Source organism: Patiria miniata, unplaced genomic scaffold (genome assembly GCF_015706575.1).
Source record: "Patiria miniata isolate m_02_andy unplaced genomic scaffold, ASM1570657v1 HiC_scaffold_7, whole genome shotgun sequence".
In the NCBI taxonomy this organism is placed as follows: Eukaryota; Metazoa; Echinodermata; class Asteroidea; order Valvatida; family Asterinidae; genus Patiria; species Patiria miniata.
This window is the reverse complement of record NW_024037074.1, coordinates 31146731-31207678: the sequence shown is the minus strand read 5'-3', so window position 1 is coordinate 31207678 and position 60948 is coordinate 31146731. Positions and strand designations below refer to the sequence as shown.

At 42.1% G+C, this 60948-nt stretch overlaps 2 protein-coding genes and 1 long non-coding RNA gene across 5 annotated transcripts; 2 read left to right on the top strand and 1 right to left on the bottom strand.

The window, feature by feature from the left end:
- Window positions 1-13628: 13628 nt before the first annotated feature.
- On the bottom strand, window positions 13629-21705 carry LOC119745767. The gene is made up of 3 exons (XR_005273654.1): window positions 21449-21705; window positions 14598-14800; window positions 13629-13777 (listed from the first exon to the last, which is right to left on the bottom strand). It is a non-coding gene; the product is annotated as an uncharacterized LOC119745767 (long non-coding RNA).
- A 392-nt stretch (window positions 21706-22097) lies between these two features.
- LOC119745127 (G-protein coupled receptor 54-like) lies at window positions 22098-27669 on the top strand. Its single transcript, XM_038221351.1, has 3 exons — window positions 22098-22121; window positions 23260-23395; window positions 24302-27669. Exons 1-3 carry the CDS (start codon window positions 22098-22100, stop codon window positions 24973-24975), a joined length of 834 nt encoding a protein of 277 aa, XP_038077279.1. The 3' UTR covers window positions 24976-27669.
- Window positions 27670-29059: 1390 nt separating this feature from the next.
- Window positions 29060-58293, top strand: LOC119745766 (transient receptor potential cation channel subfamily M member 3-like). Of its 3 annotated transcripts, none has more exons than XM_038222361.1 (25): window positions 29060-29388; window positions 37966-38051; window positions 38652-38814; window positions 39619-39832; window positions 41611-41750; window positions 42091-42265; window positions 43412-43583; window positions 43788-43911; window positions 44467-44539; window positions 44880-44980; window positions 45447-45593; window positions 45853-45918; window positions 46041-46202; window positions 46571-46803; window positions 48127-48349; window positions 48972-49115; window positions 49600-49788; window positions 50701-50829; window positions 51305-51592; window positions 52460-52652; window positions 54876-54999; window positions 55610-55797; window positions 56045-56177; window positions 56804-56973; window positions 57269-58293. In XM_038222361.1, the coding sequence occupies exons 1-25, from the start codon at window positions 29233-29235 to the stop codon at window positions 57313-57315; spliced, it is 3840 nt and encodes a 1279-aa protein (XP_038078289.1). In that variant the 5' UTR covers window positions 29060-29232; the 3' UTR covers window positions 57316-58293. The 3 variants fall into 3 exon arrangements, with proteins under 3 accessions (XP_038078289.1, XP_038078292.1, XP_038078290.1); XM_038222364.1 differs by lacking the exon at window positions 29060-29388 and adding an exon at window positions 29421-29545; XM_038222362.1 differs by lacking the exon at window positions 29060-29388 and adding an exon at window positions 33138-33759.
- Window positions 58294-60948: the final 2655 nt, after the last annotated feature.

Sequence of the window (60948 nt, the reverse complement as noted above, 5' to 3'; positions counted from 1 at the left end):
ATGTCGACATTGACATGTACGGGATGTTGACATCTTAAAAGTAAAGGATGCCATACTAAAGGTAGAGTTTCGACATACTTAGATAGTTTGTCGCACTTCGGTGGTGATAAATCATCTCATTATTCGACAGATTCTGCCAGGTACATCTTCAAGTGAAGATTTGGGTTAAGTCGGTCAGTTTGGTTTCATAAATATGTAGCTTAATCTCTAAACACTTAAGGGTCTTGTAAGATACATGCATCGCTACAATCTAGCCATAGAGGTACTCTCATCCTACAGGAGAGGATTGAATTTCATTTCTTCGATTGTTCTGCACCCACACAGAGCGAATTACTTTTTTCGAGTCCCATCCCGTTATTCGATCTTTTTTGTCTAACCGATATCATTTTACACGAGCGTTGAAATGCCAGGCGACGTCAAATGCGTTCCGGCGCTGCCGCAGTGGGCATTCGCTGCATCCCGTACTACTGACGAATGGCTCATGTTTCATCCAAATATGCATCAAATCTAACATTCGTTCTCCTTTGGGTTATGTCGGTTTGTACCGAAAGTGCCGACAAAATGTTACATACCAACGTATAGAACAAAATCTGCAACAACAACAAAACTGTTACAACGCAAGTCAGTTCAATGTGAGTTCTTAAACAAAGACGCTGCTGAAATGAATAAACTTGGTGTGTTCCACACAATGTTATTATAACTAGAATGCCATAAACACATAGAAACACAGATACTGGAGTTTGTATCCTTGTGGAGTCATTTTTTTGTTCTCGTGTACAGAAGTTTTCGAGTCTGAAAGTGTAGTTTCAAAATGCTCCCATTTTTTTAACCAGAATTAATTTCCTGGGCTGAAATCGGACCTAATATCCCTTTCATAAAATACTTCAATTTGCGACTGATCAACACACCTTGGAAATTCCTAGTTTTTGAGTAAAATCCATATATCTATTTCGTGATAACCTTGTGGAGACGTATTCACCTATAGAAATTACTCAGTGAAGACGTATTCAATCTTTGTTTCACTATTATACCCATGTCTCCACAGGGTATCGTGCAACAGATCAATTTAATTTCATACCTTATGCCTTACACCAATACTAGCACTGGTGCAATGCAAGCACCGGAAGTGTGAATACTTCAGCATGGGGTATGGATATCTGATGACATAGGTTTGTGGGATGCCAAAGAAATCCAACCCAGACGTACAGGTGTTTGTTGCAGTCCTGTTGATTGAAACTGACTGTTTGTAATTTCATGAAATTGGATTCCCCGGCACCCGAATTATATTTCCGCTCTGAATTCGTATTTATTCCGGATTGCCACGGGCCAAACATGATTTCACAGACTAGCTCACAGTCTCTTTCTGTCTGTGAAGAAACATTGTTTACATAGTATACCAGCACGGCTGGGAGGGCCCCCCCCCTCCCAAAAGAAGTTTGTTAGTCTCGGCTTGCAATCGAAAAAAGGGGACACCGGAATCAACCAATTAATTGAGGAGGTTGGATCAAAAGAAGGCAAGTCTACGGGTCTGCAACGGATGGAATTTGTACCATCTGTCAGGAATAGCGGCCTTGCCTAATCAACTACTATTGATTTCCTGCGCGCTGAAACAATGTTTACCACTCTGCATCCGCGAAATACCTCAAAATACCATTCACGCACTGATTCTGACGGTGGGGCACGCGACTGAGTCCACTAATTAGGCCAGTACAATGTACATATTCGAAGATAGGAATGTTACAGCTATGCACCTATTACTAATGACTATCGTACACGTCAAACTATCAATTAATGAATCAAGGATTTTTACAAGAAATCCAGTACGCCATAATAGTGACATATGAACATGTTTACAAATTCTGTGTATTGAAGGGAAGGATATAATATCTCCACGAAACCACGCAGGGGACTTAAGTGGTATCACAAATACACAGTGGCCCTGTAGGGACATGAATCTAATCCCAATAATTCATAATCAAGGTGCTAACGTACGAGGGTTGGAGCGGTATACGACACTCGCCAAAGGCGATTAAGATGCACCGTACCTACTCGACACGTAAAGACACACAGCCTGAAATCCAATTTCCCTTTGAGAAATGGACCGAAAGAGTTATCATCTTTGATCTGTCGTTTCTTGACGTGATTGCTCCCTTGGGTATAAGCTAATTGGTATTTCATTCTTTGATGCGTTTCGCTTGAGCCTGTTGACTCCTGGACACGGACAATCATTGCGGCGATAAAAGATAATGGTCGGGGTTATCATGAAGGAGCATATCCACCTTATAAATTATTCAGTATTTAGGACCAGCCCGAGTCAGCAGTATCGATTCCTTGTCCACATCGCACCAGTGTCGACTCCATGTCCAATTGTAATGCATTAGTTTCGATTCAATGTCGGAGTCAGATGGGCCGGTGTCGATTTCATCTCCCAGTGAGATGCACTGGTGTCGATTTTTAGTTCAATTCAGAGGGACCAGTATTGGTTCTATACTCAACTCAAATGTACAAGTGTCGATCAAAATCCAATTAAGTCAGATGCACGATCAATTCCAAAGTATCGATTCCATATCAAAGTCAAATCCACCGGCGTCGATTGGCTGTGTGAGTCCGAGACATTGGTGTCGATTATGAGTCCAATGACAGTGTGGACTCTGACCCTTAGTCCGTTAGCTGAGTCAGTATCGAGTGTGTCACATGTGCCACACTTCAAACAAGAATATCAAAGGGCAAAAGACAGTACTCATGAGCTGTGGAACTCCAGACCATTACTTGAAGGTTACAAAAGGTTTTGCAGGCAAAAACTGTTGCAAACACATTGCAAGTGTCCTAATGTAGATGTTATGGGGAGCTGAAATAGAAAATGCCAAATGCGTGTAAAAAAACATTCAATGACAAGTAAATGTTACAAAACAGAGGATGTACTTCTTGGATTCCATTCAGAAACGGTAGATGGCGCTATAGCACAATTACGAAAAATTTCAACAGCCTTCAAATTCTAATTAACCTTTGAAATGGAGATTATCGAGAGTCCACAGAAAAAGTAGGCCTACTCTGCTGCACTTTTATAGTAGAGAAACAATGACGCAAAATGTCTATAATTACATCTAAAATATGTATTATATTCCAATAATTTTGAAGCAATTTCCGCTAATCCCAGGGCCATATTTCAGAATTTATAGTTAAAACGAAATGTCTATTTTTTGGTATAAATGAGCAATAATTACAAAAAAATGAATGACAATCATCCTTGAATTTGCAAATAAATGTGTTGATTATGAACCTCGGATTTCGTAACGCTTACTACTAACTGAATCAATACTCTAACGATATAGTGGAAAAAACAGCCCAAAAATATTCAGAAGGTTTGACGTGCGTCAAACAAGTTTGTTGCGAATGAGACTAATGAACTCCGCATCATTTCTATATTTGTGGAATGTCCGGTTGCCATGGTAACTTCGAGTACTGACGTCACGACGACGACCTTTAGGAAACTATTCAATAATTAACCTTAACGACCATTATTTTGTTACTTGTTGTTTTCTTTTTGTTCTTGTCTGATTTGTTTTGCAGGATCATTTTGTGAAATTGTGCGACCATTGTTTACTCAGTTGAAAAGAAATAGTGCGCTTTTTCATGTGTAGATTCCTTCAGCAGCACTTCGCTGATTTTCCAGATTTTGACAGTGTTTTTTTTGTTACGCTGTCACTGTGTATACTCCCTACCTAATGGAGTTCAATGATTAAACCTGAAAGTAGCCTCGTCGATCAAGAGCAATGATTACGTGAATTGGTTTGATCCTCATGTCAAAACTATTATTAAGTATGTCGGTGTAACCATCGCGTGCATTGCGCCTACGTGACAGAAATGTGATGAGGGCTCTGCGACCTTTCGCAGCACTCCGCGCGTACGACGTTTACGTCTAACTGAGGAAAAAAAAATGTTAGCGACTGAAACAAAAGATGGAAAACACTCCATGGTTAACTCGGAGCTTCCTTCGGGCTGTTATTCCGTTCTCAAGCATTCACGAGTCAGTTCGTGGTACGATCTCTCAGCAGTGGTCGATGAAATTTCAAAAAGTCATTTCACGAGTCAGTGAGGCCCCGAGGCCGGGCCGTGAATCCGCCTGGACTTGCGGGGGTCAACAGGAGATCTTAGGCATGGGCAGGGATAAAATTATGACCCGCGTATAAGCGTATAGAGAGCTTCGTTTCTCCAACTCACAATTCTCCAAATTGAAAGAGGGTGGTTAATGGCAATGTATTCATTAACGCGTGTTATTCCCTGTTATTTTAAACTGAGAAAACTTCCGTTCAGATGAGGAAGCCATTCGCCTGGGTAATGTATTAACATATATCTTTTCCATCAATTGCTTATGATAGCCGGAACTTAAAACTTCGGAGAATCGGGAGGAATTAAATTTGTTGGTGGCATTTTCAAAAATGTCGGTTTTTAGCTTATGGTTTCTTTGTTATTCAGCAGCATAGTGTAAGATCGGCTACATAGTGCAAAATACAAACAGGGCCCGCCAAATGTGCCAACGTCTAAAGGAAGGTGTTCAAAAACACATCATTCAGGTCATATTCCTTGTTTACAAAAACAGCGTCGTACGCCGTTAGTGCTAAATTATACACAGCTACGCTGATGTGACCACACTCAGTGTTATGTTAGATGCTTGCAAAAATACCACTATTCAAATCCAACTTTGCGCTTTGTAGAGGTGTCACTAAGCCAACTGTATATATAATGTGGCCAAACGCCACTACTTTTATTAAAGTGTTTAAAAAGCAACCTTATTATAGCAAAACTCAGTGTAATATATCATATCGGGCCGGGAAGTGTTATACAAAACATCACCGTTATGGCCAAACTCGGTTTTAGAAGTCAAAGGTACGCCGTTATGGTCAGACTCCGTGTTTTATAGAGATGTTCACAAAAGAAATTCCGTGAAAAAAGCAACGTCATTCATAGTAGCCAAACCCCGTGTTATGGAAGTGTTACACACCGTTTTGGCCAAACAACATCCATATAAACATGTTTATATGGATGTGTTAAAAATGCAACGCCATTATAGCCGTTATGGTAAGAATCCATATTTCATAGAGTCGTTGCAAGAGAAATTACGTTAAAATATTGGCCTAATCAGAGAAAGTTGTGTCCTTTCTATAACCAAACTCCATGACTAATGGCGCGCTGACCCGTATAGCAAACCACCTGTGTTCAATGCGACGCATCGTTAGCAAACCATCGATCGTGATGTAATCACTGACGCGGGTGACTGATTGCGGTTGATGAATCCCTGGGCGACATAACGGATGAAATAGTTCCGTCAGGTGGACAGCCAGAGTGCGATATAGCATTATAGAGCTACGGGTACAGCTGCTATAGCTCGATTTAAATGTCGAGTGTGGTCCCAGAGTACCACTTGCTACGTCTTGTGGAAAGAGATCAAAGCACAAAGAGCAACATATTTTTACTTAATTTAGTGTGATTCATTCTTTCGGAGACTGTTTTCGAGAATATCATAAAAATCCATCGTTTCCGATTTTCATAAGTTTAGATTCTACTATACCGAAAACTTCGTCATTTTTAAGACCTGTCTTGAAAATGCTTGGTCCTACAATGTTTACGTCGTGTCGCATCTAAATAGCTCAGTACAACTTCGTTTGTGATATGGGACAAAAGGGTATTGGATGTTTCTTAGCACATAAAAAAATAAAACAGCCAAGTGAATATCATAATGGTAGAATTGGAACAAGGGAGGGAGATTAATACACCATTGGAAACAAAAGGATAGAATATTCCAATCCAATAACGTAATGCATCTTGCCTGAAACATTGGTCCACTTAAAAAATGGCGAATAAATGTACACCAAAGAAGTTAAATGAGGTTGCCTTCAAAAGTTGTTGAAATGTCTTGCTGCTTACTTCTTTTAACATTATTCGTACGTTTCTGATACGAAACTCGCAGGTACCCATCAAATAGTGACTGTTAAAGTTGGGAGAAAAATTACTTGCATTAGGGTTTTTTTTTAAATAGCAAATCTCATAAGCTCTAGCAAACTATCTTGGCTGTCCTTCTGCCATTTAATATTTTTTCTGAAGTTAAAAAATAGCAATAATGTTTATTCTGCATACAGTAATTATCATCAATAGGCTGTCGATCTAAGGTGTAGAACTAAGAGCGGCAACTTTGTGGAACTCTTCGCCTGAGACATGCTTTCCTTCATCATATGATCTGCTCTCCTATACAACAGAAATATTCACTCTTTTCCTCTGAATCTGTGATTCTCTTCTTTACTTTTCATCCCTTTAGTTTGTCCCCACCACTCCTTTGTAGTCTTTACCCTTGAGCTTATTTGCCAATAAAAATTCAACATTCCAAGAATGTGAACAAAAGAAACCTACTTACGTTAATACGGCAAGCCGAAAGCACGCTACTCGGAACGTCCGTCCGTAACTTAACTTTCTGTTATGCCAAGCACTAAGACAGGTACAAAGCTGCGTATGGTCTCAGCTTGAGAGAGGACCACGAAGATGACCTGTAAGTCTGTGAGGAGCGTCTCACCAGCGACCATCCATCGGGCTGTCTCCCGCGGCACCGCGCACGTCTGCCATTTTATCGGCTTCCCCTCGAGTCTGACCGACTTCGCGAGTCATTAATCGGCACAGAATTGATGCGTCCACAAACTCGGGAGCAATAGTTTCAAGAAATCGTGGAATGATTTTGGCATGTGGATGTTTTGCAGGGGCTTCGTGTATTAAGTCTGTTTCCTCCACTGAACCGTATCGCCTCGCGGGATGAAGGGGGGGGGGGGGAATCCTGTCAGTAGATATTGCTGGTTTTGGGTTTCCAATTTGCCTTAATGGTGACTCCCGTTACCCGCCATAAGTAAAAGCGCGCGCTCTGCGGCGAAACTTTCGCGCCATGTAACTGATTTACCGGTGCTTAACTAACGGTCTGTGGCGGCCGGGGGTCGCTAGGTGCCGGTCGATCGTTTATTCTTTCCGGAAGGGTAACTGAGAGGGAAACGTGTTTGGTCAAAGTCAAATTTAAGGCTTAAATGTCGATGTCTAGTGCATTTAATAACCTAACCTTAGGTTTTGGAGACAGGTTGACACTGAAAAAGGTTGAGATAATGTTGGGAAATGTCATTCTACCTGACGACTATTGTGTTAACATTTATCCCAATTGTAGGTTAATTTGAGTACACTGTACACACTCCAGAGAGGAGTGTACCCTGCGAAGGAGTTGGCAATCAATATTTTGACCAACCAAGATCGATAAGTTGGGTAATTTTTAAATGCTCAGTTTGCTTTTAAAGGTATAGTTTAGATGGACATAACATTAACAAATGTTGACTAATTTAACTAATCGGAAAGAAGTACATTGTACTTAAAGAAATTGGGATTTAATTGTATTTAGTTCTGGTTATGTGGGCTTAACTATTTGTAGTTTTTGTTTTGATTTTGTTTTTAGATGTAGAGATTCCAGTTGGCGGTCGATGAAAGCGTACGATTATAGCAGGCTATGCAGGTTTGAAGAATAAGTCGAAGTTAAGCATAATTTAACCAGAAATGAAGGTCTTTCTAACACTGGGTCGGTGGGATTCCAAAAGGACAAATTGGTCACTTTTATGTTTACTCGTGGACCCACACGGGATTCGCCGGATAGGTCCTATTGCTTACCATATTTAGGATTGAGACCATGGTACCAGACTAAGGTGCAGAGGCAAATGAAGGTTAATTTAAATACGAAACTGTTCCATTCCAATGTAACGACTGACGATCTTTTCGTGCTGTTTGTGTCTTTACAACAATGAGGTAGGCTAAGCAATGCCATTACAAAAAGAAACCAAATGCGCATAAATAACAAGACAAGTTCGGGCAACATAAATGCTATATATCTAGATCTGGAGTCCCAAGGCAAAAGTTACACTCCAAGATCATCTTCGGACTTGACATACTTTCTTTATACCTCGTGGCTTGATTTCCACGGCAGCAAGATTCCATCTGACTAGAATTCCTTCCGAGTGTTATCGCACCCTGAAGTTCGACTAAGTGGTCAAGTTTTTATAACGCATTGCCCTTGGTTAAACAAAAAAACGGCCTTTCTTACTTAAAAATCCCTAAACAGAATACTAGTACACGTATATCACTGGCAGATGTACCAACAGACAAAGGTATTGAGTGCAAGTGCAAAATCCCGTGCTGTTAGGCTAAAAGGATTTAATGACGAGGAGTTAAAAAGGATTGGTTTGGTACAATTTTTTGAAGTAAACGGCATTTCGTTGGAGCGATGAAACTTTTGAATTATGTGATTGTAACAAAGAACTGTTCTATTGCTAGAAGGCGAAATTGTGAAATGTCATATTGAATGGGGCGATAAGACATTCTTATCGACTTTTGGTGAAGAACACAAAGTCAATATGACAGGTCAACATGGGGCTTTTTATCCATATGCAGTCTGAAACATTATATGCAAGAACATAGTTCCATGACTTATTAAGCTGTTCTTGTAGTTAAATACTTTAAAATATGCACCTTTAAGATGACGTCTTATGACCAATTGATAGTCTTCAGATGTCACCCCACTTTTTGTCTGTAGCAGTCCACGCCCTTGTCTATATACCGAGTTCCAACCCAATCGGACTTATAGCTCTTCAGATGTCAAATCTTAAAATATACACCTTTAAAATGACGTCACAAGACCATTGATGACGTCATCATGACATCACTTGTCTAGCGCCAACTTAACTTTGCAGGATTTGCCTGTGCCTAGTTTAGATTCAATCTAATCGCATTTAATGTCAAAAATCAAGTGATGACGTCATCATGACGTCATTTCGGATTTTGCATATTAGTAACAGTATCTACGTACCCACCAAGTTTAATGACAATCGGATCTACCCTTATATGTGTTTTGAAAAATCGTATTTTTCGGGAAGATCCTTGGGAGTCTCGAGTGTTTTTGAGTTGGCAGCAACGATAACCTGATTTGCCTGATGTTGTGGATATAGATAACAGGGAAGTTAGTGTGTTTCTTCTGACTCACTCAAGTTCTGAGTGTCACGAGTGCGTCAGTTTATTGCCCCAGTTGTTCCCCACCCGACATGTTAATGGCCCATCAAGGGTCCTTTTCCCGCCCACTTAACGACCGCCTTAAACCAATCAAAATGGCATCTCGCTGGATTTACGGAGGCAGCGCGCCTGTCTTAATAGAGACCCCGAAGTGGCCACTGAAGTCATCTGAAATACCCCGCCTCCCTCGCAGAAGGCCGAGAACGGAACGACAGGATATAAATCCCCCAGCCGATACTCGTTATTGCACGGGTCGGCTTTCATGCTTGGCTCACCGGTCGGATGTGACGTTAGTCCCGGTCCCCGAAGACCACTGCAATCTCCGTCTAAAAGCGTCCGTTAGTGGAAAGATCAGGATTCTTGGTAGACTTAATTCACGGATAAGGCCTTAGTCCAGTTTTGCTTTGGATGAACCCTCACATTTTGTATTACCAATGTAGATTGACGTTAGTCTCTTTTTTAGGTACGGTCGTATCCGTAACGGGTTTTTAGAGCTCGTCTATTGTCAGCATGTTCCCGCATAATTAGCTCTGGATTTAGACAGGGCCCAAGATGCAAATGGTGCTGTTACAGTGCGCCCTCTGTTGACGTCAATCAGAAGGGCTCTGTTCATTGTCACGTATAATGTACAAACTACAATATCTTAATTGAAAACGACGTCCGATAGTTTCCCCAATTCAATGGTCGGTACAGTAACACACACCATAAATTGTTACAGAATTACTATTCTGATATTTACAGACATTTTGCCGCTTGACAAGCGAAACATTACCCCTCCATACCGTTGATACAGAGACATCCAACAACCTAAAATACATGACAAAAAATGCAAAATGCGATACTCAACTTTTGGCCAATTGCATATATCTTTGAGTTATAAAAGAAAGTCTCATTAACTATCCGAGACAACACGGGGACAAGTTTCTCCGCAAATGTCCCGTTTTATTGCGGGAAGATTCCGGGGAAGTTGTTCAGAATCCTGCGCCTAACACCTGATAACATTGCGCCTGCATACTAATTCGGCGACAGCCATTTTCAGCGGTGGCACCAGGCTCGAGTGAGTCGCGCTCAGGTAGTAGTTACGCACGCACTCCGGGATCCTTCGACTAATAGGGTGATACCTAGATGCGCGCGCGCCCTGTCTGTAAGACGCGGGCGGTATGCGGGTGGGCGTGGCAACACGGCAAGAATGGCTTCTAATTTTGTTCGGCGAATTCCAGTATACACCTCATGCGTTAAGGCGGATCAGTGGCAATGGTTGCGTATGACTTGGATAGGCGTGAGTAAACATTTTGTGCATTTATCGCTACATGAATAAAAAAAAAATAAAAAGAGCACTCTGCGCGGCATACCAGCAAAAAGGTCTATTACATGTTAAAAAAAAAAAGTGTCCACAGCTTGATATTTGAGAGGTGATTACTTAGGTAAGCTGTCAAGATGGCATCAGGTTGTTAGAAATGACGAGTGATATAACCCAGAGAGATTCTGATCTAACTGACAATAATCTTATGAGATTAACACATAGATCCATGCTCTGTGGTCCGACGGCATTTCCTTGCTTCCTTTTTTTTTAAGGCGTGTCATTTCTATCCAAATTGTCAAAAATAGAAGAAGAAGAATATTCAATGTCTTACTGTTGGCTGAATATTTCTTTACTACAAGCGCATGGTAGTTTCTCTTTCAACTAATAATTGATATTTTTCATAACTGAGCAACATGGTACTCCATTATTCTCACGTTTCACTTGTTTGGGATATTATATCTATTCTTTCATTTTGATTTGTAATTGTCATTGATGTACTAATTTAGTATTCCATTCACATTTTTTTATATTCCATTGTCCCTCCAAGGGTAATTTTGATATGGCTATTTCTTGATATCGAAGATATCATAAAATACCACTGTTTTAAACAGGGTCAACTTCCAAAATTATGTGGTACCGTTGCGAAGGACACCTTTCGGTGAGATTACAGTTGCATACCCAGTGCTCGTAAAAATGGATTTTTGTTTCTTCACGAGTTTTCAATACTAAAAGTACAACATGCACTGTGTATCCTGCAGATCCAAATTCAAACTTAGTTACGTGTCAACCAATACAGGTTTTCCTGTTTGGCCCCTTTGTCATTGCTATTTTTTTCAGTGTAGAAACGTGACTTTATATTTTTGTCAAGAGATTTGGCCACGAACGCAATTGATCAAATTTCTTCATCAGGCGCGCAAACTTGTTTTGTTAACGAAAAAAATCTACTTTATTTTGGCATTAGCAACCCTGTGTGAAAAAAAGACTTTCATTTTGAGAACAAAGGAGCAGGCAATAACTCGAATTTTGTTGAAAAGAAAATTTTCAATAACTTAACGTAGTCGGATTGTTTTTCGCTCGATGTCTCATTCAAAAGTGAATCACTGTTATATAAGTAAGAAAATAACAATTGGGTAACTAGAGATTGTGGTTGTGAACAACCACAGAGCTGTTCCCAAATTTTGAATGTCTATTGGACAGTACAACATGATTTAATGATTTTTTTTTTAAATTAAAACTATTAAAATGTAAAATATAATGTGTAATAATTGCACTTCCGGTAAAACCGGAAGTAAGGGTCACATTACCTTGACATTCCGAGAGGTGCATTTCAGACCAATATGAGGAAATGTGCAAAAAAATGGAATCCTAACTTATCGTATTGTTGAGGTGTGGTGGCCACAAAATATCCTCATTAAATAATCATAACATCATAACATGAGAATAAGCTGCACAGTAATAATATTGCAATGTATTAATCTTTGAATGTTGCCTCAGACTATGATTGAGTATCAATCCAATCAGATTGATAATTCTCGACATATGATAATTAGGTCTAAAATGTTCACTTCCGGTGACACCGGAAGTTAAGGTCACATGAGCTTTACATATCAATTTACATCTATAACACCTCCCTGTCTACATACCTACCAAGTTTGAGATAAAAAAATAAAAGGAACAAAAACGTTAACGAAAACGAAAGCTGTTCCCAATTGAAATTGGGAGCAGCTAAAAAATATATTTTTCGAGGTAAAACTCTACAACTCCTTTAACATGAAAACAAATGCACAAAGGTAAAAATCTATCAATGGAATTTTTGGACACCCCTTATCAACAGTTTAATATATCGTACATCACTACAGATTTTATTTAAGAAATCACCCTGAGCGATTTACAATTGAGAAAAAGCGTTATACATCTTTATGGGATTTGACAGCTTAATGAACAAACAGCATTGCACGGGTTGTCGTCTTCTTCTTAAAATTTCTTTCCCCAAATCCCTATATTTCACGATGTACGCATTGTTTCAACCACCCTATTGATTGAAAGAAGATATCCTTGAGAGGCAATACAAACCATTAGGGGCCTAACAAAACACTTAAGAAACGTAAGGCAAATGAAATGTAAAGAATTTTAGGGGGAAAAAAATACCTAGTTTTTTTTTCTTTCGGAGATAAGTGCGAAGGAACTTTGTATAGGGCTCACTGAAACGGGGTCGGTAGGGGATTAAATTTAAGATAAAAAAAAGAAAGAATAATACTAGCCAGTGGTCATTTAGGGTTAGGTTTGGAGCTTTTTAGTAAAACGCGCCCGGAGATAATGTTGTAAATATTAAGCCGGATGTGCCTGTCGTCTGGTTTGTGATGTCGCAGCTGAAATCGCACCTGCTAGGACGGAGGCAGGTGGATTATAAAAGATCAAAATAATGCAAGCCTTTAGGATATTCAAATCCTTGGGGGGTTAGTTCCGATCGGCTTACATTTTGTTCACCTGTTGGCTATTCCTGCAAAACTTTTACTGATAGGACTTTATGCGTTGCAGGAATCTCAGACTCTGTTCTTCGTTATTTCAATCTAGTCACAATGAATGCACAAACGGTTTACTGAGGACGCCTATACATGCAATACAAACCCATTGCCCTCTAACTGCGCCTTAAAGGGGCACTAGATCCAAAAATCCCCACGAATTTCATGTTTTGGGTTGCTTACTTATCCTATTTCAAACATCTGGTTGAAAGGAAACCAACCTAATGTCTTACTGTTCCGGAGAAAAGACCAAACAAAAAAAACGGTTCCTTACATCGGACACGACGGAGTACGAATACGTTTTTCCTGTCGTTTTCAGTCAATGTAGCCCCTACGATATACACGTTGTGTGTGTGTCAATACAGCACCGTGCTGGCGAACAGCGGTGACCAATCACCAATGCACAAAATGTGATTTCTTACACGTCCGCAAAAGGCGTTATACATTTGTAGTTTATATGCCTGATTTGCAATTGCACACAGCCAAATCTAAACACAACGTGACGTTAGTTGACAACTTTTTCTCTACGGAATGCTCTTCTTTAATGTAGCGGAACGTATTAAGTGACTGCAGAATTTGTTGGGATCTTTTCTGGCGTAATGATGTGTGCAGTACTAGCCTACATCTTCATCGACTATTCACACATGAATAAAAAAACTTTGCACATAAAAGTTGTACGTTGTATATTGATCGGAAGGGGGCGTGAAAACCACGACACGACTTACCTGTTATACCCGACGGTGGTATCCTTTAGAATGTGTGCTTGTTCTTGGTATAACTTCTGTTCCTGGTAGCATGTCTGATAACTACAAACCCCCGGGACGTAGTACTGACGCCGATTACATCGCTAGAGCTCTCCGGGGAGTACAGATTGCTACAAAGACAAACCATCAATACAAGATGATATCCTGGTGAAAGAAGAACCACCCCCAAAAAACCATGACAATCAGCACGGGCAAAGTCTAAGTGAGCAAATTGACGAAAATCGACTCCCTCCGGTCGCAAGGCCGGCACAATAATGTGATCAAAATGCCGCCACTGCTCTGTGTAAACTAAAACAAAATGTACCGCTATCATTATTTGGGGCTTTCAGGAAACGTTTCCATAACGAGAATCGTGAGTCTCTCATCGTATAACATTTTGAATTGAGTTAAGGATAAAAAAAATTGGAGTAGTTTTGTCCCCTTGGAACATTGGTTTATATATTAAAAAAAATTGCCATTTGTTGTCCACCGTGTTTAGTTCCATACATCTTGTGTGTTGCCGCTTTCAGAATGCAAGCTGTTTCCAAGGGTTTTTTTTCTAATTGATACAGTCATCGACATTACATCTGGACTTTGAACGTAGGAAAGCATGGTTTCCATGACAACTGCTTTAATCACACCTTTTCTTCACCATAAAATAAATTTGGTTAATTTACTAAAATGTGAAGTTCAATTAACCTAATAGAACACCCATGCAGTTGACACAAATTACTCAAGTGAGATATAAATTACCAGCTGTACTCCGTTATCATCAACACGTTCCAGCAATAGCAACAAAAATTAACTTCAGTTTCAATCATTCCTTCTCTGATGGTCACAATAGACGTTTGGATATTTTCTAGCTAAGCAACTGGATGAAAATGCTCTAGCTTACTGTGTTTTCTGCTTGAAATTATTACAACTATTTTAAAACAAAGAAGTGAGTCTTACCTCGTATAGGCTTCTTATGAAGGTACTTTTGGTATAAGCACTAGGTGATGTAGAACAACAAGTAGTAGCTGATTATCGTCACAAAACAGTTAAGCATTCCGCCAAAAGCTTGGATCGGTATTTTCAGTCAAGTCCCATCTTCCCTCACATAGCCGTAAGTGGAAGGGACTGTCGCAATCGCGTTGAGGGCAGCTGGTTTTGTTCTGAGGGTTGGAGGGAAAAGAAAAGAGGAAAAAAAATAAGTTACAATTTCAAGTGCCCGGAGTGTCTCTCATTCAATTACGACGGAAGTCGCAGCGGGACGGATTTACAGCCACTCGTGGGACACCTGAGTCGATTCATCCCGTCGCCAGGGTATGGCTGGACACGCTGAACCACGCCAAGTCCGCGGACGAGCGACTGGAGTCAAATGTCACAAGTTGTTTCTTGTTTCACTTGTGATTCGGAGCGCCGGCCCACCCCCTGCCCTAATTCCAAAGCAATTGAAACCGGGAAAATAAGGAAGGCGAGAGGCTGGCTCCCTCTCGCAGCGGGTCAATTAGAAGATTGGAGATTAAGCGAGCTGACAGATTTGATTCTCAGGCAAAGAAGATGCTCCACCGTTAAAAGCAGCTATAAATATGAATATCGTTTAGGACAGTGGAAAATAGCGGATTTAAGAAAATCAAAATAAATAGAACCTTAAACGGCTGTAAATGGCGTCGTCCGCCTCGCTCGCAATTGGGTTTTGATTTTGGGATAAATTCTCCAATTATGTGCAGCTTAAGCGGCCATTTAGAAGGATATTATATTACCGGAACGGGAGTGATACAAAGCTTCCATTCGGTGCGGATAATATGTATTTATTTGGTCTAATTATATTGAATCAACGTCGCGGTGATTTGATTAGTGATGCTATTGGGCCAAAAAAAAAAAAGCAGCAGCGAGCCGGACAGAATGTTGAACTCCGCACCCTGTTGAAAAGGAGACGTTACTTCCTTAGTTTGTCTCCGAGCGTCATGGCCGCCGTTTGGTTTTGCGTCTTGATGATAAGGATGTGTTCGACTGAATCATCCATTAACTTCTTCGGTGTTTGATTTAGAAGCGGAATGGACTCTCCGGTGGGACCCGGGCACTTTGATGGCGAGCAAATCAACAGAACGGCAACTCAAGGGAAACAAGAACTCGTCACGACTTGACACGAAACTAATTCACAACCATTTTCAACCTCATTAAACTAACCATTCGTTTAATGATGTTATTTTGTTTCCTTTTGTAGGGGTTGTTATTGCACTGCGTATAGTGTGTAATCTGTGGGTGATACTAATAACATTTTGTGTAAAAAAAAAGTGAATTTACTTTTTAATTGGTCATAAGTGCTCGTTTATTTTGATCTCAAGAAACGAGATTGTAGATTCGGACGTTATTTCTCAGAATACGTAGTACTCAACATTGCAGATGGCAATGTCCACATTTATGGCAACGCATTGAGAACTCGACTGTCTGATTTAGTTAACAGAGGGCGCCCTAGGGTAAACACTCGCCAGACTGTTTACGCGCAGTGTTTTTTATTGGGTTTTATTTTTAAATAGGATACAGAAACCCTAACAAGTCCAAGGTGATTGAATTTGTTTGTTTGTGAAGTGGAGCGGGTGAGTTGTTTAGACACACCCGAAGTGGGTCAACTGGCTTCAGCCCAGGCCTCGGTATGAGACATACCGATAGGCCCGCTGCAGGTAACTAGAGAGGAATCAATGACGATAATAACGGAGCGCTCCGGAAGGCAGGAATTGGGTTAGAAGAGCAGTGACGGAGGTCCGTGGATGCATGGAAGAAGCGGGAACAGGCCCGGGTTTCCTACGGGCTGTTTGGCGTCTGTCTCGGGTCACGCTATCGATCCGTTGTCTCCGCTTGCCAGAGTCCTACCTCTGCGTAATGCAATAGCGCGTATCACGCTCGCTAAACGCTGCAACGGTACACCGCAAAGTCGCGCGCCCACTCACAAAAATATTGAGCTTTTCCTGTCCCACTACAAGAGTGCAGCATGCACTGTGTTACCGCGATCATTTTTCTCGCGGAAAAGTGAGAATTAATTTCTAGAGAGGGATATTAAGGTAAAAAAAAAACCTGGCTGGGTGAAAAGGGCTAGGGAGGGTGAAGTCTCAACGGCGATGTGTTTATGTGTGTTGGTTTGTAGTTCAAGTGCCGGTGGATGCTCCACGAGGGAAGGCCACACTCGATTGCTTGTCCATTAATTGTTGCCCAAGGCAACAGTTTGCATTTAGATGAGTAGCCTTGTTTCAAGACGCGGTATACTGTCTGTCATTGATAGATCCTGGAGAACACACGCTCCCCCGCAGCCGGCCATCATTCGCTTAATCGGGCTTTGAAGCCGTCGGCAATGTTCGTGCAAATTCCATCTTCGCTTCGAGACACTTTCTTTTAGATTTTTATTTTACTGTGAGTTTGAAGGTGCAGTGTACTCATGTAAAAATGTAGTTGCAAACAACGCAACGATAATGCCTGAATATCCCTAAGCCATAAATCTATTTCCATCACATATATATAATACATTTATATTGCTCGATTTTCCTTGAAGGATGGAATACAGTCATCTAGGTAACATTTTTTTTCTTCAGAAAGACATAGCAATCCCCAAAAGACAAAACAACTTTACCATCTTGGAATAAGCTTTCATTTTTATTTCAATTTGTCATTTTTAAATTATAACTAAAAAGTCGCATGATCATCCGGTATCGAAAGTTTTCGACATTCTTTCCCAATGACAAAACACGGTACGCGTGGGACTAGGAGATTTGTTTTCTTCATAATTTTAGAAATGTGGCTGCCAGTGGCGTAGCCACGGGGAGGGGGGCGTGGGGGGGCGACAGCCCCCCCCCCATGAAACCTTGTCGCCCCCCCCCCCAGTCGCCCCCCCCCACTGAGATTTTGAGTTTCTAACAAAATTATCATTGATCTACATGACGCCCCCCATGAAATGTTCCAGCCCCCCCCCCACACTGAAAAAACTGGTGGCTGCAATTGACACAACCAGCAAAGTTAGTACAATATACAGGAATGACATATTTAGTTGCAGCCCAACTCATATAAGATCGATGTAATTTTAATGTGCATGTTCCGCTAAAGAAATAGTATGAGTCGAGTCCCGCGTGAGTTTTCTTCGTAGATAGAAATGTTACACTTTGATCGTTTCGTCTGTCTAACCATGCAGAAGCCATCGGCATTCGTCATTCAAATATTCGTCATGTAAACGTTAACTTTGCAAACTATATATATATATATGAAAAACAACGAAATGACACACACACAAAATATAAAATATCTTGTCAGGTAAGAAATTAACCAGCAAAAGAACATCTACAACTTGAGACTTTGGACGTTTGGTGGCGGCAGAGACCATTTTGGTAATACGTAACGGTGCGCATGCGCCCGACTAAATATTAATGCAATTGAAACAACATGATGAAAAGACTTCCGATGAGTGATTTCAGTTTGCTCTGTTTGCGGCTTGTTTGATTTGCACAGTTGTGTTTGTGTTTGTGTCACTGCCAACTTGGCTGGACACTGTTCAATTGGAGATAATAAAGATTAATCTTCCAAACTAGCTTGAATAAGGTTTACGCTATGGAGTGAGTTATGAGTGCGTTTCGGTACGAAATTAGAAACACGAATTCTTGGACATCGGAGACTGGTTCACGGTATGGCGCCGAAGGGCCGTGACAAGACTGAGCGAGGTGTAGGCGGGGTATAAGCAAGGCGTGAGACGTCAAGTTAAAATGATGCGTGCCAGCGGTCTGGAGCAATGCTCTCTTGGGGAAGGTTACATTGAAAGCTTTGAAATTAAAACTGGTCGTTTAATTGTTTTCTTGTTAATTAAAAGATGCACCCCTTTTTTCTGATGAGAATGCCAAATGCATGTGCAAATGTAGTTTGAGATGGCGTCTACCAGAGCAGAACAAAGTAATCAGGCAAGTAAAGAGAGAGGTGTCTGTTGACATTGCGTTTAAACTTAGATAAATTATATAGAAGGGGGAACCAGGATTCTGGCAGTGAGTTCCAAAGTGGTTAGGCAGCACGAGGGAAGAAACTTGAAAAATAATTTGCTGCACCGGCCTTTCGAAGAAAAACAGTGTATATAGGTGAATGATGACATTAAATGGTTTAGCCAGATTAATCATTTAAACGTCAAATTTCGTACAACAGAGTTACCTTCGTGACCCCTCCTTACCCCTTGAAGCGTGGCCCACACACTGCAACGCGTGGATCCAAACAACAGATTCAGTGTGGCGAGTCAAGTGCGAGGAATAGCTGAGATATCTCACATTAAAGGGAATTACGTCTGAAATCCCCGAAATTTCATGTTCTGAATTGTTTAATTATACTATTTCAAAGGTCTGGTTGAAAGGAAACAAAGTTCTAATGTCTTACTGTTCCCGAGAAAAGACGGGGAAAAACGGTTGTTTTCTTCGGACGCGACGGACATTTTGTGGCATACCCATACGTAATTCAAGTCGTGTATAATAAATGCAGCGTACCCGTTGAGTGTGTGGTACGTACACACACATTACAAATACACAAATATTGTTTCGTACGCGTCCGCAGTGTGCAATGATCACTGTGCGGCTGGATCCCAACAAGCGCTGAACAGCTCGTTTTTTTTCGGGGACAAAATTGTGACCCCCGAAATTCGTTTTTGCATGATTCTCGCAAGACTAACACAAACACGCCCAGTTTTTAAAGGATGGTTTTGTGGATGTTTATATACTACTTTTATATACTCTTTCTATTTAATATCATTTCGTTTGAACGCGTTTTGTACCTAAATTGGGCGCATTCAAGGCCGTAAATCCCTTTAAGGACGGCTGTCTGCCGGCTCTCGTCCCTTGAAAGTCTTCTTGACTCGCACGCTGATATCTTGAGCCGCTCGTTGTCATTTGAAGTGTCGTCTCGAGTTCGGAATCGAGACTAGATTTGGCCAACTTGAGGTGCAATACAGCATGAGCCTACTCGAAATATGCGGAGTTGTTGTTTAAACCGTTGACCTCGACACAGATTTAGCCTTTAGAGATTTCAGCCTCTTACTTTGGAAAATCCGGCTCAATTGATGGGTGTATGTTTCTGTGTCGGATGCCAAATTTATCAGAGGCCAAAACGAGAGTATTTTCATATGATTCGGACATAAAAGGGCTTCTAAATAATTCGTAACAAATAAAGTCAAAATTGAGACAAGGCCGGGGTTTAGAAAAAAAAACCTGCAGAGAGTTTGAAAAATTTGACCAGATTTTTTTTTTTGACTGAGCTTTGGGTGATCCTGCTCAAAGTTGGTCCATGTTATGCGTCATGTTATAATGATCAAAAGACTAGACTATTTCCAATTTGTTTTAAGCATGAACCGCTTTTAAACAGTCTGAATCCGGGTTTTGTAAACGCAAAGGAAGCCCGATGTTACGCAAAAAGTCGTCTGGTTGACAAACTATGGGACAACTGGATGCACGATCCGCTGAATTTTTGTCCCATTTGTTTTTGGAGCAAATTCCTCTCTGCTTGCGATAATAAAATGCCCGAATACCCTCAAATGCTTCAAATTGATGATCCTGATTTAAAACACGTTTCAGAATCGGTTTTTTTTTATCCAACAGGTCACAAAATGTGCTCTTTTCATTGGTCGAATCACAAGGCCAATAGTGACGGCGCCAATAAGGTGTAATGTATCAGTGTGCATACCAAGTAGAAAGGAAACTGGATTATATGATGACTCGCCTCGTTGGTCCCCTATAATACCCCAAGGCAGGTTGTGAAAAACAGCGTACCGCGGGGACCAGCCCATTGTCATTTTTTCCCTTTCTTACAATCGAATCATCCGACTCCATGAAACGAAACTCGTCGGATATCATCTGGGAATCCTCAATGGCCGACTCATCCGCATTTGTAGTTCTTTTTTTCCACCTGTGATCCGAAAAACAATTCTGGACTTGTATAACTTGATCCGATCCCCGGCCGCAGCCCAAGCATTCAAATTGCGAATAATCTTTGTTTTTCCCCCATAGTGATCGCTGCATCATGAAAATTCATCGCATCCGATGTTTTTTAGGCCGGCAGCTTTGTCAACTGAAAAAAAGTGCGACCCGAATACATTATTTTACCAACCTCAACTGTTTGGCAGGTGATGTTTAATATGCATGACATCAAACTAGCTCCTTTCACCTCTTGTGAATGACAATGTCTCAAAAAATAATAAATTCCACCGAGAGCTTTGATTTCTACCTCAAAGAAAGTATTTCCACTTCATGATTAAGTCCTATAGACTAGGAAACGGTGCATCTAAGGTATCATCAACAAATGGTATTGCAAATGTGTGCTCTAAAAAAAAGGACAGCGCCCTCTATGAAATAATTATCCTCATCAACATGCATGAGCAACCTTCGACCAACTAGCGATCATACACAGTTTGTTTTATAAAGTCTTATACGTTTCTGAAATTGTCACTATGGCGTTGAAAATGGAAATGTATTGAAAACTTCTAGGTGGTGTATATTGAGTGTTCTATTGAGAAAAAGTGAAAGACCCAGGCGTGCCTAGAGGGCGCTGTTTTTAGAAAGTTACAAAACTACCCCTTTAATCATTTGAAGTGACATGTACACAAAACTGTCACAAAAACAAAGCTCAAAATGATTTCATCTTAAGTCACCCAGGAGCACTTTAGCCTTCCCCAACTATTGTGGCTTCACACCTTTCCCTATCAATAATTGCCTGCCCTCCCCTTGGCCCATGAACTGACCGCCCCGAGCCTATCCATTATACGAACACGAATTTCCATTAATTTAGCTTGGAACACGGCCGGCTCTGCTTACCGTGTCAGTGTACCGGTGTCCCGCCCGGGGGAGGCGCGTAGGTCACGGACCGACGAACGCTCAGGGCACGGTGAGTACGCCACACTGAAAACGGTCCGTAAAACAAGACTCGTAGTAACTTCTTTAGTAGCCACACGGGCGGAATACTAATCCGCAATGTCTGCACTCAAGCCTGTTTTCCTTCAATGTAAAATACAAACCACAACTTTGTAATTCGTAACGTTGCATGTGTATTCAGTGCACGTTTCGGTATACATTGCACACCGGTGAACAAAAAGGGAAGGCTTTGTGGGGCTACGCTTGCGATCGCGCGCACCTGCCGCATTCTTAGGTCGAGACGCGCGCGCATTCTTGTAATCTTATTGGTTGAAGGAGCGTTCAGCGAGCGACGACCACCTGCACGCTAGCATGGCTCCACCTCTTCAGAGGTCGTGACCTGGACATGTGCTAGTGGAACAAGTTCAAAATACAAAGTGTTGTTTTGGGTGACATCTAAAGCACACACAAAAAAGTTACCTGTAAATATCACCAACCAAAATACAAAATATACTGTACAGCGAAATACCGATTTTACATTGGTTTTCATATGCATGTCTTCAGAAATGGCACTGAACTTTCAAACCACCCACCAATTTTAATTCCTAAGTGCATGCCTCGTATGGACAACTCCTGGGTAATGGCATAATACTAATAGATCAACTGGCGTTTTGGCTGTGACTTACATAAGCGTGTCACTTGCAAAAATCCTTAACCATAGCAACAGATGATTCGGAGTCAATCGTATGTAAACTTACCATAGCGCCCTCTCCGAGCAAGGCAAATATCTTTTTGTGTTATCAAGCTATTAGCTAAAGGGTCCAGACCAGTAAATAGACTGCAATAGTTCTCGCAATTCCCAAAATTATTTAAAATACTCAAAACCCTCTGAGGTATTGAGACACGCATCAAATTAAAGCTTATTTCATCATCTTTCATTTTCTGTTCAATTTGTGGGGGGGTCATTCTATGACTTTTGGGAGAAATTTCCATCCGAAGACCTTGAGGCCCATCGTCATTTTGAAAAACGATGCCTACGCTCCATTGCAAAATAGAGCGGTTTAAGGGCCCAATTTCATCAAAAATTCACATGAATTCAAGTTCACGGTCCTGTGCATGGCTTCCACCCTTCTTTTTTGCAAACCCTTAAGTTCACGACTCACAAAATGCTCTAATACCGAAGAGTCTGAGGGCGTGCAAATCGTGATTTGGCCGGCGTAGGCAATTTTCCGGCCTATTTACTGGCCTGAACGCAGTGTTTTTATTTGCAGCACACATCGTCAATGAATCATGATTATTCAGCTAATTCCAAGTTTATTCATAAGAAAATAACAATGACGTCACACCATTGCTATTACTCAGTCATGCATGTACATTAAAGCATTTCAAAGAACAGCTTTCGTCGAGCTGCCAGACTGGCCTAGAGGATAGTGAAAGGAACTATGGATCGCAAGATCTGTGGTTCGAACCCATGTCCATTTTCAGCAAACGTTTTTGTTGGTTGGGATAAGTTTAATTGAAGAAAAAAACACTACAAACACCTACGTGTCTTCCATCCACATAGCGTGATAAATATTCATGTTAGGATGTGTGATGTGATTGGTTAAAATACGATGAATGCTGCACAAAAGAAATACGCGGTTTGGACCTAGTACCTCCATGGGCATCGGCTTTCTACGTAGCGCCCTCTTTTGGCGCCCCTGTTTGCTCTGTCAAAATACAAGATTTTTGTTCCAAATTGTAATTAACGTGTTTTGTTTTCTCGTTTGATCCAGGTATCGGTGCAAGCGTCGTGTTCGACGATTACCGCCATGACGATAGATCGATATATGGTCATCCTACATCCCATGAAATCCCTACACACGCGGACAGTTAGGAGGACAACATTTATCAATATCATTATATGGATAAGTAAGTAAAATAGCCTTATGAATATTTGAATGCCGTTGTTAAGTTTATTGGCACAAAACATGAACTAAATTTCATAACCTAAATTATCGTTTTTCGTATTCAAGAGGTTTTAAGAAACTGGTTGTTAACACTGTTAATAACACTTGGTTCAGTGTGTTTCGGAAGATAACATTGACTAAATGTTGAATGTTATATACAGTATATTCCAAAAAAAGTGTCTGTCTAACTGTTTTTGAAATAACGACAAAACAATGAAGTCAATTTTGAAAATTTTTGATTGTGCATATACTCCTTATCCTTGGCCTAAACCCCTATGAGTGTCATTAAATTTCAGTCACGCATCACTGCACAATTGTTAATTTATCATTTTTGGACACTATGACCAAGTTCTTTGCCTTAATCAATGTCTCATCAACGAATCCAATAATCAATGTGTTATTTAAGCTGTGCAAAATCCTGCATGTTGTGAAAAAAGCTGATATGGTTTGGTTCTGGATTCATTAGCCCTTGAGCATTAAACTGATATCTTGATATGATGACTGGTAGCCAGGCAAATGATTCTAATCCCAACTGCAGCCCTTTTAACAACATGAAGGATTTTACACAGCTTACATAACACAGCACTGAAATTCGTCTAAGAGGGTCCAAAAATGTTGTTGTGATCAATTGACAATTGTGTAGTGATGCGTGACTGATATTCAATGAAACTCACAGCGGTTTAGGCGAATGATAAGGAGATATGCACAATCACACAAAAAATCAAAATTTACTTACTGGTTTTGTAGTTATTTTAAAAATAGTCAAACGGACACTTTTTGGGGATATACAGTATTTTGTTCATGGCAGTCTGTTGTTAATTTATTTATGACAACAGTAACATTTTCAAACGTTTCTTTCCTACCATAGCCTCGTTTTTACTGCACATTCCCGTTGCTGTTTTCTACGAAATGGAAACGTTCCTGGACGACGGAGGGGCTTTCTGTGCCAAAAAGTTTATAAGTCTGGACGCCCAGAAGGGCTACGAGTTTTACGCAGTGTTGATCACGTATATCTTACCCTTCATTGTCATGACATTTTGCTATCTACGGATTCTGCGCACTGTTTGGAGCAAATACCTCATCGTGTCCTCGTCCACGCAGGCGCAGCGCAGGCGCAGATGGAAGATCACGCGCATGACGTTATTGGTCGTGGTCTTATTCGGCGTGTGCTGGGGACCAATCCACGCCGTGCATCTGGTCACGTTGTTCCAGTCCAAGCGACGAGGTGCGAGCGAAGCCAGCTACAACTTCTACATCTTCTGTCTGTGCCTGTCGTATTCCAACTCCGCCATCAACCCTTTTGTGTACGCCTTCAGTGGGCGGAGCTACCGGAATCTTTTGGTTGCCTGTTTGAAGGGGAGGCAGAGACACAACGCCATGACCCCTTTGGGAAGCACACGGACGAGAGCGGGATCGGCGCAGTACTCATTCGAGATGAATAACTTAATGCGGAATGTTCAAAATGGCCGCTCGCCAAAAGCGAAGTACACACACTATTACCTTGGTGGGGGACGCCATATTGTACGAGCCGCTCCAGAATAGACAAGGACAGGGATCGCTCCGATTTATGATTGGTGATGTCCAAAGTGTTGTTATCATCTATCTCCGAAGAAATTTCCTGAAGGAAACAATGCATTTTAAATGTCCTCTCAGAGCTTGAAAGTGCGTTCAAAAAGTTGTATTTATTATCTTACATTAACCATTCGTGACGTCTGATGCACTATAAATATACATGTGTAATTAATCTGTTAAATATATATATATACATTATTGCTTTTGTGATTTAACTATACACAAAGAGTTTTGTTGACTTTGTTTCCAGTTTCAACATTGATTTTACCTTTTGCCAGTTATTCACATCAAATGGTAAATCCTTAAGATTTCAATTCTGTGATCAAATTGAATGTAATGAGTATTACGTTTTTTGAAGTGACGAGGACGCATAACTGAAAAAAAATCATTCCAAAACAGAAAATCTTCGAATGTGGAGGAAGGTTTTCTGGGTTTTTTTTTTAATTTCTTATGGCAAGTGTGGTTATTCGGTTAAATCTGATATGTTGAAAAACTTTTGCAAGAAAAAAATACATATCAGCAAAAGATATCATTTCAATTGCACGTTTTAGGTCAAACATATTTTATTTCATATTGTTACCACTTCAAGTTCAACTTGCAAATTGTGTAAAATTGCAAAAGTTACCCACCAGCTTCATTTTCCATTTTCACGTTTTCATTATCATTCATGTTTATAACAATAACTGTCAGTGTGTGGAGTGTGTGTTAAAAGATTCGCTCATTCCCACTGGTAATTGCCATAATAAGCCTCTCTACTGATGACGTCACACTTTATCTACATGTGTGCTTTTCTACGGGGCTACGAAACCGTCGTCCCACCAGGCTCCCATAAGAAAGCACATGTGTAAACAAAGTGTGACGTCATCAGTACAGAGTATTGTTAAAGAACATTTACGCTTTACGCGCGCATCGTGCGCATGCGCCAGTGTTCACTTCAGGTCGAAGCCAGCCTCGACTCCTTTATCGTACAAGGCATGATGGGAAACAACATGGCGCAGCAAGATCTCGTTCCCATGGAAGCGAGGTTGGGTCGAAGCTATCCGGTTCGTAAGTGTGACGTCACTTCAGGTTAAACCACGCCCACTACACATGGAGTAGCATGGGAACCACTGGAACTAGAAGTAGTGCAAAGTGCCCTCTTTAGCCAATGGGCGTTTGTAAGTAGTGGTGCGTGCGCGTGTCAGACGTAGTCACTTACAAACCTGATAGTGTAATCCGGCAAACAAAATTAGAAGCCAGTTTTGCGGTGGTTCCACGCCCACGCGCATACCGCACGCGTTCTTAAAGACAAGGCGGGCGCATATTTATTTGGTCGAAGGAGCCCGGAGTCCGCGCGTACACTCTGAGTGCGACTCGCGCGAGCCTGGTGCCGCCGCAGTGCCATCTCAGAAAATGGTTGTCGCCGAATAAGTGTGCACCATTGATCTCCATACATACAAACTGCATGTATGGAGACCAATGGTGTGTACTTAGTGTATCCAATGATGACATGACTGTGGGGGAAAGCGAAGTGACGAGTTGCTACGACTGATGTGGAATGAGGGCGCTATTTACAGTTTGCGTGTGGTCTCTCTATCACCTTTGCCTTGAACGAGCACGAATTGTAAAAGAGATATTGATTTTAAAAAAATATGTATCCGTTATTGTTTTCATCATGCACGAAATATTGTTTTTTTCTTTAATTAATGGCTGTGAATAATTTTGTGTGGGTGTGTACATGTATGGCTTAACGACAGAGGACAGACACACAAAGGGAGAACAAAAGATCCTTTCTGTCCTCGAGCGTTGGTTTGTTGAAAACGGTCCTCGATCGTACGGTTTCTGGTTAAGTCTGTGGGATCGGAGAGTGTTATATTACAGGGACAAAGGGAAACACAAAGCATTGTCCTCGGGCGTATAGAAATTCTCGACAGCGTGAGTGTGTGTATGTGTGTACAAGCATTACCTTCACTGTGTGGACCTCTCAACAAAAGATGTCCGCATAAACCAGGTAGCAGTGACGTTGCGTGGACTTTCCCATGTCCACACAATGTCCCCCCCCCCCCCCCACATTGTCGCAAAATGAGGAGGAACACTCAAGGAAATCATACTAAGAAAATTGAGTTGAAAGAGTTTTCACAGTAAAGTGAGTTTTTTTGGCCGGTTTGTATTGTCCACAGTAGGAGTGTAATGTGAATGCGTGTGTGTGTGATCGTGTTGGTGTGGCTATATCTCTGCGCTTTGTGATAGCTCCATCCGTTGTGTGCAACATCATTTCAATCCTATCTTTCACTACACTCAAAGAAAATGTACAAATGCTTTTTTTTCATGAAATCTTTAAAATTGTTGTTCACCTTATTTTCTTCTGAACCTCATTTTCTTCCTTTATCCAGATTTCAAGGATTACATTGTGTGTCTATTTGACTTTAAGCACATGGGCAGATTATTTTGGTAAAATGTTAAAAAAAAAATGCAAGCGCTATATCGATATCCACAACAAGAATTTTCAGTTTGATGGCTTACTTTTATTGGCTGACTACAAGTCGTTACCGTCACTAAATGTGCTGTCGCTAATTTCTAATCGAAACGTTTTTGGGGGGCACATAAACTTTTTATTTGTACAAAGATAAAGGTGGTGTGTTTAAACCGAAATGGCTGAATAAAGTATTTATTTTTGAGCAGTGACGATGATTGGACTGTGTTTTGTTGACTTTGTCTATTCAATCATTTATCGAATGATTGTTATTATTTGCATAGAGGGAATACGGATACTAATCTCGGACATGCCTTTGACGATTTTGTAGAATTCAATGCCGCGTAAACATGGTTTCGGGAATTTTATACAGGGGACGGTCCCCCCAAAAAGTTGTGCAGGCAGATATCCTTTATTTCTTCCAAACTACTTAACATGAGTATTGCATCTTGATGGACCATATTAATCATACTTCTGTGTATAATCAGTGAAAATGCCATGGAAATCCGTTCGTGCAAACAGATTGTAAAATGGGTTGTTCACCCTTTCCAATGGGCTTTACACATCAGTGAATCAGATTGTCATGGGGATTTTACACTTGGATGTAAATTAGGTTAACTGCCAAAGTATTATTAATATGCTCCATCAAGATGAAATACTCATGTTAAGTAGTTTTGATAGCACACTTTGGGGGGGGGGGGGGGGGGGGTGGGGGCACCCTGTATATACATGTAGTCGACCCGGTCAACGTTTATCAAACTGGGGCTAAATTTGAAGAACAAATATGGCTGTCGTAAATCCGTTTGTTGATAATGAAGAACTTGTAAATGCAGAAAATTTTACAAATCAATCAAAATTTGTGAATGGGGATAACCAGGGCCCACCTCCCTTTCGTCCCCTTTAGGCCCCCCCCCCCCCCTCCCCCTCCCCCACCTTTTGTTGCACCACTGGAAAACACAAATTCCGCCCCTCCTTGAACTGAATATTAAACAAAATAATGTAAAACAATAGTAGTCCTAAAAAGAAGGGCTGAGGAAAATAAAAGCGTCCAAGTAACTCTTAAAATGAAACAGTTGAAACCTTCAGGAATGAACGTAATTTTTAAGCACAGAAATTGTTTCAAACAAGTCTCTGTCTTAAACATACAGCGACACCAATATATTGCACATGTCCCACCCCACCCCCTCCCCCACCCCACTTTCACGCCCCCTGTTTTTCTCAACAGTCAGAAAAAACCTCAGGATTTTTCCAATTCATCATTCCCAATTGCTAATCAATTAGGCATACATGGAAAGGAGAAGACTTCTTAATTTACAGTAAAGATTCAATTTCATTTTGAAAGCGAAACCGAAACCGACTGCTCGTGCGAAATTTGACAATGAATACTGCACAAAGGATAATATATGGGTCATTAAACTTCAAAAAGAACGTGAAGTTTCGGAAGTCGCCTTTTGTAGAATCGCAGCAACGCATGCGACCGAACTTGATGGTAACTTTTGTACTTGCTGTTTACAAAGACTGATGGAATAACTACACTATATATTTGGGGGTAACGCAAACAGAATCATTCACAGTCCAAACACCGCTCCTATTTCAAAGAGCAAAGGTCGAGATGGCGTTGAGTTGTTTGTTATTTTGGCAGGAGTGCAACGACCCAGTTTGGTACACTGTTTACCAAAGAGGCAGGTGTGTTTCACGTGGTCCAAGTTTCTGTCTCCACATAACTGGGATTCGCCACTTTTAAGCATAAATCCAGCAGCGTTTGGACTCCGAGAATGAACAAGAGACGACGGAGGTATGCCGGCCGACCGCGGACTACCCTCTTCGGGTCTGGGTACGGCCCGCGCCGGTCGCCCCGCCCACTAGGGAGACCGGACGCCGCTGGTTATGAAATAGTCGACGGCAATGTAGTGGATCTTACTTCGGAACAGGTATGAACTGGTTATCCTAGGGGTTTCCCTGTCAAGTTGGAACCAACTATAACGGACTGTTTTTCCAGGAAGAGATATATATATTTGACCAAGTTGGGAACCACAAATAGGCAAGTCTTTCAGCATAACAGGAACAGTGACATCCCAAACATTTGAGGTATTTCCTGACTATAATAATAGATTCTCTACATACATTTTACATTTCGAATTTTCTAGATTTGTGTGTGAACAAAAAAAACTGCTGTCGAGTGAGGGCGCCATACTTGTACATGATGTATAAAGGGGTCCAGACAAGTAAATGGGCTGCCATAGACCTTATTGGTAATTACGCACACTTCTTAAAATAATTACTCACAACTCTCTGAGGTGATCAAGATACGTAAGTTGTTGGGGGGGGGGGCATCTGATTACCAATTTGGGAAAAATGTCCATCCGAAGATGATCACCCCTAAAATAGTCCTGAAGCCCTTCGCCGTTTTGAAAAACGATGTAGCGCTTTTAGGGCCCAATTTCATAGAAATACAACTCACAGTCGTGTGCACGGCTTCCACCCTTCCTGTTTACAAACCCTCAAGCTCATGGCCCACAAAATGCTCTTATACCGAAGGATTTGAGGGCATCCAAATCCTGATTTGGCCGGCGTAGGCAATTTTGTGCCCATTTACTGGTCTGGATCGACCCATAAAAATCACGCACTTGGCATTTGTTTACAAACGTTCCTCTGGTCGCTGTTTGACGCAGAATTTAACAGTTCTATTCTACAGTTTCTCTACAAATAGAGCAAGGAAAAACCGTGTCATTTGAAATATAGATGGATTTTTTTTTAATAGAAATACAAGGCTAGGAAATACACGAAAAGGTATAGTCGTTCTGCCTGTGGAAAACATACGTGTACATAATAGTGTGGCTTTGTGTATAAGTATTTTTCAGGGGGACATTATTGTGCTGACGTTTTTCTTTCAAACCTTCAATTTAAAGCAGAATTTCAAACAGAAAGTCCAAAATGAATGCAGATTACATTTGGTGAACTTTTTTTAGTGACGTCTGTGGAAGATCAGCCAGTTGAACCTGAAGAGAAATCCGTATCCGGAATGATATCGTATTTCTATGCAACATGCAAGCAGCACTATTGATCGTTTTACATGGTGTACGTGTTCTACATAACCCCTGAGGACCGACACACAAGGGGAGAACAACATTTCCTTTTAGTCCTCGGGCGTTGGATCTTTTGTTCAAAACGGTCCTCTGTAGTAGGTTCGTGTGCTTATAGTCTATGGAAGAGTGTTATATTACAGTGGCAAAGGGAAACACAAGGCATTGTCCTCGGGAGTATAGTAAAACAAGAATGAGCGCTCTTGTCGTGTAGGTTAAATATTCCCAAACTTGACCCAGAGTGACCTTCATTTCGTCCCAGGTTTGTGCTCTGTGTGTGACGATGCATACTCCTTCTTCCAAGTTCCAAAGCCATTCCTAGTGTTTTCTCGATAGGTACTTCATCATGGACACTATTTATTATTGTTTAATTCATTTAGATTTATTGTAGCATGGCGGCATTTAAATTTTTCCATTACATTATAAAATCTCGATTTTCCAACTCGGAAAGCTATGATTTGTATTGGCTTGAGCGCCGCAAAGATTAGAAGAGAAAAAAAGGCTTTGCTGGAGAAAGAATGACAATGTTTAGCCAATTAGGAAATCTTTTCAACCATGTATCGATAGAGGGCGGTATGAATATTTGTGGAGAAGTGGCATGCCCGTCGAAATACCAAGTGTCCCACGGGCAAAACTGCCACTTTATCTTTAGACTTGAGAACAAGTCGCTAGACAGTCGTGTTTTGTCTGTCGGCGCTCCCAATATTTACTAGCACGGCGCTGTGTATCGTGTTCATCATTGGCTGGCAATTGGCATAAATTGGTATCGATTTACACGCACATTGGGACCGAGGATGCACAAAGCGTCCCCGCAAGTTAGTGCCCGCCCCACGTATACCATATGGGACGGTATGCTGTGTCCACGCCGCGCCGGTGCGCGGTGGGTGAACTAAATCCGGCAAATTACCGACTTGATTTCAAGTCTACTTTATCTTTTAATCCGTATGAAAAGTGAATTCGTAGTCCATATTAAACAACTCAATTATATCAGCAAAGTTTTATAAGATGGCGTCCTATCCTTTATCAAAGAACAACTTCAAACATGGTTTGTTTTGGTCGACGTGAAATCAAACGCCATTGATTCGACTGACAGGTTCAATCCTGATACCACACTGTTAACTTAAAGGAATTAAGGATCATTTACATTTAATCCAAAAGTGTCCTGCTGAATTATCAAACAGCTAAATTTGATTCAAGATCGTAGTGGTACGGTGTCACATGAAAACCCGACTCCTATGAAAATCTGACCCCTTTTCCCTATTATTGGTTAATCCCTCGCACGTGACAGGTCACTCTCCCGAAACGATCCTAAAAATAGCATAGTATCGTACCCACGCGTGCGCAATACTACCAATGAGTCCACATTTCATGGAGTCGGATATTCACGCTACACCAGTACTAAACACACCGTGAAGTTAGCTGGCTTGCTGTCATTTAGAAGAAATCATGATTTCAAACGTTCAGTCTGTTTGCTGATTTTCGGAAATACACACTAGTTATAAAGGCGAAATCGTGTGTCGTGATCAAAAGGTTGTGCATGTTTTTCACTGTTTTCTCGAAAGCTGTAATATATCCACTGATCGAGCTGAAACTTCAACAAGTTAGTTTTTTACACTCTACTTTGGACTTGAGTGGTGTTAGTATTAGCATAGAGGAAGGAAAACAAACGAAGAAATGCATGAACGGCAATTGATCCAATTTGCCTTTTTGAGGCTGGAAGCGACGTTTTGTTTGTAATGTAAATGCGGTCAAAAGAGGTTATATCGAAAACAATTAAAACGAAAGCGGATCCGCGCGCCGTCATACCGCCGCACGTAATCAACCTTACGCTCAGACGTTAAGAAGAAACAATGGTCCTTATAAGTTACAACCAAAACAAGAACAAGCATGAGCCTGAGAGTGTCAATAATGAAAGTGAAAGTCCATTTTGTTGTATCAATTGTCACGATCAAATTAAACGACAAACCCCCCAAAGTTACATTCGCTGCGTATAACTACTTATTAGGCCGTGTCGTAATAATTGGACTTTGGAACTATCAAAAGAAATTATTTTCCTGGTAGTTTTACAAAAAGGAAAAGGCTTCGGGGAAAATTTATAATGTCTTTCGTCTTTTTGTGGTGAAACCGGGCCTACCCGCTTAGTTGGTTAGTCGAGTGACACATTCTACGTCGGTAGGCCTGTGATTTTCCGCTGGTAAATTGGTCTGTAACACGCCATATCCGGCCATCTAAGTTCACACATGGAGGAAGAAGTGTGCACGCATATCACTGCATTCTACCATGAAGGAATAAAAACTACCGTTTCACTTTGCAGTCGTTTCACATTCTTTCTTGCAACTTTGACCTCATGCCCCGGGACAAGTGGATCGATTGCCGGGTCTTTTCAGCCTCGTCTGGGGTCTTGTGCAATAACGAGTCTCCCCGACATTTTTTAGGAAGCTGGTCTTGTTTTGAGCCGTTTGGAAGTAATCACTTATCATCAGTGTGATTGGACGAACCGAGTTGAGAAGCTTGCAACATGGAGTAGCCTTGACGAAAGGCTGTGTAGGACACTGTATCAGCGGTCGCGCATCACCGGCCGGTGTCGAAACTGTGTAGGGACACTGTATCAGCGGTCGCGCATCACCGGCCATACCGAGTTTGTACGAAGCCCTCAAACTACACAGTATACCACATTATACTCTACGCATACATGTACATGTACACTGCACACGACTTGTATACACCCATACTGCCCCCATGGGAGAGTCACAACGGAGCATAGCCTTGATTAATTAAACTGTAACTTCCGGGTTTATAGTGTTTTCTTTACTTTTCGAGTGGATTCCGTTGAAGTTTTGCAACACCCAGTGAAAGTGCCCCCTTGCCTGCACCCGCAGGAAGGGACCGGGAATTCGTCACTGACTTGTTTGGACATGACATCATGTGCACATGCTGCTCTAGATTGACTGTAATCGGACCATGGAAAGACCGTCTTCATACTCATAGGCTTCACTATAGATCTGAACTTGATCTACTTTTGATACTGCCTGTCTGCTGAAAAGGTGATCCCCGAAATCCTGTTAGAGTTTCGAACTGAACGCAGTCGTTCCAGTGGTGTTTTGTGGACATTTCCTGAGAGTTCTTTTTCCTTGACCGTAGTCTCTGTTCAAGATGTCTTCTCCAGGGGAGGAATTTCGAAGCGAGCGCTCTGTCAGCGTCATCCAGGAGGACTTAAAGGTAAACTGGTGATGTAGACTACGAACAGTATCGTGGAACTTAAACTTAAAGGGTCCACGAAGAGAATTGTTCTGAGCTACATTTTTGTGCAAATTTCTACTCCTCTCACAAGTATAAAAACTATATGATACCCCTTTTTTGGTTTATCTTATTGAAAAGTGCAGCTCTTTAATCATTTACAATTGTTCATGGGTTTTTTTTTGGACATCTGAGGGCGCTGTTGTTGTGATGTCATTTCAGGAAGACATTGTTCAGTTTAGGGGTTTTCTGTTAAAATTGCAAAGTCAACTCAACAATTTGCTCATTGAGACATTTGTGAGAAAAGTTTGCTCATTGGCTTATGGCCATGTACTGACACAACAACGAACCGCCACAGAAAAGAAATTTGCGACAGCAAAATATCCAAAATTCCAGCAACTTTTTGTGTTGAAATAGCTGTAACATTGAGGTTTCTGCCCGGAACTACATCACCGTTTGCTTATAAATATTGAAATTTGAACTAGCATAAAAACAAAAAAAAGGCAAATCGAAAATTGAAAATAAGGTTTAATGGGACACAAAGGTGCATTTTCAAGGATTGCACTAAAATATTTCTTTGCCTGCGCCCTTTAATTTCTTTATTTGTTTATTAGGAGAAGTACTTTTATTCTAGGAAAAAAAGTTAATTAAAAGTGAATGATGGATAGAATGGTGGAATGATAGATAGTAAGCATAAAGGCAAACGGTTGAAGGTCATTGTAAACAGTGTCGAAACAAAACATCTGCATGCTAATGTCCCTTCTCTCGGTGTTTATAAATTTCATAAATTTTGTTACCGACACTTTGAAAACAAGAAAATATCTTTCAGTTTTCAACGACTTGAATTTCGACGCGGGGACAAGCCCGCTTACAAATCCTGTGTCATGTAACAGTTTGCACTATTATATTAGTCACAGCGTTCGGCAAGGCAGGATATAGATTAATTTTGGCAAATGCTTCTGTTCCGGTTAAAGGGGGATCGGCAAGAAATCTTGCCAATTCTTGTCAACAGCGGATCTAGGGGCCGGGGGGGGGGGGGGCAACGGGGGCCACCCCCCCCCCCAAAAAAAAAACGAACTCAATTTTTTTGAGTGACGTCGCAAAATTGGCAGGCACTGCGTACACCGCAATCTTTTGCTAAAAACAATTGGTGAAAGTGGTCAGAAATTGTCTTGGATCGCACCACGGAGCATCTAGAATCCCCCCCCCCAAAAAAATCGGGCCCTTAAGTGGTTCCCGTTACCCACTCCGTAAATGTTTTTGGGAAACAAACCTTTTGGGCCCCCCCCCCCCTCCGACCCCCTCCCCAACAAAATTTATGTTCTGGATCCGCCCTTGGTTCTTGTCTATTCTTATAATCAAATCGTCGTCTTCCGAACACTCACAACGAAAATGCATACACGTTTATACCAATGAACAGGGTATGAGTTGCTAGGAGGCTAGAACTCAAAGAGCGTAGGCAAGTAATGTTGTTTTGTTATCAACCGTCTTGAACAATAACTTGTTCTGCTATTTTTCAAATTCATAATTGTGAATTTCCCAACTTGCCAAATGTTTCTTTTAATAAAAATACCGGAGTCTTATTATAGCGCAAGTATCTGCCAACAATTAGGTACTCAAGGCCCTGGTAACTACATTTTTTAAAGACAGGTACGGCAAATGAAGTTTATGAGAAATGTGAGACCCCTTATGTAGCACTTGTATAAAAGGGTAGGCCTATACAAGGTGTTGCGGCGCATATTGTAGCCACTGTCAGAAACACCTTGACAAACCCCTTCTCTTTGCGATAAGTGTAAATGGTTCTTTAACGTGCATATCACACGGAACCTACGGCTTTATGTCCCCTCCGAAGGACGAAGCAATAATGGTATAAAGTGCCTTTGTGACAAGTGGACCGATTTTTAATACGGTCAACCGGTCCCTTGACAAGCTTACTTTCCGTTTTTAAATCCACCTGATTTTTTTGTGAATCTCTTACCATTTTCTTCAAATAACCATATCTGCAGTGCAGCTGTCGTAAATATTTCCATTGAACAAAACGTAATCCTTGTAATATAATAGTTCGCCCTCTAGCAATGACGCTAAACAAGCACCATGTTGCCCGTCAGGATTCGAACCCATGTACCACAGCACACGAGCCGAACACCGTAACCATTAGACCACAGCACCATGGGCGTCGCCAGGATTTTTTTCGGGGGGGGAGCAAATTTTTCCCCAAAATTTCTTAGCTTTTTCATTATGTTCTCAATTTATCATTTTTCCGAGCGTGAGCAGGGGAGCATTTGCCCCCTCCCCCATCAAATTAACAGCAATTTGGCTTCGCACCTCTTTTTCCTGTTTCCTTTTTTTTTCGTTTTCCGGGGGGGGGGGCAAGCCCCCTTGCCCCCCCCCCCCCCCCCCCCTGCTACGCCCATGCACAGCACCCCTCTTTGGCACTTTATTTTGATTGATGCAGTTCTGAAGTTGTGTTGAGCTGGTTGTTACAGGTACCAGTCTATCGTCTTGTTTTTGATTGTTTTCAATACCTTTAGTTTTTGGACTCTCATACACAGTATTGAGAGTCCCAAATTTTCGGACTACGACAACCTGTGCGTCCTCGTATTTGACTTTTTGTTCGTACAAGTGTGGGTTAATCTCAGCTTTGTTTTCGGACACCATTAGCAGTGGAAGCTGAAAATCATTCCGTAAAATGCTCAGTATGTTACTACTTGCATTTGTATTTTCCTTTTTCTTATATTACCTTTAAGCGCCCTACAGGAGATGGTATTTGGTATTGAACCTGACCATTATAACGCCACAATACATTCTCTGTTTCACTTACCTTATGGCCGTCACTCCAGTGGCCGAACTTCCAACAAGCTAAAAGCGCTTCCGGTTTGCGACCTCCGTAGCCGTAACTGGTATCCGGCGTTGTGCTAGCTCCGCTAAAACCTGCCGTCGTTGCTTCGGATCTGGTTGCGTGTGGAGTATTATCGTCTACCCCACTGTAATTTCTTCGTCTTGTCTTAGTTTTGATCTTTCTCTGCGCGCTTGCCTCGGCTTTCATGATGCGTGTTTTTTTTCGTCGTCCAAGTCCTCTGCGAGGCAGCTTCGTTCATATTGGTCTGCGGTGGTCGGCGTCCGAGCTGTCCGCAAGCTCAAGCATGACATCCGCGGCTTCATTCCTTTAACTGATCATAGCTTTACTGTTGACCTTATGCTGTTCTACATTCCCTCGTTTGCGCCAATTCCTCTATCTTGACAACCTGCACATCATTCGGCTCACACTGACTTTTGTTGTTACTGAAGGTTACTTAATTTGTTTGACCTTAAGAATTGACTTTCTTGAATTTTCAGTTCGACGAGGTCGGAAATGTCGCCCAGCTCCATCTTTGTGCTTGTGACTGAACTCAGTGAACTGAAGTCGCAAGCTAGAATAAACCTACAAACGCTTTCCCCTGGACTCTATGCACATTCTTCCCAATGCAAATTAGACATACCCTCTTATGCCCATTACGTAACATCATACGTCGGAATTCATTCCTTATACCAAACTTGCCCGCTTTACAACCGTATTCCGCAGGCAAATGTAATTACGTTGCTCGAGGACACTCTTAATGAATGGGGCTCGTCAGAGAAACTCAGCTGCACTTGTCATTTAAGGAGTCCAAACTATCACTCATTTACTTGGCAGTTGGTAACATGGCTTTGGGTTGAAAACAAAATGCTATTAATTAAACCGGTTTCCACTGCCTTTTAAAAATCCGTTGGAAGAAAAAAACTCATTTGATTTGTTTGAATAATAATAATAATATAATAAAAGCAGGCATTTATATAGCGCTTTTATACGCCGCAACGGATGATCGAAACGCTTTATTATTTTCCCTATTTCAACGGGCAAACACTCCTGAAACCTCAACGCATACACGGCCGGTAGGCAGCCATTTCGGCGATCTTGGCCGTATTCAACCTCTCACAGTCACCAACACTGCCCTCACAGGTACCCTTTTACTCAGGAGTTGGATTATTGTGACAGATTGTGAGACACATTTCGAAAAAGCTTTTGTATTCTCTAGCTCTCACCCCTGGAACAAGAGTCAAAAGGTCGACGAGGGACAACTCCAAAGATAACATTTGCTCCACGAATATTGATATTTTCTCGTCCGTTGATACTCGGTGAAGCATGCTTTTTGTCGTCTCTTCCCATAGATTCGCTCGGGCCATGAGATGATCAGAGAGACCTTCAAGAAAGTGGATTGCATCCGCTTCGTGCCCAGCAAGAAATCACAAGGCGTGTAAGTAATTCCAGAGACAGGAAATTTGTGGCAGGCAGACTGAGCTTTTTAAAAGAGAAAGTTACGAAAAAAAAAGAACCTAGACACAGCAACAAAGGCTGTGGTCACGTGCTCTGTATCATGTTATGCGATACGCGCCCGGCTATTGTTGTATTACAAAACACTGCGTTGGAATTGACCAATCACACGTTTAGTCCGGATTTGGGAATGAAATGACGTCACGATTTAGTAAAGTCGACTCCGATTGGCTGAGGCGCGAGATGGCATACAATCTGCATGCTTTAACATAGACGTTAAACAGGAGACTTGGCTCCGTGGATATTGGTGATACTCAGACTACTGTGACAATGCCCAGGAAAAAGGTCTGATATCACGTGGGTAGGCAATATGCATATAACGCGCGCGTCTTGAACATGCAGTGCGGCTCAAACGGTGAAGCATTGGATAGGCGCACATGTTGTTTCCCACGTGCGCAGTGGGCGGGGCCTAATAGATCGATCTGTTGTGGCACTTTGGCATGTAAGCCTAATGAAACATGTCTAGAAAAAACGATGCAGAAATTAATGCAGATATTTGAGAGGCTTTCGTTCTTTTCTGTAGTTGCCAGTGTGGCCGTGTCTTTGAGTATCACGTTCCGGAGTGCGTAGAAGCAGAACCAGGCGAGACTTGGGATCCAGATGACGGGCGATACACGCGCCGATCCCCCACGGATGCCTTCGGGGAGGTGGAGTTCCAAGGAGTCTGGACGTCTACGCGGGCTAAGGTACGAGGTCAAGTTGATATGCTTTCTTGGGCCCACAACATGCTACGATGGGAAATGGAAAATTGAAAAAAAAAAACTATTGAAAAATGAATTTGAGGAAAACAGAAGGACTTATGATTTGTTTAGTGAAGCACAAATTATCCGGCGTTTCTGCAGTAAACAGTAATGTAGGGGCCAAGGGGAAAGGGAATGGGCCATTTTTGTTCCCTCCGTTTATTTTTCAAGTTTCAAAAGAAAAAGGTTAAGAAAGATAAAAACAAGTGGTGAAGTTTCAAGTCAGGTCACAAGTCTGGTCACAAGAAACAGTAAATGAACAATGACAAAGAAATGCCTTTGTAGTAGCTGATCACTCAACTTATGATGACTTATGATTCACTTCAGATGACGTGTGATGACTAGCGATTACTTGTAATGACTTATTGTGATGACCTGTGATGACTAGTGATGAGTGATGACTTGTAATTTACTTGTGATGATTTGTGACTCTTTTGATGACTTGTGATCACTTGTAATAATTAGTGCTAACTTGTGATGACTTGAGATGACTATAACACGGGTGCATACCTATGTTTCCCAATACCGATGTTCCCCGAAATCTTTACCATATAACCCTAACCCTAACCCTAATCCTAAGGATTTCGGGGAACATCGGTATTGGGGAACACACGTATTGGGGAACATCGGGCAGACCCCCTATAACACAGTGATAATCTGTGATAACCACTAAATGACTTCTGATGACTTGTTAGTACGGTGATCACCTCCGATTACTTATGACATCTTGATCACAACCCAATCCTCCAGTACGTCCGCGTGGCTCATGACACCCCAGCCTCGGACATCTTAGATCTTCTGACCAACACCTGGGACCTGCCCCTCCCTAAGCTGCTGATCGAGGTGACCGGAGGAGCCAAGGATTTCGTCCTCCAACCCAAGCTCAGGAGGGTGTTCCGGAAGGGTATCGTGAAGGTAGCCGAGTCGACTGACGCTTGGATCCTGACTGGGGGAACAAATACGGGTAAGAAGAAGAATATGAAGACAAGGAGGAGGGGGGTGAAGATGAGGCAAGATGGAGCAAGGAGCAAATAAAAATCCGGACTCCATATGTAAATTGCAAGTAAAACCTCAAGGAAAAAAAGAGATGGTGGACTACTGTGCTAAAAAAAAAATATGATAAGATTTGCCTTAAGAACAGTAAAACTGGACACCCAGCTAACCGATTAGGGTTCAGTTGGATGTGAATGAACATGTGGTAAAAATACTGCATTTACAATTCTTTACTGTAAAATCTACGGTGAATGGTAATGTAGTCGAAAGATGGATCTAGTCGAAGCCAGTTTGGCTCGTTTCCCGAAGCGACTTGGTTTCCAGCAAGTTCTTAGGAACCAGAGTTGTAATGACTCGAGTCAATGACTCGACTCGAGTCCGACTCGAGTCACATTTTTTGGCGACTCGACTCGACTCGAGTCCCGACGGGTAAATGACTCGACTCGACTCGAGTCACTGCGAGCAAATGACTCGACTCGACTCGAGTCCCTCATCAGAATGACTCGACTCGACTCGAGGAAGGCTAATAAGACTCGAGGAAGGCTAATAAGACTCGAGTCCCAAAATAAAAGCAAAACTTACTTGCGAAAAATATTTGCAATGACTTACGCTGCACCGTTCGCGTTGCCAGTTTTTGTTCACGTCACGTTAATGTTCGCGAATAATGTACGTTTATATACAGCGGCAGTATGTTTCCTTCCTCCATAATGAAACAACAAACATACACCGTGTCGCGGACTCCCACCTTGTGGTTCTATAGCATGTAATGCTAAACCCGGAACCAGACTTAAAACGCATTTCTCAATCCGTGGTTTCATCATTGGTTTCGGGCGATTTTGAAGTTCTTGGTGGAACGCTGGCTAAATTCATGTCCCGATTTCACACAAAAAAATGGATACGGACGGGCCCACCTTTAAATAATCAGAAACAGTTTTGTATAATGCAATTAGGTTTTAACGTTGTCAGCGATCAGCGAACAACAAAATCTAGATCCGAAGCCAAACCGGTTATAAGACCGAAGTTTCACATCTTCTTATCTGTGACGTGAGCTAGCAATGGAAACTGTTGGTTGGGTACCATACAGCATACTTTATATCTTTGGATTTCCGTAATAGACTGGTGCCTTGTATTCTTTCTCTCTTGTGTTTGTTGCTTTTTATTGTAATTTAGTGTTCAAATATTTGTGACTCGAATTGACTCGAGCTAAATACTTGACTCGACTCGACTCGACTCGACCACACTCTGTGACTCGACTCGACTCGACTCGACCTTGTTGACCTAATGACTCGACTCGACTCGAGTCACTTCTTTAAAATGACTCGACTCGACTCGAGTCACAAAAATCAGTGACTCGTTACAACTCTGTTAGGAACTAGAGAGAAAAATAATTCACTGTGTTGTTCAAATGAGTGTTTGGAAATTGAGCCACCTAGCTCCACCGCAAGGGTTGTGATTTGAACGGTTTCATCTAAAACACTGCCCCGAAATAGGAAATTCAAAAATTGAAATCAGTCCCTTAAAATATGTCTCAAAAAATAATCAAGGGGATAGCTTTATGTACGTGTATTTTGGCACGGTACTGTTAACACGCGCTTCGTAGTTTCCACTCAGTACGCCCATTACATTAAAAGGAAAAAGGGGGAGGGGCCTCAAGCCCTTTGCGAATCATAATGCGCCACGGTGTGAAAGCCAGTGGTTAGTTTTGTTGTGTTTAATAGTCTTATGGGCGTGGTTCTTGGACGTGAACAGGTGTGATGAAACACGTGGGCAAGGCCCTGCGAGAGCACACCCTAAGGTCACGGCACAAGATCAACGCCATCGGAGTGGTGTCCTGGGGAATAGTGGACGGCAACGCGGAGCTGGAAGACAAGAGAAACAGACCACATGCGGTAATTAAGTCTATCAGTTAAATCCACAATCAATCCATTATTTTCATGACTTCACAGTCACGTATATATCCACAAACTCTCTTTTATTATAACACTCCAGTGGACATTCGAAATCTTTCTTGAGCAAAATATACGAACATACTGCAATTGTTGCAAAGTGCCTTGCCCAAGGACACAGTCACCATGATTCATATTACTCAGATTCCTCATGCAACCCTTGTTTTCATGACAGTGCGTGAAGCATCACCCTGACCCGTTCATTGGAGAGCAATTGCTGCAAAAGTGTCCTGCCTAAGAACATTTAACTCAGATACTCTTTCATCCCGTATTGTCTTGACAGAGAGTGAAGCATTACCGCATGACCAGTTCATTGGAGAGTACAGGGGCGTCGCTGGACCCAAACCACACCCACTTCATCCTAGTCGACAACGGCACGGTGGGCAATTACGGTGTCGAGATCACTCTCCGATCCAACCTGGAGAAATTGGTATCAAACCAGAAGATGGACTCTGCCAGTACGTGCAAGAAAGTAACTGGGTTCTTGTTTAACCAAGATCACAATATTAGAGGCTTAATAGGATCATTTGCATTCATCCCAAAAGTAACCAACCGAATTAATTATCAAAAAGCTTACTTGGATTAAAGATTATGTGCTAGCAGTGGCGTCGCCAAGGGGGGGCCAGGGGGGGGCACGTGCCCCCCCTGGAAAACCTAGTGCCCCCCCGAGTGCCCCCCCATCTGAGATTTGGGTTGGTAAAAATATATATATATATTTTGTTATATTCAACTCCCATCATCTGAGTTGGTTTTTCATAAGGACAAAGAAGCACAGTAATTCGTATTTTCTTCAAATGAGCTGCAAATGTGGCACCATTTTGCATCTAGCCCATCCTCCGTATGCGAAAATTTTCCAAAGGGGAGGGGGGCACCCCCTCCCCTTAGACCCCTCCCGCAGGACGGCGATCCGTATCCACCTAAGTGCCCCCCCATCAAATGCTGGTGCCCCCCTGTGCCCCCCCAGACTGAAAAGTCTGGTGACGCCACTGTGTGCTAGCTCTAAATACCCTGTGAAATTAGTCCATCTTGTTTGCTGTCATTAAAAGGAAATTAAGAAATGTGCGTGATAACAATTGTTTTGGGGAACAAAAAGAGCTTTGGACGACTTGATCGTGTTTCGTGATGAAAAGGTTGCGCATGCTTTTCCACTGTTTTCTCGACAAGTGTAATGTCAACTGAGCTCAAACTTCAACTGGTTAGGATTTGAACATTCCTCTTTGGATTGTGAGTGGTGTTATCATTGGAAACGAACAAAGGCATGAAAGACAAATAATCCTATGTCTAAATGAAAAACGTTGGGTTATATCCTCTAAACACGCCTGTTGTTCGTGATATTCCAAAACACACAGACCATGGAAGAGCATGCAGGATCAACACTTCTAGTGTAGACTACAACTTAGAAATGTTTGACGTTAAATGGAACTAATCCTGCAAAGTGGAACCCAGACTTCAAATTACCAAAAATAGTTTGGTGTTTAATTTCAATACAACGCTTGATGGAACCAGTATCTGCCGAGTGGCTCAATATTTGCACCAGTCATTGTTAATCAAACGCTGAGATTCAGTATGGATGCAATAATCTATTAAACCGCTATTCTCTGCAGGTGACTGCGGCATTCCAGCCGTCTGTCTGGTCCTAGAGGGCGGGCTTAACACCATCCGTGTGGTCCTGGAGAATATCACCAAAGATCCCATCATACCCGTCGTCATCGCGGAGGGCAGTGGTCGAGGGGCAGATCTGATCGCATACGCCTACACGAAGTCGGATGGAGAGGGGTAAGGTTTTACGCTAGCCTTGTTTCGAGATTTTTTTTTTTTTTTATATATATTGCCCGTACGCAAAACCGCCAGTAGATGGCGCTGTCAATAAGATTCACATCTCCTGCCGGGATTGGTTTCTCGAAGTAAACTGGTGCAGAGAATGGAAGACAGATGACAGTTTTTGTTTGTTTGCTTGTTTGTTTATTTGTTTGTTTGCAGAACGCTCATGCCGGAGCACGAGGAGAGACTAAGGAAAAAGATTGCGCACACGTTTCCTAGCAACCAGGACAAGCACGAGAGCCTCTTCGAAGATCTGATACAGGTCATGAAGAGAAAGAATTTGGTAAGAAAGTCATTATGCCCTGCAAAAAAGTTTTAAACATAACACCAGCAGTGTCATTCCTGCAATGCAAGGCTCAGTTAGCACATGTGTTCATCCAAACATCGGGCAGTGTTTGGCAAGGTGGTGTTTATGACATTAAGCAGACATGACATTTGATCCTCAGACAAAAACACAGGAAAAAGTGTCCTGCAGACCCCCAAAAGTGTCATGTCTACAGTACAGAATGCTGAAAATGGAGGAAATAAGAGGAATTGGTAAGACTAATAGGAAAGCCTATTAAATTAGAAAAACTACCATGCCTCATTCAGAGATGATAGTTATTTTGCTAGTGTTGAAATGCAGACGATGCATGGCGTTTTAATAATTGTGACAATGACTGACAATTGTGGAAATAGAGACAGTATCATTAGGGACATTCATGTAACTGACGCAACAGTTGCGACAGTGATTCAATGATCATAATGAAAACATGGTGACAATGTGACGACAGTGATGACATTTGTCACGATGAAGACTCTCCCATACTAATACATGTATCTCGTTGTTGCTTTGCAGATAACTATCTACAGTGTGGACGCAGAAGATGACGTTGATATCGATTACGCAATACTCAACGCCCTTATGAAATGTAATCATTTTTCTGTGTAGCTTAAGAGTTGTAGGGAATTACGGATTAAAATTCGACACAAAACAAAAAATTAAATGGAAAAAAATGCTTTCCGCTTCGTTCATTTGCTGTGCTGGGCACCGCCTATGGACCCTTCCTGTCTGTCAATCAAGCAATACGCATTGGCCAATCAAATCACGAGTTTTGGTTAGGTGACCACGAGCACGTGGTCAAACTCTGAGAAACGCGCACAAATGTATAGGTGGGCGGGGCTTATTGAAAAATCCCGAACGGTCCAACGCCATCGCTTAAAAACTTTCTATTTTGAAACAAACACACTATTTTTCTCTATTTTTTCCAGGCAGTAACTTGTCTCCCTCGGATCAGCTGAAACTCTCCCTGATCTGGAACCGAGTCGATCTTGCAAAGGAGAAGATTTTCAACCAGAACCTGTCGTGGAACGTAAGCAGCTTCAGTTCCCTGGGTCCTGAAAGCATTATTAGAAAAGGAAGCATATCAGTTGCCGTCGAAAAGTGACGAAAAGCACTGGCGGGTTCCGAAATGTTCGAAAGTGGGTAGTTGTGGCGTTGAAGCTCAACACACACAACAAGGACAAAAAACCTGAAACAATGACTCAAGATTTGCATTATTGTGTGATGACGTTACTCAGAGAACTTTAAGTACATTTTGCGATTTTTTTTCCATTATGATCAGCTACCCAACCCCAACCCCCGCCCTCCCCTACCTCCTGGATCAGCCCCTGCAAAATACAAAGTTGCAGGATGAGGGCATACGTGTTTTCCATCCCTGGATAATGCGCGAGTATTGTAAATTTGCAATGCGTGAGTAATTGCAAGCTTCGCCAATGAAATTGGAGCTTGGATAGAATTACATCTCACTCTATGCTTCCCACTGCTGCCTCTTTTAGGAGTTGTGTCTGGATGAGGCGATGGAGGTCGCTCTGGTTCGTAACCGCGTCGACTTCGTCGAACTGTTCCTTGAAACTGGATGCTACATGAAGTCCTTCGTGACAACGAAACGACTGGAACAACTCTACAGTTCCATCGACAATATGGTAATTTGTTTATCTTGTAGATTTAATTGGTGCATGAGTATCAATAAGTTTTGTAAATTAACAAGAATGTGAGAAAACAACTCGTATGTGTTTGTTTCATGAACAAAAATGTCAAAAAATGAGAAGAAGATAAATAGAACAGAAAAAGATAATTAACTAATTCTCTAACATTACAGTAAAAACAACAAAAAATAACAGAATTGTAAATCCTCATATTTTACAACTTTATGTTTCATCTTTGAAATGCTTTTTTTCCCAGGACGAATCAGAGCCATTCCCGACGCTTTGTATACTCTACCAACAAGCAAACCTTATGCCGCCAAAGGTACGGTATTATTTAGAAAAATATACTCCATAAAATCTAGTTCTATAGGCTTATCAATTTGGGTTTTTTTAAGTGAAAAGTTCTAACTTACAGGCTTATTTACACTTTTGGCGTTCTACCAGATTCGCAACGGCCGTCGCCACTTCAAACTGCAAGACATTGGCCGGGTGATCCAGTATCTGCTCAGTAAAGGATTCGCCTGTAACTACACCGCCAATTCGTCGGAGAGTAACCAGAGATGTGGGACCTGCGGGACGTTCATGAGATGCTTCCGCGGAGCTGAGGTATAGACTAATACAAGCCACGCACATTATTAGTAACAGATGGAACGACGGTCGCGCGCAGGTGGCATGCACGCGCGTACTCAGTGCGCCGTCGACCAATAGGGTTGCCGAAATGCGTGCGCCTCGACTTCAAGAGCGCGCGTGACAGGTGAGCGAGCGTGGCTCCACCTTCGATTCGGTACGTGCCAACAATCTTTTCCTCTCCAAAATGTTCATTGTGTCATGGTACTTGTAATTCTTATTCCTCATTCTTTCTGTATACAGCGGCTTTTCAGGAATTAATTTTGTGCGTTTGAAACACTACGTAGAACGCCTGTGCACCACCAACGTGTGCAAATCATAGTTCTTGTTTTTTGGTTGGCCTACAGACAGACGAATCCGACAGCTGTGGGTCCAGTGACTTCGATTGCTTCCCGTTCAACGATCTCTTCTTATGGGCTCTGCTGACCAAGAAGTATCAGATCGCTCGCCTGATGTGGCAGCGGGGTCGCGAGACGCTGGCCAAGGCGCTGATCGGGGCAAGGCTGTGCTATCGGATGTCCGAGGTGGCTAAATGGAAGTACAACACGGACGCCGCTGACAGACTGGCCGAGGAAAAGAGGTGGGTATGTGCTCGGTGCACCAGTAGTCCTTTAACGGTTACCAACAGAAAGTTGGGAGAGACCACTAGAAGGGACATTTGATCAAGGCATTGCCAATGCCAACGGCGCCTGATCGACGCCCACGTCATGCGAAGACGCTACGGGTTTACTTATGCCCGATCAGAATAACTGAAATACTTCGCGCCATGCGAGCTCTCGTGAGTGGCATGGACGAAGCTTGAAGCCTGATCTTCTATCCATCAGCGACTTCAAACATTCTTTGAGAACTCCCGTTAGCCCAAATGGTACAAGTTACATTCAGGTCGACGTTCCTCGTGCTCAAACCTCACTACAAACGTCTGGCACCAGTTTCAGACTGATGTTCAGGAGTCGTGGAGGAACACATTTTTCGGAAGATCTAAATTAACTTCATGAAAACTACGGTGTTTGAAACAAGTGCACCTATGTCGATAGATCAACCGTTGCAGTCACTTGGAAAGACTTCAGGATCTATTCAATGGAAACATAATACAGGGTGAGCCAAAAACTGCAATAATGCAAAGTAGCCATCTTTTTTTCAAAACCAAGTTGAAGTTTTGAACTGTTGAAACCTTGTATGAATTACATGTTTTTTATGTAACCTTGTGTGAAAAAAATGAATTAAATCGCATTTACGGTTTGTCTTTTGTGAACCTTTTTACTATGGTACCCAATTTGCGTTTTGTTCACGAGTCGTCTCAAAATCGCATGAGCACAAAATGTGTCCCCCAGAGCTGTTCTTTCCATGAGGTCTAGAGCTGAGACATGCATTGCCTTGCAGGGTCGCCAAGTAGAGGGCAGAGCTGTAATTGTCCGAACAATGAAGGAAACAGTATAGCCGAGGGAAACTTTGCATCACATGAAACAGAAAAATACAGCTTGGGCTAAGGTTCAATCGATTTTAAACCTGTGTTATTGATGTCTTTATTGTACCGTTTCCGCTCTTATGCAAAATTCTGATGCCTCATGGACAAAAACGTAACTCGGGCACCACTTTAAAAGGATTCACAAAAGAAAAACGGTAAATGCAAATAAGTTCATTTTTTTCACACAATGTTAATAACGAATATGTCATTCTTACAAGGTTTAAAACGTTTAAAACTTCGATTTAAAGGACGGCTCCTTTACATTATTGCAGTATCTTTTAATCACCCTGTACAATGACGTTTGCCTGTCTGAAACCAAAATCTACTTTGTTCGACCTGCGTCGGATTCGGCGCGACTCTTGAACGACAGTTTAAAACTGGTGTAAGATACGGACTTCTGTGTCAAGTGTGCTGACGATATTGGTGTCCATCTTTCAGGTGGTACGAAAACCTGGCCGTGGAGCTTCTGGGCCAGTGCTTTGAGGAAGACGCCAGCTTCACTCGCTTGCTCCTCTGTGCACAGCTGGACAACTGGAGCGAGCAGACTTGCCTGTCACTAGCCGCGGCTTTCAACCATTCAAGATTCATCGCTCATCCTAGCATACAGTTCCTTCTGAACGACCAGTGGTACGGGGTGTTCAGTAAGATATCCAGCATGAAGGTAGGTTGTGGCCTTTTGTTACGATCTTGTAGACTCAGAAGTTGTTACGATCTGGTAGCTTGTGACACAGAATGCGTGACGATCTTGTAGACTGTGCCACGGAAGTTGCTACGATCTTGTGGGGTTTGACTTAGAAGTTGTGGAGATGTGGTACCTTGTAACTCAGAGATCGTACCAATCTTGTAGTTATCTCAGACACTTTTGCGATCTTGTAGATTGTGACTCTAAGACAAGATAAGTTTGCGGTAGCACCATGTGAATAAATCTCGTTTGTGAGTATGTGTGGTTCTGAAAAGAACCGGAGGGACTCAACGTTTTGAACAGTATGCTCTGCCCGTCGTCAGGAGAAATTGTGACTCGTTATTAGAATCTTGTAGCGTGTAGCTAAGAAGCTGTTCTGAGCTTGTATAGGATATGACTCAATTGTTGTTACCTTCTTGTAGCTTGCGACTTAGAAAACTGTTATGATCTTGTAGCTTGTGATTTAGAAAATGTTACGAAAGTGTATGAAACTGACTCTGAACTCGTTACAATTTCGCAGATTGTTAATAGAAGTTGTAATGATGTAGCTTGTGACTGTAGGAAGTTGAATTTTGGGAACCCTTTCTTTCTGTCATTTCAGGAGTTAACAGAATGGCTGTTCCCGGCCACGATCTCCAACTCTACCGATGAAATACTGCGGAGCATGTCCATCCGAGCCGCTAACAGAAGCAGCGGTCGCTGGAGAGACGGCGCCACGTCTGAATATGAAATGCAGAATACTGCTGTAAGATAAGCACTGGAGATATTCATTGAGAATTAAAAAATTCACACAGAGTCTTTTAAAAAAGTGGCCATTGTAAACAATACATTGAAACAAAAAAACCTTGGATTTCAACTTCAATCTGCACTCGCACATTCAGAAATGCGAGATAAGATGAATATTCTAAAATGAGAAGCAAGACTGTCGCATGATTCGTTGTAGAAATCACAAATAATCCACTCAACACTGTCGCATGACTCGTTGTGGAAATCACATGCAATCCACTCACCAACATGCAAATTATAGATTAACTTTTCGCAAAGATTTTTTGGGAAAATGGCAATGGCAGACATCGAAAATCAATCCGCTTTCCTGGTACAAACGCCATAGTCAGAAAACGTCATTCCGACCTTTCCGAGGGACGCATTTGCCCTCTTTCTATTATTTTACATTTCAATCAGAAGTGAATAGAAGAATTAGCTGAGGTTTTTTTGTATCAACTGATCAGAACGGCGATAGGAAACCCAGCATCCACAGTGTCGGCTCCCTGGGTTTCGGGATCCGCGGGCCTACCTTCAAGCGACGACTGCCGTACTGCACCTACGGACCCACGGTCGATGACCCTAGCGAAGCGCCGCTGCTGGAGAAGGCAAGAATGCTACTCGTGGCACCCATTCTCAAGTTCTGGATCAATGCGGTAGGTTGGCTCCTCTGAGACGTTGGGGGCATTTTAAAGACTATTTATGGGTAGAGGGCGAAGCTTCTTTTCTAGACAATACTCTATTCCATTCTTGATTAATCTTTAATTCTTTCTGGTAATAAAAACAAGGATTTATTGGGAAGGGTACAAGCACTGTAGCTCGGTGGCCTGAAGAAACGTGGAGAGAAAAGACAAGGAAGAATTATTGAGTTTCAGCGGTGGGAGAAAAACACAGGGACGATATTCTAGGGAAAACCCACAGTGGGTCAGGTAGGGACTGGAAACCCAAATCCCGACGTCAGCCTTGGTCGGGTTCGAACACGGGCCACAGAGGTCTACAGCTAAATTAATACTTGACAGTACCGAGTGGTATCTTCGTCCAGACTTCCAAGACATGTCAACACCTCCCAACACATCACAATGAGAGTGCAAAATCCAACAGTGACTGGAAAAACTTGGGGACTATAGTTGCTTGAAATGATGGAACGTCCAGCTATGGCCTACCCATGTACAGCTGTGGGTACGTTTGTGTAGCTCCAAAGATTGGATTGAAGGGCTTGACAGAAGTAGATGATGTGAAGATAATAGATTGCAGGAGCTTCCATTGACAGATGGTCCGGGGTTAGAAACTATTGTGTGTAGATCTCTGTTCTGGCTGGGAGTTTGATGATTTAGGTGTAGTCCACGGCTTCTGGTTACTGGTCCGTTGGTATTGTCGGTTGGGTTGACTGGAATGAATTTGTCTGGAACAGTTAGCGGTGATTTTCCTGAGTTGCGGTGGAAGGGAAGGAAAGTTACCACAGCGCCAAACTCCCTCTTCCGTATAAAACATTACTTGTCACAAGTCATATTCGTCACTAGTTGCTCCTTATATTGGCTGTGACATTTTTTACCTGAAATTTCTTGTAGGTGTTTTACATACTATTCCTGATGATGTTCAGCTTCGTCGTACTGGTGGATTTGCAAGGTGACATCATGGTCGTGGAGTGGGCTGTGACTTGCACAATTTTCACGCTGGCCATGGAGGAACTGCGACAGGTGGGTGTAAGACGACAAGGACATCTGACATTGGCAATTGGTGACATCATTATCACGACATGGTGTTCTCACTGGTCATGGAGAAACTGCGATAGGTGGGCAACACGACAGTGACATCTGACACTGACGATCGGGGACTCTACGATCGCGGCAATGGCTGTGATTTGCACGGTATGTTTTATATTGAGAGACTGTGACAGGTGAGACGACAGGGACATTTGGTGACAGTGATATTACGATCCCAGTATGGGCAAAGTCTTGTACGATATTCACCCTTCAACATGGAGGAACTGCGTCAGGTAGGTAAGACGACAACGAAATTGACATTTACAAATGCAGGAATTGCGACAGTTATAGAATGGCATTGACATCATGATCGCGACATCACGATTCAAACTTGTCATTATGGAGAGACAACGAGAGGTGGACAAGACGACATTATTGACACTGACAATTTCTCTTTCTCTTTTACAAGGTTCTCATGATGGGCGAACACGGCCGGCTGACTCTCTGGCAGAAGATCAAGATGTGGGCCTCGGACAAGTGGAACATCTGGGATCTGGTGGGCATTTTGCTCTACATCCCAGGCTTCATCTTCCGTCTCTACTCGGTGTACATGGTTGACGCGGATTCGGCCGCAGCCCACCACCAGCTAGCTAGGATGTTCTTTTGCCTTGATGTCATGGTATGGTACATCCGACTGCTAGACGTGTGCAGTGTCAACAACGTGATGGGTCCCTACGTCAACATGATCGGTAACATGGTGCGTGAAGTTCCTGTTCACTCCTGAAAACCGTCGCAGCGCGGTAATCGAAACGTCGATTAACCAATCGCGGTAGAATCGCGTCAACGCAGCTTGTGAAATGTTGTCCAATTACATTGATATACAAAATGGCAAAATCTGAGACAAACAAAACTTAAGGTATAGACTTCCATAGGATTGTCTAAGGGGCGTGGCTATAACTCGCAAACGGTGATAGGTCAATTGTCTGCCGGTTCACCACAGAGATTGCCAAAGTTATTCTTTGGTACTGGAAATCGAAGCTTGGCTCAGTTCGTGAAAATGATGTCACAAGTGAATTCCCTTACCCCCTTTGTAATGACTGCATTGCAGTGAAAATAACTCGCACTGATAAATTTTCAACCAAGAAAATTGCCGAATGTAAAATCTTTATGGCATTGATATCGTGGAAAGGCCGAAAGGAAACAAAGTGTGCATGACGCTATAAGCAGTTACCGACAGTCACAATTCACGTCCACTTCCCCTGCTATACTTTTAACGAAAGCTAGTCACCAGCAGTCAGATCATGTCAAGCAAGCACTGAGTCTAGCGAAACAGGGTCAACAAAGCAAGCAAGTTGTGGTCACAGCTGTTTGATCACTCACCCGGAGTCAAAGCATAGCTGCATCAAGTCACTTAATCCATCCAAGGCAGTCAAGTCCTGCTTTACGTGGGCTGGGAATTCCTACGGATTGAAAACAGTTACTTTATTGATTTTGACTGCAAGGACAACTTGGCACATAATGTATGTTTGCATAGGAGGGTTCACTGTCTATAAACCCAGCTGTTGTTCCTGTGTTTTGCTCATAGTAAGTTTCTGAATTTCCCCCGTCATATTTCTTCCCGTAGATTCGTGACCTGGTGTACTTCATGCTGATCCTGCTCGTCTTCCTCGTCAGCTACGGCGTGGCCCGACAGGCGATTCTCTTCCCCCGCTCGGAGTGGCGATGGCATATCCTGGGAGATATCTTCCTCGTACCGTACTGGCAAGTGTACGGGGAGCTGTTCCCTGATACGCTCGATATCTTCCAAGATGAATACAGTAAAACAACTATTTTCTAAACTTGTGAAATGGTCCATAAGATGAATTTTTCTAAAGTGGCAAATGAGGGCGCTGTTGCTGTGATGTCATTTTAGGAAGACTCTGTTATAGAGTTGAACCTGGTTTTCTGTTCCAATTGTGAACCCAAAATTTGCTTCATGTACTGAAACAATTAACGAATCATCACTAAAGAAAAGAAGATTTACGACAGCAAAATATCCAGCAACTTGTGCTGCTGAAATAGCTGTAGCCATGAGCCTTCTCAGTGCCCAAAATGACATCACACTTTTGTTCATGAATATGGAAACCGTTAGCATAAAAAAAACATTATAGAAATCAAAATTACAAAATGTTAAATGAAAATATGGACAAAGGTACATGTTCAAGGATTGCATTAAGAAAAATACATTGTACGGGTCCTTTAACCATCAGTGCTTATGCTCTTCCAAAGGGCAGTTTGGAAGTGCCGGGCGAGTATCCCGAGTGCTCGAGTACTCGCGAGTAGTGTTTGCTACTCATTGTTCTACTCGTGGTTTTCATCTACTCGAATACTCGTCCTGGCGTGTCGGCAAAGGCGATCTAGGATATTAAAGCCCCATCCATATGCTTTCTTTTAGTACAAGAATCATTCAAATTACACATGTACTTTTCAAGTTACGGAATTTTAAACACAACCACCGTTTTAAGGTGTCTGTCCACGGATCACAAAAAAATTCAGTGTTCTTTCAGCAAAACAAAAACAAACCACACAGGGATGTGTGTGAATTTTTTTCGTTTTGCTGAAAGAACGCACACTTTTTTTTTTAATCCGTGGAAAGAACTTTTAAACGGTGGTTGTGTTTAAAATTCCGTAACTTGAGAAGAACATAAGCGATTTGAATGATTCTTGTACTAAAAGAAAGCTTATGAATTGGGCTTTTATGCCCTAGATTTTGAAAGTGCTACATGCAGAACTTCAATAAAACAATAGTCCCGACATTTGGGTTTCGTTTTTTTACTCACCCTGTAGACTCACTGACATATCTCTGCCATGGCATATTGAGTTTGAATTGGACAGACTGTGACGTCTGTTTCCATTCAATATCCAAACAGTGATGATAATACGATGAATTATATCGCCGGCAATGTCGGGTAACATTACAAAATTAATGATTTTGCCAGTCAGAAATTGCTTCTCTGGTAATTTGGTGCAATTATAGAAGCAGCTGCATTGTTCATCATTAGCTTCCATTCAGCCGAATTCAATAAATTGACGACAAAATTCATCAGGCTTGAAATGCTGATCAATTACGGCAATAATTACAGTTTAATTTCAAAGATGTATACAGCCGTGTGTTAGTCTGTTAGATATGGTTAAATAGAGAAGATAGCACTTTGAAAACTAAAATTAAAAGTGATAATTTTAATTTTAGTAAGTCTTGAAACTGCTACCTTCTCTATAGTAATAGTTTGATTTCACTCAAGGTACAAAACAAAGAACTCCTGAAATTCAATTCCATTGATGTGCATTCTTATTGCTCTCTCTGTACACATAAGGCGGTTTTAAAGGAAGAGTGCATCATTTGTAATTTGTACATTATGTTCGTTTAAAGCACTAAAAGTGCTCTAAATCTAAAGAAGGTTGCTTAACAACTAACCTGATGAAGGTTTAGCTCAGTGAATGCTGTATAATCCAAGACGTTAATATTTGTTTGTCTCAAAATTTGCGCGTTTCGCGTCCATTTATATATCATGGACAATATTCCACAAGCTACACCTACGCGATTCTACCGCGGTAGGTAAATTCAACGTCCAGGAGACGTTCTCATTCAGCCCATTGCAGCTATGCGATGTCACGCACTGGACCGATAATAGCAACCGCGCGCGCGTACGTACGCGTACGTACGTACGTGTGTGCGTCGTGTCAACGTTTGCGCACACCCATATTCACGGCTTCGCCGAATAAAACACGAACTACTAACGGAAATCTCCAAGAATGCGTCTTTAGACGCATCGTTGAAAATGGCCTTCTTTCATTGTTTTTTTTTTCTTCAAAATGACAGCTTGCCAGAAACAATAATTTCACAGGGAGTTTAGTCCCACTACGTATGATTTTCAACAATAATTTCGTCACCTACTTAGATTAGTAGGTTGGATAGCTGCAAATGATGGACTGTATACCTTTTAACGTTGCATTGAACTGACTAATGTCAAGGTTGTTTGTGTCTGGATGTTATTAAACAGATGTGACTGCTAGTCCACAAGCTGAAGCCGGTGACCTGGATAAAATGATCGTGACTGGGATCATGAGTGTGTACCTGATGATCTCCAACGTGCTGCTCTTGAATTTGCTCATCGCCATTTTCAAGTGAGTATGGACTCCGTGCACGAGTACGCCCTCAACGTTGACGTTAGAGAGCGATTGGAGGACACTCTCAATCGCCTTTGCCGACGCGCGCGTGCGCTTAGGTGCGTTCATCTGCGGAGATGCTACCGGGTTTGTGAACATTCCGATAAAAATTGATCGCGCGTTTTAATAAAATTATTGTGTGGTGATGGTTTACTACAGGTTGCTGCACCAAGCCAGGGTTAAGTTGACAGTTAATTTGCCTCCAAAAAGAGCAAATAATTATATTACGACTAAAAAGAAACCAGTGTATTCTTCTCAACAGAATGATTAACTTCAGTTGCTAAAAGTTATATAAATCATCTTAAAAATTTGTTTATGGACACTTAATTAGATCCCTGACCCTTAGTCTGGCCCTAACGCTGAACCTAACCCCAACCCTTACCCTAACCGTATCCATAGCCCTGACCCTAATCCTACCCCCAACTGTAACCGTAAAAACGGTGCGTTAAAGGACAGCATCCAAACCGTGCAGTTTACCACAAAGCTATAGATATCCTTTCTTCAACCAAGAAAAACCCCAAATCCGCTTGAAAGTAATCCCCGACACTATTTTTTTTCTTCCTGTCAGTAACACGTTCACGCGAGTTCACGACAACGCCAGCGAGATTTGGAAGTTCCAGCGTTACCGTCTGATCTTGGAGTATAGCGAGAAACCCTTCCTGCCTCCGCCGTTCACCATCGTCATTCACGTCATCATGGTCATCAGGAGAGCCATGTACTCGTGTTGTGGACACACTTTAGGCACGCCAGAAATGAGTAGGTTATTAAATGATCTACTCATCAATTTAACATACAGGGTAGTGCAAAAAGCCCACTTGTGACAGCAATTTTCACCTACTTGTTGAGCATAATTGCAAATGCATATTTTGTCTCCGATATATGGTAGTTTGGACATTTCATGTGTCAAATCTGTGTGTCGGACGGCTTTTCTATCCGCTTGACTCAGAGCTCCAAAGCTTGATTTGAAGACCAAAAATCATTCACGATTTTTGTTTTGTATCAGAGGAGCTTTTGGATGAGCCGTCGATGCAACTGCTGTATAACTTCGAAGAAGAGTGCACCGAGAACTACTTGAGACAGAAGGCTCTGGAGAAACAGCTATCGGTGAACGGCACAATACAAAGGATATCAGAGAGGTGAGCAAGTACACGTGACTTGTTACGTCACACCCCAAGGACTAAGCAGTCCTCACATTTTTATCCCCAGGTTTTTAAGCCAAGAAAGGGGGATCTTGCATGCGATAGTGTCCTTCAGCGTGTCCGCGTGTTCCAACTGTTTAGTGCTGTTATATGAAAAGTCAGACTCCACTCTCAACCAAACTTGGTGACAACAATCTTTGGGTAGGGAACGTAAGATGACTTGAGACTTTTGAGGACAAAAGTCATCTAAGGGTCAAATGAGGTCATTGTGTTTGGTTAATTAGGTAAACTGAAAAGTGCTGTCCTATGAAAAGTCAGACTTCACTCTCAACCAAACTTAGTGGCAATAATCTTTGGGTAAGGGAACTTCAGGTGACCTGAGACATTTGAGGTCAAAGGTCATCTAGGGGTCAAATGAGGTCATTGTTGATTTTTGTTAGGGTCAACTGAAAAGTGTGCTTCTGACTGTATAGATACTGCCAGCATGCCGGGGGGGGGGGGGGGGGGTGGTCGTGCAAGTTTAACTTGCAGTAGTTGTATCACTTATGTATGAAAAATTGACCATTTCTAACCAATCTGAATGAAAAGCAAATTCTGACAAATTCTTGACGATTCGTCTCCAGGGTGGACACGTACTCCAACTTTCAAGAGGAGCAGCAGCAGCGTGATTTAAAGTACAAGGAATCCATCCGGCGCCTGACGGAGCGAGTGGGCGGCATCGAGAAATCCATGCAAAACATGATCCAACTCATGAGCAACGTTGAGGACCCAGACGGCAAGAAGGGGACCGCTGGTAAACTCACGTCCACGTCTCCCGTTACAGTCTGAAAAAAGCACCCTCTACCATCAACAGCGCCATCTGTTGACTATAAACAGCGCCATCTGTCGATTTTAATCAGTTGAAAAGTGTTTATTTCATTTTCAAAAAAAAAGCCGTTGAATGGTTTAAAAAAAAGCCACATTTACTTGTCCAATAACTAAGTGCAATCGTGAAATCATATTTCTGCATTGCTTTCGTAGTAGTCATTGTAATTTTATCTTAAAGCTTGAAATATCTTATGTAAACGTATTGTTTTCTTGCCCGGCAGGTGTCATAACTGCCGACAGAGGGCGCCACGGATGTAAACAAATGTGACGTCACCTCTAGTTATTCCAAGGAGCTAGCATGCATGGTAGAATATCCTAGCTATTTCATTTCAACGACCATTTCATTGTGACATTTTACTACGCAACAAACTCATTAATTCAATGCAAAGTGTCACAATACAAAACTTCCCATGAGTTTTCACACCAATGTGCATGTCCATCCGCCATATTGATTAAGGTCGGGCGTACGTGTTTTCATCAAAATGGCTATATCCGGCTAAACCGTATCCCTAGTTAGCCACAAATTTAATTAATGAAAAATAACAGACGTGCATGTACATCTGATAAGCAGCATTACTTGTTCTAATTTAACTATTAATTTGTGTATATATTTTATAGCGAAAACAGTAATTCAAGATTAGGACAGTGTGAAAAATATATAATGCAAAATGTGTGATAATTCTTAAAACGATGGAACAGTAAAATAAAATTATTCCTTTTTTCTATATTTGAGATAATTATGTTTCCTCTGAGATATTGTTATCTGTATTTGCGACACAAAAATAAGGTGAATACGTGCAGACATTTCAGACACCAACAGAAAGATAAAAAGTGTTGGGTTGACCGAATGATGGTTACAGATATTGCATTAATTCAGTATCTAACACCAAGCTGTGTTTCAGATGTTTGGTAAAAAACTTTGCATAATGTGTTGTTTGTTGGTTTGTTTGTATGGGGTGTTTGTTTGTTTGTTTGTTTTTAAACTGAACCTCCACAAATTCGTAGTCTTTCTGAAGGAAAGTCTACAAACTAACTTAAAATACGTGTCATTTAAATTGTAAGTCTTACTCGATTGAATTTTAAAGAAAGATTGCATTTTAAAGGATATTGTAAAGTTCTGTTAAAATATTTTGGTATTACGGTACAAATCGTTGGACGTAACTTTAAAGTAAGGCCTATAAATTTGAAGATATTTTTACACCAAAAAAATCAAATGCGAATAAATGGTCAACTCAATTTGAGTCAATGATAAGTTAACTCTGAATTTGGTGACAATTGTGTATTTTACAAAGTACTTTAAGTCCTGTGATAAATCACGGGTCCTCTCCTGTGTAGAGGATCCGTAGATAAATGCTACCTGAAAATCTCTTCTGGATTAATACGTTACGAAAAGGGAGGGGAAGTCCACATACATTGTACATATGTATTTGAATTTAGATTCTAAAAAAAGGCAAAAATCTAAGTCACATGAAGTCAGTTACGTCAAAACCGCCGCGTTCCACAAATTGGCCTTCCAACAACTAACATCCCCAGCATAGCAGAGAATACAGCCACCGGATTCTGAGACAAAGCTATCCAGGTTAAACTCTAAACGCGCGAACTTATTCACTGTTGGAAATGACGATGCGCAATGAAAGTATTGCGTTTGAAGTAACGGTTCCGAAAAAAGAAAATATGCGACTTGAATAAAGGCTAGGAGTCTATTGGCTCAACTTGAGAACCAATTTTTTTTTTGTTTTACACGAAAACCGCCAATCGCTGTTTTAAACCGCAAATCACTCTTTTCATATCAAACTCCACGAACCAAAATAAACTCCAGTGTTGGAGGTCTCGAGGCCGGCCTCGGCCTCGAGGCCGGCCTCGAGGCCGATTTTCATGGCCTTGGCCTCGGCCTTGGCCTCGGAGGTGCAAGGCCTCGGCCTTGGCCTCGGCCTCGGAGCCTTCCGGCCTCGGAGCCTTCCGGCCTCGGCGAATCGGTCGAGGCCGGCTCGAGGCCGCCCATTTTGATGTGTTTTCTATCTATACTACAATTCAAGGAATCTCTGTCTGTCTGTCCGTCTGTCTGTCTGTCTGTCTGTCCGCCGATTATCTCCAGAACCGGGCACCGTATGGAGTTGAAAATCGGCGGGTGTACTGCTCCGGATAGCAGAATGTGCAGTGTCGAGTTTGAAGTGGTTTGGACGAGCGGTTCTCGAAAAAGCTGCAAAAAAGCAGTATTTTCTGAAGCCTAGCGCGCCAGAATATAGCCTAGAACCCGGCGCGCACTGCTGTTCTTTTCAATTGTTTACGTCATGTTTGAGCAAGAGCGCGCGTGCTTAATATGACGCAACAATGAAAAAAAGGACGGGCACATCATGGGGTTCTTTTCAATTGTTTACGTCATGTTCGAGCTAAAGCACGCGTGCTGACGCAAACAGTGCAAAAAGGACGGGCACATTGTAGGACGATAGCACTGCACACCATGTCTTCGTGCGTACGTATACGTGAGTGGCATGCACGGGCACATGCATTTTGTAGTCAACTGAGCAACCATCACTGCACTGTATGTAGGCGGTCGACTGAGCAACTACAATATTATGGTATCGCCCTACAACTACGCCCTACAATTGTAGGGCGATACCATATTGTCCAGTAGGGGTAAATATCAGTGCCGGGGGGTGACGACATTTTGTGCGTTTAACTTGCGAGTGTGCGTTCACACCATTGAATAATGTGCGTTATTTGCATGAGCTGCAGTTCTCAACTGCCCCTTCCGAACACGCACATTTTCGACTGGCCCTGCAGAATGTGCAGTGCCAAGTTGGAAGTGGTTTGGACGAGCGGTTCTCGAAAAAGCTGCAAAAAAGCAGTATTTTCGGAGGCAAACGTGGGAGCTTAGAACATAACACCACCTACTGCCGTTCTTTTCAATTGTTTACGTCACGTTTAAGCTAAAGCGCGCGTGCTCAATATGACGCAAACAATACAAAAAGGACGGGCACGCGCACGTGCATTGTAGGGCGATACCATTGTCCAGTATGGGTGAATAGCACTGCATACCATATGTTTCCGTACGTGATGACTGCACGGGCACATGCATTTTGCAGTCAATTGAACCTCTATTGCAGGCGGTGGATTGAGCAACCTTACTCACGTAGGTGAGTAGCTGCACGGGCGTATGGGTGAATATCAGTGCCGGGGATGGCCTGGCGACATGTACAAAGTGCGCTCAACCTATGAGTGCGAGTTTAACCTGTGAAAACAACACAATTGAATCGTGTGCGTTGTTTGCATGACATGAGCATTTTGAAATTGCCCCTAACGAACAGGTGCATTTTTTTGACGGGCCCTGCAAAAAGGACGGGCACATTGTAGGGCGATAGCACTGCACACCATGTATTCGTACGTACATATACGTGAGTGGCATGCACGGGCACATGCATTTTGCACTCAACTGAGCAACCATCACTGCACTGTATGTAGGCGGTCGACTGAGCAACTCTAATACAATAGTGTATTGCCATACAACTACGCCCTACAGTTGTAGGGCGATACCATATTGTCCAGCAGGGGTAAATATAAGTGCCAGGGGGGTGACGACATTTTGTGAGTTTAACTTGCGAGTGTGCGTTCACACCATTGAATAATGTGCGTTGTTTGCACGAGCTGTAGTTCTCAACTGCCCCTTCCGAACACGCACATTTTCGACTGGCCCTGCACTAGTTCTAATTAATTCTCATTTTTTACCGTATCAAACCCTCGAGATTCTGCCGCAGTGGGTTCCGTGAAACGAACGCATATACAATGTACGCATGAATGAACTGGAAATGGTTGCATTGAACGTACTCACGTACGTAGCAACTTCGCCTAGCCTGCGCTTCAGCTTTCCACGTGCGTGCAAGCGTTATAACTGTTACCGCGT

Coding starts and splice junctions, on each gene's coding strand:
- LOC119745127 (XM_038221351.1), top strand. CDS start 22,098: ATGCCTCGTATGGACAACTCCTGG. Junction 22,122..23,259: donor CTCGTATGGACAACTCCTGG/GTAATGGCATAA, acceptor CGTTTGATCCAG/GTATCGGTGCAAGCGTCGTG. Junction 23,396..24,301: donor CAATATCATTATATGGATAA/GTAAGTAAAATA, acceptor TTCCTACCATAG/CCTCGTTTTTACTGCACATT.
- LOC119745766 (XM_038222361.1), top strand. CDS start 29,233: ATGAACAAGAGACGACGGAGGTATGCCGGCCGACCGCGGACTACCCTC. Junction 46,203..46,570: donor GATGCTTCCGCGGAGCTGAG/GTATAGACTAAT, acceptor GTTGGCCTACAG/ACAGACGAATCCGACAGCTG. Junction 46,804..48,126: donor AGACTGGCCGAGGAAAAGAG/GTGGGTATGTGC, acceptor TCCATCTTTCAG/GTGGTACGAAAACCTGGCCG.